This window comes from Gastrolobium bilobum, unplaced genomic scaffold (assembly GCF_033153095.1).
Source record: "Gastrolobium bilobum isolate Gb01-03AN ecotype WA unplaced genomic scaffold, APGP_CSIRO_Gbil_v1 utg2979, whole genome shotgun sequence".
Classification (NCBI taxonomy): domain Eukaryota; kingdom Viridiplantae; phylum Streptophyta; class Magnoliopsida; order Fabales; family Fabaceae; genus Gastrolobium; species Gastrolobium bilobum.
Window position 1 is genome coordinate 172,693 of NW_026896612.1, and position 71,953 is coordinate 244,645.

Below are 71,953 nucleotides of genomic sequence, written 5' to 3' on the forward strand. Positions count from 1 at the left end.
TGTTGATGCAGGAGCGAAAGGTAGTGGCCTATGCTTTTAGGCAGTTGAGACCACATGAAGAGAATTACCCTACTCATGACCTTGAGTTAGCGGTCGTGGTTTTTGCATTGAAAATATGGAGACACTTCTTGTATGGTGCTACCTTCACAGTTTTTAGTGACCATAAAAGCTTGAAGTATTTGTTTGATCAAAAAGAGCTTAATATGCGGCAAATGAGATGGATGGAATTTCTGAAGGATTATGAGTTTGACCTTCAATATCACCCTGGAAAGGCGAATGTTGTGGCTGATGCTTTGAGCAGAAAGACCACGGGTGTGGCTAGCATGATGATTGCAGAGTATGACTTGATTGAGGAGTTCAGAGATTTGAGAATTTCTGTGACACCACTTGAGACTTCATATTTCATGACTACAGTTGAAGTTCGAAATTCATTAATGGAGAAAGTTAAAGCGGCCCAAGTGCTTGTTGAAGGGATTCAAATGATGAGAGGGCAAGATTTTATGTTTACCGATGCTTCTAATGTGAAATACTACCAAGATCGGTTAATTGTCCCGAAAGGGCCAATGTGGAAGAAGTGCTAACAGAGGGCCATATGGGTAAGTACACCATTCACCCAGGTGCAACCAAGATGTATCAAGATTTGAAACAGAATTTTTGGTGGTCTGGGATGAAAAAAGACATAGCCCAATTTGTGAATAAGTGTCTTATTTGTCAGAAGGTGAAAATTGAGCATCAGAAGCCTTCTTGTTTGTTACAGTCATTAAATATTCCGGAGTGGAAGTAGACGAGTATATCAATGGACTTTGTTGTTGGATTACCGAGAAGCCAGGCTGGATTTGATTCCATATGGATTGTGGTTGATAGGTTGACTAAATCCGCCAATTTCATTCCAGTCAAGACGACTTTCTCCACGGAGCAGCTAGCCAGCTTATATGTTAGAGAGATTGTGAAGCTTCATGGCATTCTTGAAAGCATAGTCAGTGATCGGGATCCAAAGTTTACTTCACGCTTCTGGGAAGCTTACATGAGGCCTTTGGTACTCTGTTGAGATTGAGTACTGCATATCACCCACAGACAGATGGTCAAACAGAGAGGGCCATTGTCCATTGCTTCTCGACTTCAATCTCTTTATGGTCATTATTTTTCCTATTGTCTTGTGGATAGGAATAGTGATTCAAGTGTTAGCAGCAAATTGATATTTGGTACAGGTCCTGCAATCAACTGGTCAGAAAGCATTAAAAACCCTCAGCATGTATGCAAGGAGTGGTGTGATGCTCATGTATTTTCATGGGCAAGGGATCACGCGTCAGGAACTGTGAAGTCACCTAATTGTGTTAATTATCAAATGAAGGATGTAGACAACGAGAATTTAGAGAAAGGAATTAAGAAGGTATTGAGAATTCTGGCAGTAACTGGAGCTGAAGTAATTGGATTACACAATAATAAGAGAAATAGCTTAAATGTTCAGCAAATGAGCTATAATGAATTTGAGAAATTTGTGAAAGAAGAAAGTCCAAGGCTATTAACAAACCTTTCAACACCTTTATGCTCAGCACATCATATGGGAAGATGTAGGATGGGTACTAATCCAAAGAATTCAATGGTGAACCAGATGAGGGAGACATGGGAAGTGGATGACCTTTATCTTACAGATTTTCATGACTTGTGGATTGGAAAATAGTACTCAAAGACTCATCTTTTTTAGGAACGCATTGATAATATAATTTGCGCTGCATTTGAAACTCAGAAGAGTGAGCTACTAAATGCTAGACCTGTTCGAGAGTTGGCTCACATTCCTGAATATTTTTTGCCGGATTCAATGTCTAATTGGGGTTTTCTAAGAGACTTCAGATTTATGAAAAGGCCACATGGCCATTGTTTGCAGCAAGTATAGGGGAATCGTAGGTTTTGTAATTCTGGATGATATTATTGAAGACATTGTCGGTGACATCTTTGATGAAAATGATTCAAAGGTTTACAACGGAGTACAAATATGCCATAGAGGTTTCATTGGTATCAACATTGATAAATATGCTGCAAAAATCAGGGAAGAATTTTATGGTTATTGCAATGAGATTACTTTCAGTATTCCTTTTCATATACATGCTGGTATATCTCTTGTTATGCATGCAACTCAATTCTATATGCACTCAAGCTCAACATCAGCTCAAAGGTTTGTCTTTGACCCCGGTGGACATGACATTCAACCTTGAGGACGAGGTTGGTTTGAAGAGCGATGGAATGAACGGATCACCCTTGATCTAGAAGCAAGATAATTGGCTGAGATCCATTTTACTTAGGAGAACCACCTTAGCTACATACACCATCACTTACTTAGTTTTTCCTTATTGCACTCTTTTATTTTCCATCATGTTTCTGTTATCACAAACCCCATGGGTATATATGTAGTGGACCGATTATTGAGAAGGGATATATGAAAAAATTGCCAAAATCTCTTCTCTCCCTATACCTCTTTCTCTCTCTCTCTTCTCCATCATTCTTCTTCTTTTTCTTCGTCTAATTTCCCCCTCTCTGTCTCTAAAGCTGGTAGCAACCCGCTACAATGATTATATTAAATCCATATCTTAGATAGCTCCTTATTAGACCTGTCATTCTACGGGTTCTTTATACGGGTTCATAACAAGTTCCTTTGCTGATTTCAATGAGGGTGAGTCGATTGCGGTTTGCGGTTGTCAAATGTCTTCTCGTTATATATAGCAGTGGCACCATTCTTTAAAAGAAAAATATACATTTCAACCACAACACTGCTTCATTAAAATTGTGAAAAGTACTTACAAAAAAAAAATTGTTAAAAGTATCATGATCTCAAAATATTTAATTTTATAAAATAAAAGGACTCATCTGCGCCCAAAATATAGATTGTATGCTCTAAATTGTTTTTAATATAATTGGTCCAAGACACAACCACATGGCTCTTACCAATTAAGACCAATAAAATCTTTTATGCAAACTCGTGATATAAAAAACTTCTATATATTATATTTGCAATGTATTTGTCCAATATGTACACGTAGAACCTTCGCGTTCACACGTATATAAAACGTGTTATTAATGCTCTCAATTCACACGTGTTCTCTCATCGTCATTAGATTGGACCCATTTCTATTCTTCTTCCCATTACTACGCAAAAGCCTTTCTCTCACACAGAAAAAGAAGGAAGAAAAGAGGACCACGTGACTTTCGTGTGATTAAAGCATATTTCCAATTTTGATCACCCAACACTTGCAAGCCACGCCATTCATATTAATAAGCATTTAAATTAAGAATTGCCACACAAAGATCCAACCGACTGATCTAACTCTGAAGTAAAATTTAATTTCCCTTATGCTTTATTGCTTTTGCTGCTTAATAAATAACACGTAACTGTGCCTTCCCACTTCTAACTCCTATTCCAACCCCCACTCTCTGATTTGCTACTTTTGTAGTTAGTTACAATATCTATTAACACTTTTAAAATAGTACCTTCCTATAACTTCTATTTCAAACCACCATGTAACCAAACCCCTAATATAAGGTGCTTAATTAAGTGTTTGGTATAAAATATTAAATATGGTATGTTTAGCATGTAAATAGATTAATGTATTTCTCTTGTATGGTTATGTCAATGAGTGATAGGGGGAGTTAACGTTTATTTCACGCCTAAGATATAGGACACTTATGTTGTATACCTGGGGATGAAAGCTAACATATGTAATGATAGATTTCGTTAAGTTAAAGGGTGTTAACCAATGTCAATAAAACACCCACCTTCGAATGATTTTGGGTTGTTTCTAAATTTGAAATTAAACCTTTTTTACCATGATTGATCTTTAATGCATATATGGATTCACAATCATCCAATCATCTCATGTGGCATATGATATTTCAAATAGAAAATGAAGGTGTTTAGCGGAAAAGAAGCACTAAAAACATAAAAGTGAAGATACTTCATTTTTGTGCGTGCGTTCTTGTCTAGCATTATCATGATTTTTAATAATATTATTATTTATTATTTCAGGGTTAAGATTATTATGATTACTTTACTTGGAGGATAGTACCCAATTATAAGGGTTACTTTTTGGAGATAATTTCACTTGTACCTATCGACTTCTAGAAGTAGGCCTGGTCTAACATTTGGTACTTTTGGGCGAAATTTGTGTTTGGCCTAGTAACAAAATTAATTGGGAAAAAATAAATCTCTTATTCACTTTTTTTTTTTGCTTTGCATTAAGTGGACAAATACAAATTCTTCTAGTACTTTTACCTTTCAATGAGTTTCATATGACCCTTCACTTTTTGAAAGCTGCAAAAATATCCATTCTCATACCAAAAATATCATATTAAAACCAATTATAGTATGCCACGAGAAACATTGTGAAGCTTCATCAATTAATAAGTCCATGCGAAACAAAGACTAGCACATATTTTGGGGGCGAGAAAATAGCACATGGCGATCATCTCAAAAGGATTAAATATCACACAACAGGGGAAAAAATGATTTTTTTTTTATCTTTCTGGTTTTTGACTTCTATAAAAATATCTACCCCGGTTGACTAATACCAATTCCTCACCCTATAAAGACTTGTAATTTGTCAAGGTTAAATGTTCACACTACAATACCAAAAATTCAACCCTCTATCAAAATACTAACTTCAAAAAAAATGATACTAAAGTTCAACCGTTTTGGTGGTTCAACACTTCAACCCAACCAATTCTACTTGCCAGTCACAGATACCTCCATATTGAATTTTCGAAGTTTAGCTAACTATGATACAAAAAAAAAGAATCTAGTCTTGAATGCAATCTCATCTACCTCATCCAAACTCCAACTCTTCACTATTCACTTGCACCAATCTAAAAGCCAAATCCACATTTACTTGCACTTGGCACACCGTTAAAACTTCAATCATAAATCAAACCATTGTTCCCACGTGTCAACCACCAAGTCATTGCCGACTAAGAACCTGAACCACCCAAATTCGTACACGTTGTATACTGTTATTGTTGAAGTTATATATTGACAACTCTAGAGAGAGAACAAAGAATAGAGATTGAGCGCCAACCAAATTAAGTAGCCAACCAATAAAAAGAACCTTTCAAAAACTGAATAGTGTTTCCATTCAATTACTGATTTACACATATAAAAGGCCACAATAACAAACCAAAACCCTGCACTCAGAAGCAGAGCATTAGTTTTTATTTTCCAAAAACATGGAGTGGAATAGAGGCCACCCCATAGGCCATGGTTCATCGGCCACCGTCTCCCTCGCCACTAAATCTGGCGGCATCTTCGCCGTGAAGTCATCGGAGCTATCTCAGTCAAAGCCTTTGAAGAGAGAACAGAGAATTCTCTCTTCTTTATGTAGTCCTTATGTGATAACCTACAAAGGGTGTGACATTACCATGGAAAACAACACGCTCTTGTACAATCTCTTCATGGAGCACATGCCCTTTGGCACGCTTGTTCAGGAAACTCGCCGGCACGGTGGCCGGCTCGACGAGCCCGCGATAGCTTGCTACACAAGGCAAGTTATGCTGGGGCTAGAGTATTTGCATTCAAATGGGTTGGTGCATTGTGACATCAAGGGTGCCAATATCTTGATTGGTGAAGATGGGGCTAAAGTTTGTGACTTTGGATGTGCTAGGAGTGTTAACTATGCCGCGTCTGTGGCGCCGCCGCCAATCGGTGGCACGCCGATTTTTATGGCGCCGGAGGTGGCGCGTGGGGAAGAACAAGGTTGTCCTTGTGATATATGGTCACTTGGGTGCACTGTGATTGAAATGGCCACTGGTGCTTTACCTTGGTCTAATGTGGCAAACCCAGTTTCAGTTCTTTACCATATAGCATATTCCGGTGAGGTGCCTGAGATTCCTTGTTTTCTATCTGAACAAGCAAAGGATTTCTTGGGGAAGTGCTTAAGGAGGAATCCACGAGAGAGGTGGACAACTAGCCAACTTCTGAAGCATCCCTTTCTTGTGGAATTATGTTCCAACAATAAGCAAGTTGTGGAATCTAATTCAAGTTCCCCAACAAGTATTCTTGAGCAAGGGTTTTGGAGTTCTGTGGAAGAATCAGAAAGCCTTGGCAATTTGATTCAAAAAACATGTTTTCGAAAATCTCCTGCTGGCAGGGTCAGAATGTTAGGTTTGTGTTCAGGTGAACCTTGTTGGGCAGGGCATAATGATGATGATGATGAGAATTGGATCACAATAAGAGGGAATGAGGGAAGGGGTGAAGTTGAAGCTTTTGACAATTGTGGGTCTGAGACAGCTTCAACTAGTGGTGTGTCGGCTCTGAAAGAGTTGGTAAAAAGCAATGTCAGTGATAGATTTAGTGGGCATTTTTGTCAGGATCACAATTGTAGGGATGCTAGTGTTGTAGTTAGTAATCTCAATTTTGAGAATGGCATTGCTAAGATGCTACTCCATTCAACATTAGATTTTTTATAATTCAATTATTCATAATGTTATTTTGTTTTTTTTCTCTCTTCTGTCAATTTGTCATCAACCTTACTTAACAAATTCTCTGACATGGTGGGTATGTTGGAAGCCTTGGAAAAATTGAACTTTTTTTGTTGTTGTTGTGTGGAAAAAGGTAAATTCAAATAAAACAAAGGCATAGAAAGAGAACAATGTGGGGGTACCTCAATTTTAACCCTCAACCTCTCTTCCATTATTTGCGTTAGTTGATTCCAATGAAGATGAAGCATAAGGAACCAAGGTGGCCACCCTTTAGAGCAATGTCTCTCACTGTCCTCTGTTGGTAGCTTTGCTTTGTCTTTTATTCCTTTTTGATGAGACTATTAATTATCTGTCTATATGGTATTGGTAGGTATAGAAATAAAATTCACAAACCCTCCAGGTTTGTTAAAAGGTAAAATACCAACTCATGAAATTCCACTCTCCCTCACCAAACATGAATAGCATAACTGGTCCCAGTTTTTAAAGCAAAACGAATATGCAGCAAATATTACGTTTGGTGGGTTTTCTGCCAATTCAATACATAAGGCTAAATACAGCTCAAAAGAAAGGACAAGTTGAAACACGTTGGAATCGAAGAGTTTGGTCAACTCCCACTATGTTGGGTTACCTTATATGAAAATTCAGAGGCCAGAACCAAGTCAACCCAAAATACAAGTCAATGTCTTATTCTTCTAGTGCTAGAGAGAACTTGTTCATCAACAAACTCACTGAGAAACTTTGGTTAACAAGGCATAGTTTCTTACGAAATTCCAAATTCCAATTTGTTAGTTTATTGCCAAAGTTGCCGTCCCTCTATTGAAGCCCATACACAAATTCCTCCAAAAGCTTCAATAACATTATTTTGATGCCCTTTTTCCAAGGCATTTATACTACTGCCTAGTGGCCTTAGAATTTGTAACTATTATTTTATTTTCTAATTAGCACTTTTAAGATCTACTCAAATCATCTCAAGTATAATATTTTTCTAAATTCGCTTTAATGTTAGTTCTCACATACTCCAATATGGATATTAATATGGGAATCCTAAGCTCTCATGAGGTGTTTGTAAAATAAAATAAGGGAAAATGGTTTGTCATATTACATGACAAGAATCCAATTTTCCTACACACACATCCAAGCTGGGTTCCACCTTTGATTTTTTTTCTCACTTCACTATTTAGTGGACCCCACATATATTATGAGTGTGTAGGAAAATAACCTCTTGTCATGTAACATAACAAAAACAAAACCCATAAAATAATAGACCTTTGATTTCGAACACAGGGAGAAGGGAGGCGTGGGAAGGAGAACACCTATAACTATTAAGTATGTTTGACCGTTGTTGTCGTAAAAAGGACACACCGAGTCAAATAATTCATTCATATACTATTATATAAAAAGAAGTATTGGAGTTTATGTCACATGTCATTCATATATGCATTTATTTTAATTCAAATTTATACTGTTTTAATACAATTATGTTATCAATTAAGAAACCTTCTTTTTTATATACTCTAATTTTAAATAATTCAACCAAAAATTAAAAAAAATAAATATATAATTCAAATTTCATATAAATGTATTATCTCTTTCAACAATAATGTTAATTACTATCACTTTTTAAAATTTAGATTAATTCATATTTTTTAAGTAATTCAAATATCTTTTAAATTAGGTAGAGATCCTATATTGTTAATTTTTCCCATGAGAGGATCAACCGGACAGAGCAATAAAGGGACCTACAATTTTTTTTATAGGTGATCAGATTAATACAAATTGGACCTAATCATATATGATTTAAGCTAATCCAAATCGAAAATGTCCAGAATATCCGACTCGATTATTTTGCACACCCTAAATTTATTTTTAGGAGAGAATTGAAATAATGTTGTTTGTATCTTCTTATGGTATCCAAACATTCTATGGTGCACGATATCTCTATGCTGAGATGGGAATTTTCTGTCGTTGAAGTCTACGCAAAAGAGGTAAAACATAGATGACAGTTATCCCGATGGAATTTTAATAGATGTTTCTGTTGAAATTTGGAGACCATGACAACAAAAACAGAAAGCCAAGTTATTATTATACTTGCAAACATTTGTTACATGCGCGTGACACAAGCTTGACGTGGAATTGTAGTTGGTGTTTTTTGTCCTTTTCCGTTTTTGGGCTTTTGATCCAACTATTAGTCGGTGCTTCTGAATCGTTTTGGTCCATTTATGATTATCAACCTCCGAATTATAGGAAAAAAAAATTATTTAATGTTTTTTAATAAATTAATTACGCATTTAATACAGTTTTAGAAATAATTACATATTTATTGCACAATAAGACGCACACCCATTTTGGGCGTCACCAATGATGCCTAAATTGGGCGTCACTCAGGAGGCAATCACGTCTAAATTTGGGCGTCACTCATCAGGTGTTGACACGTGTCATATTTTTTTTTCTAAAAACAAATAATTTAATCATAAAATTTCTGAAGGCCATAACTTTTGCCTCGGGTATCCAAATCAGGTAATTCATTTTTTGATTCCACGTAACTTTTCGAGATCTACGCAGAAAAGATCTACGCAATGACATCTCATTTGATATATTTTATTTCTCACAAACATAATTTAAATGCCTCTGAGTTCTGGGTTTGTGATTTAATATAAAAAAATAAATAAATAATTGATTTGTGATTTAAATTAAAAAATAAATAAATATTTGATTTGTGATTTGATTCGTAGTCTGAAATTAAAGATGGCTTATGAATGTTTTTAAAAAATAAAATCCTTCTTCCTTAGAGATTTAGAAGTTTTATTTAATTATTTTCTTTATTAATACAGATTTTTCAAATTGATTTTTGAGATTAAATCACAAATCAAATCTTTATTTTGGTTTCCTTAATTGTTATTTTTAATTTAAATCACAAACCAAATTTATTTTATGATAAAAATAAAAAAATTTATTTTTTTAATTTAAATCACACATCAAATCTTGATTTATTTTTGATATTAAATCACAAACTCAGAACTCAGAGGCTTCTAAGTTTAAAAATGTGACACGTGTCAACACCTGACACGTTACTAATCACGTCTAAATTGAGTTTCAATCAAGAGGCAATCACGCCTAATTTAGGTAATTTTATTTTTGAAAAATATTCTTGAGCCATCATTAATTTCAGACCACGAATAATAACCCAGGAGCTTATAGCATTAATTGTTAATTTCGAAAATAATATCCTTCTTCCTTAAAATTTAGAATATTTATTTAATTATTTCCTTTATTTCTACAGATTTTTCAAATTGATTTTTCTAGTTTAAATCACAAATCAAATCTTTATTTTGTTTTTCTTATTAATAATAATTTTTATTTTTATTTTTAATTTAAATCACAAACCAAATTTTTGTTATAATAAAAAAAATTGTTATAAAAAAAAATTAAATCACAAATCAAAATTTTATTTATTTTTTTATATTAAATCACAAACTCATAACTGAGAGGCTTCTGGGTTTAACCGCTCTTATAATACCATTCTTGCAAATATAAATTGTGTTTGTGAGAAATAACATATGTCAAATGAGATGTCATTGTGTAGATCTCGAAAAGTTATGCGGAATAAAAAAAAGAATAACCTGATTTGGATACCCGAGTCAAAAGTTATGGCCTTCAGAAGTTTTATGATTAAATTATTTTTTTTTATAAAAAAAAAATATGACACGTGTCAACAACTGACAAGTGACGCCCAAATTTAGGCGTGATTGCCTCTTTAGTGACGTCCATTTTGGGCACGCCCAATGTAGGCGTCATTGGTGACGCCCAAAATAAACGTCTTATTATGCAATAAATATGTAATTATTTCTAAAACTGTAATAAATACCTAATTAATTTATTAAAAAACAGTAAATAAATTTTTTTTGCCCCCAATTAAATGAAGTAGTGCTTTTGGATTTGATTTTGGATTTCCACGACATGACTGGGAAGCCCAAGACCACACCTAATATGAAGAGTTTTTCTGCCCTTATGATTTTGCTGACAAGATTAATTTATTAATTGTTGAATCAGCAGAAATATAAAAAATAAATAAAAATAAAACGGAACAAGTAGATGAATTTAGAGAGATTTTTTTTTGAAAAAAACAATACAGTCTTAAGAAAAATTTTATGCTTCAGCGTCTGTTTCACAAAAAGGAATATGTTATACTTTTGAAAATTTTCCGTAGTTGAAAGATTAATTCCTTTGAAGATTAAAAAACATCGGTCTTTGCTTCTACTGCCTGTGAAGGCATAGAAGCTTTTCATTGAAAGTCACGCAATTTTTGAAACAGAAAGTTGCTGATTTATAATTTTTTTTCTTCTTCTTATAGATAACCAATATAAGAATAAAAGATGCACAATATTTTATTTTGCTTTATTTTTTGAAAAATCGTACATCAAGCAATTATTCATACAATTACTTAACGTTTATTTTTAGGGTTTATTGTCTCTCATATTATTAGAAAATAATTTTATTTCCTACTTATATAAAAATGTATGATGTTCATAATTTTTTCTCTTTTCTCTTCACAAGACCCCACATGGGTCTCCCATGCACTTTTATATATGTGAGGGAAAGAAACATTAAACCCTTATTTTTATTACTAATATATGAAATAAGAACTACTAATTAATAAATGGTAAATTGATACAATACTCACATGTAGGGGTGTCAAAACGGATCGACACGACACGAATACATCAACACTAACACGACACGAATTTTTATTCGTGTCAAAATCTTCAACATTGACATGACACGAATTTTTTGCGGGTTGACACGACACGACACGAATAACACGCAAAATAGGGGTCAAAATGATAATTGACATAAAAATTTAAAAAAATGGATCGATATTAAAAAAAAATTAAAAATAATAATAATAAAAAATTAAAAATAAAATAATTTAAAAAAATACGGGTCGACACGAACACGAATACATCAACACGAACACGACACGAATGTTTTACGTTTCAGTTTTCCCAACACGAACACGACACGAATTTTTTTGCGAGTCAACCCGAACTCGAATTTTCGTGTGGTGTCGCGGGTCGACCCGTGTGTCAAAACCTATATTGACACTCCTACTCACATGTTATTATCTACACATACAAAAAAAAAAACTTCTATATTTTGAGGGAGTTTTTTTCTTTCTCTGTTTTTTTATTTTTATTTTTGATATGAAAAATTTAAGATGAGAAGTTGAACTAGGACAGACTACAAATTTCATAAAAAAAAAAAAAGTTTATTGATATACAAATAGCCAATTATCAGTAATATTTAAATCAGTCTTTTCAAGTGAAGTGTCTAAAACTTAATACAGTTTCCATATGCTTCTTTTTTTTTTCTTTTTTTTTGACAATATGTACATATATATATTGGGTCCTTATATTGTTCTTCTACACAAAATACAATTATATCAATCAATATCAGTGGCACCCTTTGTGCAAATTAAAGACTCGGAAATAGCATTTACCAAAAAAAAAAAAAAAACTCGGAAATAGCTCAATAGTCAACAACTAATCTTGATCATGTTGCTGCACAATTGCTTTTCTGTTTTGAATCAAGGTTGTGCGCAGGTAAGTGCATGCTAGTGTTGAGAGCAGTGATAATCATTAAGATCAGAGACACCAAAACTGAGAGCGATGATAATACTAACATAATAACATGAGCCACGGCTCCCTGAACTTCTTGTGCATACTCTGTTGAAGCCAGTGCCAGAGTTGTTAGAGGAAAAGAATAAGCCCACCATGCCACATTGAACTTCTTCATCGACTTCTTAAATAGCATAGGCCTTGAAACCTGTTTGATCATAAATACAAACAAAAGCTAATTACTAAAAAAAAAAATTAGTCTACAAAAGAAATAATTAAACTAGCTAAGATATCTGTTTTGGACTAGTGCTTTGAATTGAACCCTTTATATGGCCTAGTTTCCACTCCCATAATATCTCTGCTCACTTTATATAACCACATTCCATTTTCATACACATCTCATAATTTGCATACTCGCTTACTTACCTGAAAATCATTATACGTCACCTAACACCTTCTAGAAGCTTCCATGACCACCTGTGTTTATACACTCTTGTCCTAAGGCAAAGACAATTTGGTCATTCACATTCTACACTCTCATATACATCACATTGAGCACTCTACAGTGAACACAGCATTATCAATTCTTCTCACTAATGCATAGTGAAACCTTCACGGTTCAATGGCGGAGTTAGAGAATTTTGTGAGATAGGGCGAAGGCAGCAAAATTCACACTAACTTATACATAACCAAATTTGTTGAACTCTAGAAGTTTTTTTTTTCATACATGAAGAATAATAAGAATGAAAATTAAAAAACTGAGCTTGAGAGAACGAATTTATGTTATATTATCTTTCTCTTAAATCTAAATGGGGTCAAAGATAAATATTTGTATGTGCTTGAGGCCTAACTCCACTCCACCCTTTCTCCACTCAAACACACTTCTCAAGAGATTTGGTATATTCATACCAATTGATCTATCTCAGCGTATACATCAATCCACTTATGGGACTGAACATGTATGAACAAAATTATTGTGTCACACAGCGTTTGCATCTTTTCTCTTTTTGTTTTTTTATTATATGACGGCTCAATATTTAAACATCTCTTATAAACAAGAGATTAGGGCACCATCATTTTGGGCCGGATCTATCATGAACCACAGATCCAACAAAAATCTATCCTAGATTCCTAGCTACGTCCAAGTACAATGAACTATTATACCATAATACAAGAGTTTTGGGTTGGCAATAGCACCGTTGGGGGACCACAAAATAGAAATCGTAAGATCTCATTTTCAGAGAAATTAGATCACATGAATTTGTCTAAGTTATCCATTATATTGCGACAACTAAAAGGTGATATTAGTCAACTTATAAATAGGGGACCAGCTTTCAAGTGGATTGCAACTTAGATTCTTCCAATTTATGAACAAAACAAATCAAGCATGAGAATGACAAAGGAACGTAAACAATTTGACAACATCAGTTCCAAGTTTTGCAGTTGCCGACTACTAGGAAATATGTTAGGTCCATTTAAGGTCACTTTCTTTGGGACTTCCAAGTTCCAAGTAAAACTATAAAACTTCATTTTTTTTTTTTTTTTCTTTCAGCTCTTTGACTTTGATGACTTAAAGACAGAAAATTACCAGGGACATGAAAAGGAAGAGTGAGAGGAAGAACAGCATCTTGGATGCACTGTCAAACTTGCCACAAATGGAATCCCAAGCCAAACTTGCCATGCTTGGTGCTGCAAAGAACAAGAAGAACACTGGACGTAGCATTGCAGGGAGGTTATTGTTCCCTGGCAATCTCTGATAAAGTGTCACAAAAAGCACCAAGTAATGTGCAATACCAAGAGAAAACATGAATATTGCACTCTCCTTCCAACCCATTTGTGCAGCAGCATGTGCTCCAACCAAGTTCCCAATCACAGATAACTGATTTGTTGGATTTGCTACAGTTGACAGAAACCTCTTCCCTTTTATAAACCACTGACCATAGATCTTCACATCAAGCATCACCACAGGAACCACAAACACCCACCAAAGTATTTTGTAATAGAGTGTTGTTGGGGGAAAGAATGGTGATGATTCTAGTAAAAATAGCCAAGAAATCCATGGAGCAAACAAGTAATTTACTCCTACATGGTTTAAGAACTCATCCTTAACCATGTTAAAGTGAAAGAAACATCTTAGAACATAGAGAAAAGAGAGTGTGACTAGTGTTAATAAGGCCAGCCACCACAAAAGAGTGAAAGCCGTGGAGGGTATCAATGAAAATACACGTCTAAGAGCATGTGCATCTTGGATTGGCTCAATAAGGTTCTTCCATAATAAGGCTTGGCTTGTGAGAGAAAGACTAATCCTAAAGTACCCTGCATGAAGTTGTGACAGAATAGAAGATGATAAAGATTGGATATGGATTTGAGACTTGCAATTTGATTGAGTTTTGGTGACTGGAACATCTATTGGTAGTACTACTACTACATGGGGTTGTGGTTGTGGTTGTTTATCACTGTCTCCCATTTTAATCATTGCTATGCTTTTGGTGTAGTTCTTGGAAACAGAGTTATGTATTTATAGAGGGGCTTACAGTGAATTTTTTCAACAAAAATTAAGCAACTAGTTTTAGAAATTATATAAAGAGTATAAATTGTCTCCTTTTATAAAGACAATTATTTCATGTTAGTGAGACATAAAGAGTTGTGTCATTCTTTTTATATTTTTTTTATTTTTAAAAAATAGTGGGATCCACGTAACTTGTTTCTATGCATGAGATAAGCTATCTTCTATTGAAGGAGATTAATAAATGCCTTATATAAATGCTACAAAGTACCTACCAGTTATGTACAATAAAAAACCACTTATGCATAGCACAAATTGGGTTTGAAAGTTTAGGCGGCTGATTCGCTTGTCCTTTCTGGATTACACACGCAGAAAATTTGGTAATGGGACAAAATTATAACTCAAATTTTTTCCTTCTGAGTTACAAATATTTCTATAATCTAAAAAAATAATGTTACTTACAAGTAAAGATTTGTATGAATTTAGGATGATCACTATTTCTACAATCAAAATAACAGAAATAATACATATAATTAAAGACCCGTGGAAGTTTGGGGCTATGGTCCATCCTAATCAAACATTAACTAAAATTTATTTATTTTTATTCTGGTCTAGTAAAGACCCAGCTAGATACCATGATTTGACTTGTCCAAAAATAATGAGTTTGAATTTTAAAAGTCGTGATTCTTGTAGAGTGGAGAGACTCTAATCCAAAACTGAAATAGTCCAGTTCATTAAGACTTCAAACATTAGTTGGTATATAAAGTAAATATTTTTTTGTCAAAATAACAATAAATATTATTTAATCATAATAAAGAAATTTTCAACAACTCATCAATATTACTAGTATAAAAAAAAATTAAAAATTGAGTATCAACACTCTAGTGGGAAATAATAGGATATGAAAGTTTAGGCAGCTACCTCGGTTGCTCTTTTTTGGACTTCTGTTTCTTCGAGGGTTCAAGCATGTGCCAAGAATTGTTCTGTATAGTTTGTGTTCTTTACAGCTATACACGTTCATAAGGGGGACCACTTTAATAAGAGCAATAATACTTTCATTTCCATATGTTATTTTATTTATAGTATAATTTTTTTTCAAGTCCTTAGATAATTAATCCTGTTTTATTTTATTTTTTTAGAATATTCAGATTTTATACGTATCCTAAATATAAACAAGGGAAAAGTGTGTATCCTTTTAAAGGATACACACTTATATCCTCTTAAGAGAGATAAAGAAATAAACTTGAGAAAGAGAGAGAGGAGAAAAAATTTTGTAGTTTAAAATTTGAAAAAACACACAATATTTATCTTAAAGGACCATCCTTTTTAGATGATAAACAATGAACCGTATAAACAATTATTAAATTGCTTCTAAGCTTCTCCTTTCTTTGAAAAATCAGAATGAAAACTACAGAACCCACCTTTTCTCTTTTTGGTTATTAAAGGTTTAATAGAAGTGTCACTATCTTCCGCTTTGGAACTTGAGTTTTCTTCTGATTGTCATGGAGAGAGTTCGATTCATCATAAATTAATAGAGGATCTAATAGCTATACTTATGAACTTAATATTGATCTCCTATTTCTAGTGAAAGATTTTATGGAAAAGGAGGTTTCTTTATCCAAGTTTTTTACTGCATATCGAAGACTTGAACTCAAAATTAAGAGTTAAGTTGGACAATCATTTACGAGTTGGTCCATGTACTTGTAGTAGATTAAAGATGTATTATAAATAAAAGCATATTCATTCTTAAATAAGGGACAGGATCTGTTTACAAATTTTTTTTGCAATTACACTAAGTAGGATTAGTCGTACACTGTGTGATTAATGTAGGACTGGTCCTACTTAGTGTAGTTTGTAAGAGTTTGTAAACAAAAAAGTTTGTAAATATAACCTGTCCCCTTAAATAAATGATACATTATTTATCTTTGATTTAATTTAAAGTGTATCATGATATTAACTTAATAAAATTTATTATTTCTTTTTTTTGCCGTCAATGTAGATAAGTTATTCATATTGAGCCCAAAACGATTTCGTTTTGAAGCGGAAATCAAGGTATTTTTTGTAATTGTAATTTATTTTAGGATTATAATAATCTTTTACACTATAATTTTTTAATCTTTTAACCCAAGTGAAGGTCGCTTTGGTAATAAAAATAGATAATTTATCTATATTCACTTTAGAGAAATTAAAGCCTAAAATTTAAAAGTAAGTTATTTTTTTCCCCAATATCTATAAGCTTCTCATATGTGGTTGAGACTTGAGAAGAGATGTGACCATGAGAGTTGTGGACCATATTGATAATAACAAGCATTGATTAAGCAGATCAAGAAACCTAATAGGGGCAATTAAATGTGGAGGCCCCCATTTCCAATAATTTTTGCCTCCACACCATATATAACATTCACCTCCACGCACACATCTTTTTCTTCTTAAAAGCTGGTGAGATGAAGCATTACAGATACTCAGGAGCCAGGAATGACCCGTCAAGTGAATTGTGCACAAGCCTTGTCTTTATTATTAATTAATATAGCCACCAAGAGTTCATTTCCATTTGTCAGTAATGGGTCGAGGTGTAAACACGTATGAAATGCAAAGTTAACTTTCATTACCACAAAAAAAAATGAAAAATAAAAAAATAAAAGTGCTGGATGTGTAATATCCACTTCTTCGTAAGAGATATGTATACTATTGGACGTAACATGGTTTATTATAAGACCGAAATTTTTCTACGTCACCTAGTGTTCTCTAGGGGAAATTTTAGGGTTCTTCCCATTGAACACCTGATACTTTTATTTTTATTTTTTAGGCGAGCAAAAATTTTAGGTAGTAATTCCACAAAAAAGGCATGGTGTATCGCAATATCTATATTATACAATAAAACAGTCTTGAGGGATAGTTAAAGCTATTATTAATTATCAAATGTAATACTATATACTTTGAAAATCAATTAATTACATTCAACTATCAATTTTGTATATAAATGTTAATATTTCCTTAAAAATGATTTGGATTCATTATTAATAAATATTAAATGAAATGGAACTAATTTATTATTTATTAATTTTCTTATCATTTTAACAAAAAAAATTTCTCGTTTTATTATAAATTATTTAAATAATAATATTATAATAATTTATTATATTTCATGACATTTAATCTATTCTATTTAACCTATAATTAGATATTAAGACAAAACTGATAAAAATTATTGATATTTTGGAACTAATAAAGCATCAATTAAACTCATCAACAATCGAATCCGCTTTCTTTTGCAACAACTAAGTCTTGCCAATTCAGATTTCCATGAGTACATCCATCACATCTAGCCCCGTAGTTGACACGATTTTAGAAGATTTTTTAACGTCCCGTCCCACGATTGACCGGAAGAAACCAAACAATAATAGTAATTAAACTGTGACATTTTTTATTCAAATATTTTGCAAATAATATCTTTTATTATATTGTCATGTGTTGAAATTTGTTATAATTGGTAGCAAATTTAGTTAGTTGACACATTTTTATTAGTGCACACCAAACCAAATTCGCTATTATTGATAATAAATTTGGTTCAATCATAGGCTAACAAAATTCACTACTAATCCTAGAGAATTTTAACCAGTGATAATCTAATAAAAAATATTATTAACATGATATTTGAATTAAAAATTAAAAAATAATGTCACATTTTACTTCCTGTTCCGACCAATCAAAATCCATTAATGACTGAGGCGAGGAAAAGATTTTTTTTATTCCAAATGTTCACTCTTGGTGGAAGGAGCATCTAGGCCGTACCAGTCTAAATTTTTCCATTTTATAGAACCACTGCAGGGTTGTATTGTATTGACCCTGTCACTGACGCAAGACCTACCTAGCGTCAATAAACTATTATTATTGGAAAAAATGTTTATTCTTTTAAATGACACAACTTATATTCTTTCACTTTTATAAAGAGGTGGAATCCATACCTTTATTTTTTTTTGTCAACTCTCTCTTCTTCTTTATCTATCTTTTTCTCTCTCTTAAAATGATACAATTTTACATCCTTTAAAATGATACACAATTTACTTTTCATTATTATAGGAAAAGTTTAGAACATGAGAAAGAATTCCACCATTTTATGTAGCTTTTTTTTTTAATTTTTTTTTAAATTGGTTCATTATTTCATAATTAGTTCACAGATTCAAAATTGGGATTTCAAACTTTTTTACAAAAATAATATTAGAAAATATCAAACATGTACTGCCATTCCTACATGTTCAACTTCTATACGCCAACTGAATTATCACATTTTTTTTATGCAACTAATATACCAACATCCATGCTAAAAAAGAAAAAAAATTCAAATTTGATGGAAAATAGTTAAAAAAATATGAATTAAAATAAAAAAAATCTTTTTTTTAAAAAAAAAATACACCTCTTGAGTACATACACTGTACCAGAAGAAATTTTTCAATTTATGAATCGGTTTTAGTTAGGGGTGTAAATGGGCTAGGTCGGCCTACAGAGGCCTATGGCCTAGTCTATATTAGATTAAACTTAGTTTATTATAAATTGTAAAATAGAACAGGTCTAGACTTTTAAAAAAAACTATTTAGAAAACAGGTTATAGACTTTTTTGTATATGTTGAGCCTATAAGTCTACAGGCCGGTCTATATCATATTATTTATTTAAAATATAATAAATAAAATTATTATTTTAATAATTTCGAATAATAAAATAATATTATTTTAGTTATTCTTTTAATTGTTAAATGTTTAATAGACTTAAACAGACTAACAAGCTTAGGCCAAGGCATATATTTATTAAATATAGGTTAGACCAGATTTATAATTTGAAACTTATACAAGCTAATAAACCAGGTCATACCTAATATTTTTTGCGTAAAACTAACTTATTTAAGTAAAAATCTAGTTTAGCCTATTTACGACCATCGTCCCAATTAAATGGCAGAAGTCATATTTGTCCAACTTTGATGTACGATCAGTCAAATAGCAAACCAAAAAAGTATAATCAGTCACTGACTTTAAAGTTAAAAGAATGACGTGACTCACCATTAGCAACTAGCTAGAACCGCCGGGTGATGTACCTAACAAGTAACAAGTATTCCTTTTATTTCCATTCTTTACAATTTTTAGATATACATAATTACTTAGTTACGGCAAAAAAATTTATTTATTGTAATTTAATTAAATAATTACGTAAATATGATAATTTAGAGAATAATTACAAATTTATTAGACACTGTGACGCATCTTTTGGGCGTCACACATGTGACGCCTAAACGGGGCGTCTCATGCCATAATATATTAAAAGAAAAGTGATGTGCATTTGTTGGTGCTGCTCTTTTCTCGATTGCTGGGAAGTGGGAATTCAGAAATGACATTGAATTGAAATAACCCAAACACATGAATTGACAACTGAGGTTCATCACAGCACAGTTATTATGCATACATCCAAAACGAGCCAAAAATTGCATAGAAATTCTGAACTAGGAGAATATTTTCGGTATTCACGAAATAAGTATTACCTTTCATGGAATAAAAAATGTGGAAGAAAATAATTACAAATGTGTTATTTTATTTTATAAATGTATTGCTTTTCCTTTTTTATAAATATTATCTTTTGGTAATATAAATGTGTTATTTTTTTATATTTAATAAAAATGATTCGTTTTTTCTACTGTTACGGCAGATAAGTTATTTGCAGTAAGCCCAATACGATATCGTTTTGAGACGAAAATCACGATATTTTTGTAATTTTAATTTATTTCAAGATTATTATGATCTTTGGAATTATAATTTTTTAATATTTCAATCCCAAAATAATATCGTTTTGAATGTAAATGCAGATAATTTATCTGTGCAGAAATATTTTTCTCTAATAAAAAGTCTTCCCGCAAACCCCAGTAATTGGTAACAAAATTTAAATTCTACCCAAATTCACATTTATGTCACTTTTCAAAAAAAAATGCAAATTTTGATTTATATTAATTCATGAAAGTGAATTGGAAACTATTAGCTTCAAATTAATGCTAATGAAGTATTAATTTATTATCTAATTACAGATGTGACTGCAAAAGCGATAGAAGAAACATCAGCAGTTGTATTGAGGCTGTACCATGACCGGAAGCAGAAGTGCATAATGCCAGGGATCTCAAAACGCTATTTTAGGAATGACAACTTTTTCTCTTATTGAACTACAGATTGTAAAGCTGACCCTTTTTCTTGACCAAAATGTAGTGGTTGTGTCTTTTTGCCCCTCAATACAATTATTGGGTTCCGGAACAAAAAAAGAGGTTCTCGTTCAGGAAAAATATTTTTGGTTGTATTGAGCGTTTGGTATATTTTTTATTAGAGAAAAATATTTCTACACAGATAAATTATCTGCATTTACTTCTAAAACGATATTATTTTGGAATTGAAATATTAAAAAATTATAATTATAAAGATTATAATAATCCTGAAATAAATTAAAATTACAAAAATATCGTGATTTCTGCTTCAAAACGATATCGTATTGGACTTACTGCAAATAACTTATCTGCAGTAATAGTAGAAAAAGCGAATCCTTTTTATTAAATATAAAAAAATAACACATTTATATTACCAAAAGATAATATTTATAAAAAAGGAAAAGCAATACATTTATAAAATAAAATAACACATTTGTAATTTTTGGCTCGTTTTGGATGTATGCATAGTAACTGTGCTGTGATGAACCTCAGTTGTCAATTCATGTGTTTGGGTTATTTCAATTCAATCTCATTTCTGAATTCCCACTTCCCAGCAATCGAGAAAAGAGCAGCACCAACAAATGCACGTCACTTTCCTTTTAATATATTATGGTATGAGACGCCCATTGGGCCGTCCTCTCTTCGTGAGAGACGCCTCACCGGGGCGTTACATGTAACGCCTAAAAGGTGTGTCACAGTGTGTAATAGATTCGTAATTATTCTTCAAATTATCACATTTATGTAATTATTTAATTAAATTACAATAAATAAATTTTTTTGCCCCAACAAATGCACGTCACTTTCCTTTTAATATATTATGGTATGAGACGCCTCATTTGGGCGTCACATGTGACGCCCCATTGAGGCGTCTCTAATGAAGAGAAGACGCCCTACTGGGGCGTCACATGTGACGCCCAAAAGGTGCGTCACAGTGTGCAATAGATTCGTAATTTTCTTCAAATTATCGTAATTATTTAATTAAATTACAATAAATAAATTTTTTTGCCACTTAGTTACGTATAGACATAGTCATATCATATTGACGCTGTTCAATACGAAACGATTTTTTTGAACTTAACCGTTGAATAATAAAGTAATTTTGTGACCTTAACCGTTGAATAATAAAGTAATTTTGTGTTGATTATATATATATTTGTCATTTTAAAGGATATAAACTTATATCATTTTATATCTTAACCATTGATTTTCGTTCATCAACGGTTATAATTTATTGGATCAAAATTATTAATTAATTAATAATAAATTTGACTCATTAAGTTTGACCCAATAGATTATAACCGTTGATGAACAGAAATCAACGATTAAGATCTAAAATGATATAAGTCTATATCCTTTAAAAGGATAGATGTTTTTCCTATATATATGTATATATATGTGTGTGTGTTACATTTAAAGAAGTTCAAAAAATAATTTGATTTAAAATATTAAAATTATTTATTAAAAAAAGTATATTAAATATTAATCTCAAAACACTAGATAGAACGTGAAAATTGACTTATATAGATCACTACTAAATCCGAATACTGAATTCATGTAGCATTACTTAAATTATAAATTATGGATCAATGACTTTCATTTCATGCATAGCTACCTTTTAGGAAGGACACAAATCAGAATGTTTCTCCATTTTTAATTAGCTTATGACTTTCGGCTATGATCTTGTCCTTCCTTCCGTTCTATTCGAAAGGGAAAACAACTGGACAATACTATAATTTTAATGCATAAAATAGATTTGATAAACAAGTTTATATGATATACTAAATAATTGATAAATCATGATACATTACGTTAACTTATCTTGTTATGTATAATAAACGTATCAAGTCAATGTTAAAAAGCTAACCACTAGCCCGAACAGCATTAGGTTGATGTGGCAATCATGTTGTGAATATAAAACTATGTTTCAAAACTCAAAAACCCCTTTAATTTCGGTGTGGAGTTGTTCCTTAACTGTGTATGTATCTCGTAGCATGTAACTTTCGGCACATATCCTATAATTTTTCTTGTCACAATGATCCTCTAGTTTCAAACCATTACCTATTAAAAAAAAGTTTTCCTGGCTCACAGTGCTTGGAAGTCCAATTAAATATGCACACGGAAGAAAAATAATATTAAGAAGCGAAAAGGTGATCAAACTTTAGGATAATAATATCAAGGGTTACATTTATGCCCCTTTTTTTTCATATATTAATTAACAAAGCTAATTTAACATTATTCATATTTTTTAAAATTCTCAAGTTTGGAACAAAGTAACACTCAAGCGAATAACAGAGTGGGTAGTGGCAGCATCATAAGACAGAGTCTCCAATGCAGCAAAACCTCTTGCAAATCGAAACTTGCCAGTACCTGAAACCACAGAGACTTCTCTATAATTCTCACGTTGACGACTAGTTCCTTGGATCTCAAGGGTGCTACCATTGTATTGGAAATTGTTGAACACAATTGAAAGCACAACATTCACATTAGCACCATCTAAGGAAGATGCAGTAATCAAACCTTGAACCCTGCCAATTGGGTTGGAGTTCGAACTAGCACTTAATGTAACAGGGTCATCAACTACAAATATAGTTCCAAATGTGTTGTAGGACCAAACCTTTCCGTTGATTCCTGTTACAGGAGCAACTGTTGCATTAGGACCTCTTGCCACTTCATGAATGAAGAACACCATGTTTGTTTGTTCAAGCCTACGTTGTGTAACTTCACAATTAGCTTGAGAAACCATTATGGTTATCACAAGCAATGAGAAGAACAAGAACTTGATTGGTGTTGAAAATGATGCTGCCATTTTTGGGTTACTACAAACGTTTGAGAGATATTGATGAATTCGGTGTGTAAAATTGGCAGAGATTTATAGGAGTTAAGAGGCAGAGATTGCAGTTATTAGAGCTGCTGCAAGTTCAATGGTTTTTTAAGCGTTAAAAAAAAAAAAATTGTTTGCAAGCTTGTGTGTTATCTATCACGTGAGTATGAGTAACAATCCATGAAAAAATTAGTGATAAAATGTGAATAAAGAAAAAAAGTATAGGTAAAATTAAAATGGTATATATAGAAATGGTTTCAACGTGGATTGAGATTAGAACTGGTAATCAACAGTTCAAGGAATTAAAGAAAATGAGGCGCAAAATGAGCAATAAAGTTGGCTTTTTCCTCCTGCTATGGCATGCCATGCCAGCTACTGTTTACAACTTGTGCTAGCTAATTATGAATTCGCACCAACTTGAGGCAAATCGTGTTTGATTAAGGTTGTAAACGTGAGACCACGAACTAAAGTTTTAATTTTGAAGGCCTTCTTAATAGTAACATATACCACATGATATGTGCTTGAGCTTTTCATGTAGCTTTAACGCATAATGATTGTTACTGTTATGTGTAAGATCATGAGTGCACAGGTCTGCATATTTAACGCATAACCATTATTTTAAAGTTGTTTAGTTGCTTGTTTAACAAAAAAAACAAAAAAAAAAGTTGTTTAGTTGCTTCTTCGTTTTTAATTGTTTGGGCTATGGCCCTTCATTTCAAAAATGAAAAAATACAGTTATATTGAAGACTCCACTTTCAGCAAATGTTGATTAGAAAATATTCTAACCGAATTATCAATGTTTAGCATATGCATAATATATTTTTTTAAATTGAATCGTCAATTTAATTTGTAAAACTTGCCTAATAATTTTTTAAAAAAAAAACAAGATAACCAAAAAATAATTGTTAAGCATTTAATGAATTTGTATCGTTATTGACACTTTTTTTTTTTTTTGGATATTGTCGTTATTGACACTTTAATAAATAGATAGTCTTCTTCATTTTGAAATATTCAATTTTTACATTTAAATCGCAAACTGAACTAATGTACCATTGATTAAATTATAAATTATGGATCATGAAATTAAGTTCTTTATGGTGGCTGATTAAGGACTCCCATTTCATGCATGGCTAATAACTTATCTTGCTATATCTAATAAACATATCAAACGAATGTTACAAAGGCAACTACTATCCCGAACAACATTAACTGGCCTTCACTTGTGTGATATGACGAGCACGTTGTAAATATAGAATTATAGATCAAAAGTCAAAAAAACCCTTTAATTTTGGTGGCATTGTTCCATTTTTAGTGTTCCCCTCACGCGTACTATTGTCATTTAAAATGAAATAGTTTTTTTTCTTGGATTACTAAAATGAAATAGTTGAAAATGAGCATTGGAGAACATTGTTTTTTTCTTCTCAAGTGCTCGTGTCTTGTTTTTATCGGATGAATGTATCAAGCAACGAGTGCGATAAGAGCATTTAAAATATTTTCGTTTCTTACCCCGTAATTTTTTTAGTCAAAACCATTCTCTAATTTTTATTTTTTTTTAGTCTCCTCAACTAGTTCATAGCTCGGACTAGTCTGGTTCAAATACTGTTAGACCGTAAAAAGAGAGCAGCTCTCCTAAAACTATTTTTTCTATTCTCAGGACTCAAACACGGGACCACTGGTTAAGGTACACAAACTCCTTATAACTTGTGTCAATGATATTTGATAATCCTCTAATTTCAAACCCATTGCCTATTAAGGAAAATTTTTAGGCTTATAGTGCTTGGAAACCCCATTAAATATGAATGCATGGAAGAAAATAAAACTAAAAAGCTAAAAGGTTCAAACTTAAGGATAAAAATAAATAAATAAAGGGTGCATTTATGCACCTTTTTCATATATTAACAAAGCTGGTTTAACATTTATTCATTCATTCATAAACAACCTTAGATTTTTAATATTTTCAAGGTTGTACCAAATTAATACTCAAGCGAATGATAGAATGTTTAGTTGCTTCATCATAAGAAATAGTCTCAAATGCAGCAAATCCTCTTGCAAAGCGAAATCTGCCAGTACCAGACACCACAGAGACCTCTCTATAGTTCTCACCCTGACGACTAATGCCTTGAATCTCAAGGGTGCTACCACTGTATTCGAAATTGTTGAACACAATTGAAACCACAACATTCACATTAGTACCATCTAAGGAAGATGCTATAAGCAAACCTTGAACCCTGCCAATTGGGGTGGAGTTCAAACTAGTAGTCAACGAAACAGGATCATCAATTACAAATATGGTTCCAAATGTGTTGTAGGACCAAACTTTTCCATTGATGCCAGTCACTGGGGTAACTGTTGCATTAGGCCCTGTTGCCACATCTTGCAGGAAGAACACCATTGTGTTTTGTTGACCTTTGGAAACCATGATGGTTATCAAAAACAATGATAAGAACAAGAGTTTGGTAGGCGTTGAAAATGATGATGCCATTTTTGGGCTATTACAAACTTTAGAGATATTGTATTGATAAGAAATATTGATGAATTTGGTTTGTGAAAATTGGCTGTAATTTATAGATGTAAGAGGTAAAAATTAGAATTATTAAAGCAACAAGCTTAATGGTTTCTTAAGCGTTAAAGAAATTTTTGTTTGCAAGCTTGTGTGTGTTCTCTATCACGTGAGTGTGAGTAACAAACCATGAACAAATTAGTGACATAAAGTGAGCAAGGTTGAATTTGCACTAATTGCTAGGGTGCTAGCTTAAGTTTTACATTTTACACCCCCACTAAAGAAAATGGTGTTCAACGAGGATTGGGATTGGGAATGGGAATCAAATGTCCAAGGAATTCAAGAATATCAGGCGCAAAAAGAGCATTAAAAGTTGGCTTTTTTCTTCTATGGCATGCCACGCCAGCCACCATTTACAACTTGTGCTAGCTGTTTATGAATGCTTTGTTTTATTCAACAACTTGAGGCAAATCGTGTTTGGTTAATGTTGTAAACGGGAGACGAACTAAATTTTTCTCTTGAAGGACCACCTAACATCTACCACATGAAATTTGCTTGAGCTTTTCATGTAGCTTTCACACATAATGTTTGTTACTGTTATGTGTATGATCATGCGAGAACAAGTCTGCACATTACTCGTTTAGTTTTTTTTTTTTTTTTTTAATGAAAAATAGGGTAAATTATATAAGAATCCATTAAAATTGTGATTTTTTTTAGTGATGAATTACCCGATTAATTTGGAATAAAGCTGATGTTGATATTGATGTTAATTATCAATCAATTATTTACAAATGTTTCAATAGTTGTAAACATAAAAAGATGGGTTTAAAAAAAAAAAAACTTTATGAAATATTTTTCTAATTTTCTATCACTTTCTTTCTTTTTCAATTTTTAGTTTATTTTAAGCGTCATGTAGATATCAAAATCACAACTTTATCAAATATTTAAATAGAACACTAGCAAATAGTGTAATTTACATAATCTTATAAATATTTAGGGTTCATGATGGGGTCCACTCACAATTTTTGTGTGAGATCCACGTGAAATCGAAAGTGTAGATCTCGGGCAAAAAAATTTGTTTAATGTTTTTTAATAAATTAATTACGCATTTTTTACAGTTTTAGAAATAATTACACATTTATTGCACAATAAGACGCCCATTTTGGGTGTCACCAATGACGCATAAATTAGGCGTCACTTAAGAGACAATCATGCCTAAATTTGGGCGTCGTACATCAGGTGTTGATACGTGTCATATTTTTTTCAAAAAAAAAATTTAATTTAATCATAAAACTTCTGAAGACCATAACTTTTAACTCAGGTATCCAAATCAGGTAATTCTTTTTTTGATTCCACATAATTTTTCGAGATCTATGCAATGACATCTCATTTGATATATTTTATTTCTCACAAACATAATTTAAATTTGCAAGAATGATATTATAAGAGCGGTTAAACCCAGAAGCCTCTGAGTTCAAGGTTTGTGATTTAATATGAAAAAGACATCTCATTTGATATATTTTATTTCTCACAAACATAATTTAAATTTGCAATAATGATATTATAAGAGCGGTTAAACCCAGAAGCCTCCGAGTTCTGGGTTTGTGATTTAATATGAAAAAATAAATAAAGATTTGATTTGTGATTTAAATTAAAATAAATAAATAAAAATTTGATTTGTGATTTGATTTGTAGTCTGAAATTAATGATGCCTTATGAATGTTTTTCAAAAATAAAATTCTTCTTCCTTAGAGATTTAGAATATTTATTTAATTATTTTCTTTATTAATACAGATTTTTCAAATTTATTTTTGAGTTTAAATCGCAAATAAAATCTTTATTTTGTTTTCTTTATTAATAAAAATTGTTATTTTTAATTTAAATAACAAACCAAATTTTTTTTTATAAAAAAAATTATTTTTTAATTTAAATCACACATCAAATCTTGATTTATTTTTTATATTAAACACAAACCCATAACTCAGAGGCTTCTGAGTTTAAAAATGTGACACGTGTCAACACCTGACACGTCACCAATCACGTATAAATTGAATTTCAATCAAGAGGCAATCACGCCTAATTTAAGTAATTTTATTTTTGAAAAACATTCATAAGCCATTATTAATTTCCGACCATGAATAATAACCCAGAAGCTTATAGCATTAATTGTTAATTTCAAAAATAATATTCTTCTTCCTCCTTAGAGATTTAGAATATTTATTTAATTATTTCTTTTATTTTTACAGATTTTTCAAATTGAATTTTTAGTTTAAATCACAAATCAAATCTTTATTTTGTATTCCTTATTAATAATAATTATTTTTTTTATTTTTAATTTAAATCACAAACCAAAATTTTTTTATAATAAAAAAATTATTTTAAAAAAAAATTAAATCACAAATCAAAATTTTATTTATTTTTTAATATTAAATCACAAACCCAGAACTCAGAGGCTTCTGGGTTTAACTGTTCTTATAATATCATTCTTTGCAAATTTAAATTGTGTTTGTGAGAAATAAAATTTGTCAAATGAGATGTCACTGCGTAGATCTCGAAAAGTTATGTGGAATCAAAAAAAGAATTACCTGATTTGGATACCCGAGTCAAAAGTTATGACATTTAGAAGTTTTATGATTAAATTATTATTATTTTTAGAAAAAAAATATAACACGTGTTAACACCTGATGAATGACGCTCAAATTTAAGTGTGATTGCCTCTTCAGTGACGCTCAATTTAGACGTCATTGGTGACGCCCAAAATGGGCGTCTTATTGTGCAATAAATATATAATTATTTTTAAAACTGTAATAAATGAGTAATTAATTTATTAAAATATAAAATAAATTTTTTTGCCGTAGATCTCGACATGGTTGTGAGTTTTGCGTCTCTCTAGATGCTACAGTCAGTAACTGGTCTACCAATTTTGACACTGATTTTTAACATTTTGATTTGATGTAGTGTCTATATGAATGCTACATTTCAATTTTACGGGTCCAACTTGCTGGCTACGAATCTAATCTTCATTCTTAACTCTTATTGGATGTGGCGATGGAACCATTTCTTGAATACGTGTTGATTTATTTTATTTTTTAATTACAATGAAAATCGAACATTACACACCATTAGGCTAACCTAGTACATGCATTCATTTGAATATTGATCTTATACCCATTGTGCACGTTAACCACCATAATTTTCCAAGTTCACTGACTGATGCATAGTTGCATGGCAACTATGAATATTATAGCTCAAAATCCACCTAAGGCAGTAACCGTTCCTTGATAATCTACTTGACATTATACATCAACAATAAGGTTAAAAGGTGACTGTGAAATGCTTTAAGTATAGTAAGTTCATTCAATCCACATAGCTCATATCTGTCTTTATACACATAAGTGTATGAAACTGTGACCTCATTCTCCAAAGCGATTAAATACTCTTTTTATTATCAACATGCATAGAGCTCTGGTCAATGGTCTCCAATTGACTCCGAAGATTCTGATTGTCTTCCAAGAGGCGATCATATTCCATAAGGAACTCCTCAGATTGCTTTTTAAGAGTCTCTACTTCAGTTTCCAAATCCTTAGCCTTATTTCCTTTCACTTCACATTCAGATTCCAGTTTCTTAACTTTGGAATTCAATGTGGCAATTTCTTCTGCCAATGCTTTATGCTCCTCTGTATTGCCATTTTTATCGTCCTCGAAATTTCGGCTTTGTTTCTTAACAGCTTCCACGGTCTTCCTCAGTAAACGAAGTTCTCTTATGTAATTGTGCAATCTATCAATCATCAGAGAGAGGAAAAGTACAAACCCTGCACACATTATATGTGAAAAATCAAATTCAACAAGAACTAAAGTATCTGAGAATGAATAAAATGACAAAACAAAACTACAGTAAATAAAGAAGCATCCAACTAATAACACTCATGACATAAATAACAGCTAAACCAACCCCAACAAAAATATAAGAGAGAAAAAAAAAACAGAAAAAAAAAATTACATATAAGGGAATCTTAGAAACAGAAAATACAAAAATAGCAAGGAAAAAATCTGCAATGGGAAAGAAGAAAACACAAACATATGACAGAATGATACCCTCTCTAAAGCAAGAGATGGGAGTTTACCATAAACTACCCAATAAAAGTGGCAAGTATAAAAACAAACTTTAAGTCTGTTTGCATGGTTCACACAAGGTAACTGGTATATTAGATCTAATACATTGAACTTGCTGAAGAGAGTAGATGCAAATATATATAATGTAACGGAAAAAAATGAAAATAAAAATAATAAATTAAGTATTTATGCCAAGGTTGGAACTATCACACGCGATGAGGATGGAGATACAGAGAGATGTAAATTATAGGATTCAAGCTAGGTGGATGAAATGGAGAAAATGCTTCATGTGTTATTTGTGATAAAGGTGTCTCTTGAACTAGAAGGAAAATTTTACCAAACAGCTATAAAACTAGTGATGCTTTATACTACTGAATGTTGGGGCGATGAAGTGCCAACAAGAGCATAACCTAAGTGTAGCATGAATGAACATACTAGAAAAGATGAGAATAGGAATGAATGTGTTAGAAAGAAAGTAAGACTAACACCTAGAGGTAAAGATGACAAAAAATTGCTTAAGATGGTTGGTTCATGTGATGAGAAGATCAATAGAGGCCCCAAGTCCCATCCGATTAAAAGAGTTGATCATATGGAAGAAAGCCCAAAAAATAGAGATAGAGGAAGACCAAGGATACCTGTAAGAGAAACTGTTAATCACCAAGAGACAAGAGGCATTCATTGTAATCCTTGTTCTATTAAACTACACAACATTGGTGCTATTATATAGCAAAATAATTGAAGAATACAAAGAGACACACTCAATGTGGGACTTCTATACTATGTACAACAACACTCCCCCTTAAGCTGGAGCATATAGATCGTATGCACCAAGCTTGTTACATATCTGGTCTATCCTAGGTCCTCTCAAAGACTTAGTAAATACATCAGCTAATTGATCATTTGAGTTGACAAAACGAGTGACTATATCTCCTGAGAGAACCTTTTCCCTAAGGAAATGACAATCTATCTCAATGTGCTTAGTCCTTTCATGAAACACTGGATTTGAAGCTATATACAAAGCAGCTTGATTATCACAAATGAGAGATGTTGGGCCAGTGTCTCCAAACTTGAGTTCCTTCAGTAGCTGTTTTAACCAGATGAGTTCACAGGTAGCTGTGGCCATGGAGCGATATTCTGCTTCAACACTTGATCTAGCAACTACACTTTGCTTCTTACTTCTCCAGGAAATCAAGTTATCTCCAACGAATACACGGTACCCAGAAGTGGATCTTCTATCAATAGGAGAACCTGCCCAATCAGCATCTGAGTATCCTACAACTCTGGTATGACCTTTGTTTTCATAGAGAAGACCTTTGCCAGGAGCAGTCTTGATGTACTTGAGAATACGGATTACTGCATTCCAGTGATCTTCACAGGGAGAATTCAAGAACTGACTTATTACACTGACTGCAAAGGAAATGTCTGGTCGAGTAACTGTGAGATAGTTCAGTTTCCCAACCAATCTTCTATACCTTTCTGGATCAGAAAATAGCTCCCCCTGATTTGGTAAAAGCTTGACATTTGGATCCATAGGAGTATCAACGGGCTTAGCATTTAACAATGTTGTTTCCTCAAGAATATCCATAGCATATTTCCTCTGTGATAGTACAATGCCATCTTTGGATTGGGCCACTTCTATCCCTAAGAAATATCGGAGTCTTCCAAGGTCCTTTGTTTGAAAATGATGGCACAAATGTTGTTTTATCTGAGTTATGCCATGAGTATCATTACCTGTAATGACGATATCATCAACATATACTACCAAATAAATAGAACCTGAATCAGAGTGTCTGTAAAAGACTGAGTGATCAACCTCACTTCGAGTCATGCCAAACTGCTGCACAACAGTGCTAAACCTTCCAAACCAAGCCCGGGGAGACTGCTTTAGACCATACAAGGATCTTCGGAGACGACAAACTAGGTTAGACTCCCCCTGAGCAACAAACCCAGGAGGTTGCTCCATATAAACCTCTTCCCGCAGATCACCATGGAGGAAAGCATTCTTTATGTCCAGCTGATACATAGGCCAGTGATGAATGGCTGCCATAGTAATAAAGAGGCGAACAGAAGTCATTTTCGCCACGGGAGAAAAAGTGTCACCATAGTCAAGGCCAAATATCTGAGTATAACCTTTAGCCACCAAGCGGGCCTTAAGACGGTCCACCTAACCATCCGGACCAACTTTAACCGTGTATATCCATCGACAGCCAACAACAGACTTCCCAGAGGGAAGGGGAACCAGATCCCAGGTACCACTACTCTGAAGTGCACTCATCTCATCAATCATGGCCTGTCGCCAACCAGAATGTGATAACGCCTCACCTGTAGTCTTAAGAACAGATACAGAAGAAAGAGAAGAGAGGCAAGCAAAATGGGATGTTGAAAGACGATGATAACTCAAATTTATTAAATACCTGGGAGGGGGACGAGAATCACGAGTACCTTTCCGGAGTGCAATGGGCACATCAATGTCAGACGGAAGGATCGGAGCTGCCGGAGGAGATGATGACAGAAGTGAGTCCACAGGAGCCTCAGTAATAATAGGGGCAGACTCGGTGGGGGCAGGGTCCTGGGGAACAGGGGGACGTTGCCGGCGATGATAGACCTGGAGGGGGGGAACAGGGGCGGGAACAGGGACGGGGACATCGAAAGAAGGAGATGGTGAATGTATATAGTGAACTGAAACAGGTGGTAAAGGTAGGATGGGAGGAGGAGTCAAAGAATGGAATAGACTCAAAGAATGTAACATTCGCCGAGACAAAGTAACGACGAAGACTAGGAGAATAACAACGATAACCCTTTTGTGAGCGAGGGTAACCCAGGAAAATACATTTATGTGACTTAGCAGATAACTTGTCAAGACCAGGACTGAGATTGTGGACAAAACAAGTAGAACCAAAGATGTGAGGAGTGAGTGGGTACAAAGGTTGATGGGGAAACAACACAGAATGTGGTACCTGATTATGAAGTACGGAGGAAGGCATCCGATTAATGAGATAACAAGCTGTGAGGACAGCATCGCCCCAATATTGGAATGGGATATGACCATGTAACAAAAGTGTTCGAGTAGTCTCAATTAGGTGACGGTTCTTGCGTTCAGCAACCCCATTCTGTTGAGGGGTGTGTGAACATGATGTCTGGTGAAGGATGTCGTGAGATGCAAAGAAGGTTTGAAACTGATAAGACAAATATTCACGAGCATTGTCACTTCGAAAAATGCGAATCGAAACACCAAATTGAGTAAGGATTTCATTAAAGAACTTGTTAAAAATAGAAAACAATTCAGACCGATTTTTCATTAAAAATAACCAAGTATATCGAGAATAATCATCGATGAAAGTGACAAAATATTTGTACCCCATAGTGGAAACGGTACGACTAGGACCCCAAATATCTGAATGAACTAAAGCAAAAGGAGACGAAGACCGACAACTGACACGATCGGGAAACGAACTACGAGTGTGCTTCCCTAACTGACACGACTCACAAGACAAACTAGATACATTTGAGAAACGTGGGACCATCTTCTGGAGCTTTGCAAGATTTGGATGACCCAACTGAGCGTGGATAGTAAGCGGAGAATCCACAACAGAGCACACTAGAACAGAAGTTGAAAGCTGATAAAGGCCATTGGACTCAAATCCGACGCCAAGTGTCCTCCTCGAGCTCCGATCCTGCAAAATGACAGACTCTTTAGTGAAAGAAATAATACAGTCAAGGGATTGAGTCAAGCGACTAATGGAAACAAGGTTGAAAGGAGAATGAGGAACATAAAGCACATTCTCAATGGGAATAGAAGAAAAAAGGAGAACAGTGCCAATCCCTTGGGACTGAACCAGTGACCCATTAGCCATAGTGATACTGGGCAGGGGACCAGACGTACAGAGAGAGGTAAATAAAGACTTATTACCAGAAATATGGTCAGATGCACCAGAATCGAGAATCCATGGACCAAGAGAAGGCGAGTGAGAAACACCAGCAAAGGAATTACCCGTGTGTGCACTAGAGGCAGTGGTACCAGGAGGTGGCTGTGATCCAGCAATCAAGGCAGAGTCCGAGGCAGGAACAGTAGTCTGAGCAAAATGAGCGGAGCGAGGAGGGCGACCGTGAAGATCCCAGCAACGATCAATAGTATGGCCCGGCTTTTTGCAATGAGTGCAGAGAAAGCGTCCCGTAGAGGGTTTGCTTCCACGTGCAAAACCCTTGGAGACAAGGGCAGATGGGTCAATTGAAGAGGGAGCAGATACTGCAGGCTCCATAGAAGTCTTAGGTGGAATGCGAAGCAACGTAGACCAAACAGAGTCCAGCGATGGGACCAGCAACGAAAAGCAAAGAACCGCCTGTGAATAGTGACCAGCAAGGGAAAAGACACTGTAGGAAGCCGAAACGAAGTCGAAACAACAAAGTGAGGACAGATCCAAGTGCGCAAGGAGAAGACGAAGGGAACCGTGGTGGTCCGACGGCCAACCGGAGTGGGACGCGCCGCTGCAACAAAACGGGTTTCAGCCACTGTATGACGCGCGTGAGAGCGCGTGGAGGAGGATCTGAGGATGGGTCCTGGACAGAAAGGAGCGCCTTCTCGTGGCGATCAAATCGATATGGGTTTCACCGGAAAAGTCGCCGGAGACGGCGGTGGACGGCGGTCAACGGCGGTGGACAGTGGTGCCTAATGGCGGCAGTGATCAGACAGGTCCGTAGACTATATACGGAAGCCGGAAACTGACAGATATGACTGTTGCCGGGGGAAAAAAAAATATTTTACTCAGCAGACAGTGGTCCACCGAAAAAAAAAAAACGCGGATTAGGATTCCTCTTGTTAGGCTCTAGATGCCATGTTAATCACCAAGAGACAAGAGGTATTCATTGTAATCCTTGTTCTATTAAACTACACAACATTGGTGCTATTATATAGCAAACCAATTGAAGAATACAAAGAGACACACTCAATGTGGGACTTCTATACTATGTACAACAACAGAAACCATTAGAAAAACCCCTAGATCTAAACAGTCATTTTCTAAAACTTGATTTTTGAGCAAACAAAATTATGTTTAATCCATGTATTTAGCCCACTAAGTGTGAAAAGGTTCTTCTTGTTGTTTGAAGTATCTATGCCAAGGAAACAAAACAATACCAGTCAAGCTAGTCAATGATATCATGACATAATCTTATACCACGTCTTCCACTAAAAAATAAAATAAAAAAGGCATTCACTGTTAGCAATATATCAAACAAAAGTGCTTATATGAGTTATATCACAAAGTTCCAGATTACCACAGTCACCACCAATTCATTATTCAGATTTATAGTTTGAAAGTATTGTGGAGAAAAATATTAACAAATAAGCTGGGCAACTAAATTATAGCAAGACACGTATGAAATTCAAAACTTTATAATCTAAAAGGTTGTGAGCAATCAATCAAATCATATCGATATCAGCAATTTAGAAGTGATATTCAACACCCCATCATTGTTTCTCCTTCATCTTTTTTTTTTTTTTTTTTGGTACTTGTCTCTTTATTGGAATCATCTGCCATTTTTTCTTGTTAATCCTTGCCAAATCTATACTTCTTAACATCTCACAGTTAAAATAATCAACACTCCAATACATTGAGAAGGTTTCTATGCATAACCATGAAATATCCAGAGTGTTATCAAATTAGATCATGAAAGATTATAACCGAATAGGCCAATAACCGAGTAGAAGAAGATATTGCTTACCACAAATACTCTTAAATTTTCAAGCAATCAACTGATGACTGAAGTCCCACATTCACATCCCCCCTTCCTAAGACATCCTTAACCATTCCCACCCGAAACAAAAACCCATTTACATGAAAGTTTGAAACAACCCACCTAATATTGAATAATCTGATGTTAATTGTTAAATCAGATACCAAGGAAGTGAAGCTCATGTGCAGCATTCATCATGTAAGTCAGACACTCAGACCAGTGTAGAACACCAAATAGCATTGAATAAAAAGCTCCTACATATCAATGAAAATCAACATTGACTAACTATGCATAAAACAACACCTTTCTCAACTCACCTGCTGCTGTGACCACATATAGCATTTATTACAGATAAAGATAATAACATCAGCGCAGTGACAGTTAGCACAATGTTCACAATTACTTGATCAAAAAATCAAATCGTAGCTAAAATTGTCACACTTTGTCTAGTAATTAGTCCTTCAAGGAATTTCCCTTTTTTCCACGATTAAAAATAAAATAAAATTCAAATTCAAATAATTTTACCACTCAATTAACCTAAACTAACAACCCTAGTAAGAAAAGGGGGGTTAGTTTCAAATCAAAGTAGGCCTTTTGAATAACCAAAGGTTGTCAAGGAGGGAAACTGAAAGATACCCATTAAAGAAGCTTCGAGCATGTGCTTGGACATAAGAACTTGATCGGTGGGGTTAACTACACCGGCCTCGATGGTGCGTTGTTGGATCTTGGCCATGCTATAGAGGCTGGAAGAAAACACCACCACCAAGGTGGCACCCACGGTGGTGACGACGACGGGACCGCGACCACGCTTGACCTTATCCAAGGTAATGATGACCAGTTTCCTTAGTGGGGTCTTGAAAACGAGGGTAAGAATTAGAAGCATTTCGCCAAAAATCGCAGTGTAGAGTAGCTGCAACATCTTCTTCTTCTTCTTCTTCTTCTAAGAATCTTCAATATTGTCTCTCACTCGCAGAATGATAAAGACAACATACAAGACAAGAAGCGTGTCGGTTCACTGTGACTGTGCTGGTCCAATGAACATGATTTAACACCTGGTGCCGGTTACAACTTACAAGTGTTTTTTTTCTTTCTAAACTTGAATTTTCATTTCAAACTTATTTTGTTATTTATGTTGCTATTATAATATATCAATTAATAAAATTACATTTAAATGCCTTACCCGAAAGGAAATTACTTTTAGATGTGTGGTATTCTATTTAGACTGTAATAAAAAAAGTTAAAAGAATTTCCGGGAAATATACTTGTTTCTTTTTTTGAATATTTGAAGTAACGAAATGTTATTTTATAATGTTTATTGAGGAAAATATAATGTAAATGATGTGAGTATGTGATATGAATACCCAACAATATTTCATCACTTTCAATGCTTCAAATAACTGTTTGGACTCCCACAAATCCACGAGGCTAAACCAACACACGCTATTTATCATTATTATTATTTTGTTAGTTGAAGTCTTCTTTATTAATTTGAATCAGCCTAAGATCATTTCAGCCAAAAATATTTTTCAATAAGGTCCTGTTTGATTCAAGAGATTCTACAATTTAACTAGGCAAATGAACTTGACAATCTTCAAAGACTTCGTTTGGTAGACAGATTTTGCAAGGATGTCCATCTATCCCATTTGCATGAGATTTCTCCATTTGGTCCAGAAAGCAGGGCATTTGAATTGTTGAGAAAGCTATCTTGGATGTGGGTTTTAGTCGATAGCCATCTAAATTGGAAAGTGAAAAATTCAAACTACTCTGTGAAAATTCAAGCTTTGCTAGTTCAATTGTTTGCCTTGCTTACCATTATTACCAACTCCATTGCTTCCCTTCATGTTGTGACTTGCTTCATTGCCTTGATTTGATTGCTGCTTGGTCGCAGCATGCACAACCATGGTACTTGCCACCACTTTGTACATCTGATTTTGGGATCGAAGCCGAGAGAAGGGCAAACTCTTGAAAATGGTGTGAAGATTGATGCAGAGGGCAAGGAGAGGGTGAGAAGAAGGGAATAAAAGTGAGAACTGAAGTGAATGTGTTTGAGAATGAGAGAGAAACATAGGTTATTTTTGTAATTGTCACTTATTTTCCCGTCTATATTTTACCTCAAACCAAACATAGACTTTATAAATCTTACCTAATTTACTCGGTAATTTTTTTTCCAACCAAACAACTTTTTTTATATTTTCCTACCAAACTCATTTTCCCACCATTTCCCTATCAATTACATTTACCTAGTAATCCAAAAATTTCTCCTCAACCAAACGCCCCCTAAAACTAGTTACTTGGTCGTTAAAATATGCATGTTTTTCCTATTTGGTTTCTTAAATTTTAAAATTATTAAGCCTTAAATATTTAGTTATTTTAGGATATAATTAATATATTTAATTAAGATGAATAATAAACATTTGAGTACAAAATCATAATGACTGGAATTCGTGAACAAAGTTGAAGGGAAGATCCATTGGTTAAATTTCATAAGAAGATAGTTTCATTCATGTCTTTTTAGGTCAATTCGTTACAGATTACTAAAATGTGAGGGACTAACTTCGGTAGGTTCAACAATCAAAACTACAGATAGCCAGCATTCCGATGTGTCTAAGAATAAAATCAATGCTACGCAACAGCCAAAACTGAAAAAGGCCATAAGTATCCCATAGGGTGCCATCCTTGTTTACTCATTTGTATCACAGGCAATGGTCACCTCCATCGACAGCTACGGAAACTCAAAACATATAAACTTCAATCAACAGCTAGGCATTACTTGTGATAACGAAGATTCAATCTCCGACAACTCCAGGACATCTTTATGGTTTATATATCTGACGAGCTAACTTATCTCTCAAAAGTTACATTTGACACCCAATACGATGGGTAGTTTGAATAGAAATCATGGTGCATCAAAATCCCACTGATTCACATTCAACAGCAGCGTCGCACGTTTCTTTTCCAGTGGGCAAAATAGCCGATATACCTATTTACAGCTATAATGCATTTACCGCGCATAGACATTAGAAGTAGCAACAGATTTTCCCATCAAAATAACAGGCCTGCTTAGGTGACAAAGAGAAATTTTAAGTCAGCCTCCGTCAATTTCCCCAAAGCCTCAGAAGAGCCGCCTATTGTCCTATAAAGGGAGGGACAAGAAAGAAAATGTCATTACTTATCATGGCAAAATATGCAGCACCTTTCAAGCCTGTTCACATGTAAAACTTACCCTTCAAACACTAGTTCCTTCTTCTCTTGCAGCTTCAAAATCCTCTCCTCAATGGTGTTTTCAATGACAAATCTCACAATTCTGTACATGAAAATAATGTCAAACACTAACTTACCTGTTTATCAATTAACCTTACATCTATTTTGTTTTCACTTAAAAGTGTTGAGTTCAAGAAGCAGCACCTGATGGGTTTGTATTGCCCTATCCGGTGAATTCTGTCTTGAGCCTGACGCTCCACCGCAGGGTTCCACCATGGGTCCATAAGGAAAACCTGTGCACACCGCCCAACAAACGAAGCCACGTGTTAACCAAGAAAGAAAAATCAGCTTAACAATGACAAAAGAAAAAGCATTTAGATTGACCCAATTAATGCAGCTAAACCATACACTAGGGTAGTGTTTGAAACGCAAACAGAACACAATGTTATGTTCTGTTCCTTTTGGTTCCACCCTTTATAGGGGAACCAAAATGTGTGAATTTTTTACCCCATGTGCTGTTCTGTTCTATTTTTAAAATAAACCAAACATAGATAGAACTCGTATAGTATGTTCCGTCCCATTCTAATACATCTACCAAATGCTACATAGAACTCTAGAACATATGAACTGATTCAGAAAATGGATTGCATAGTTTCTCGTACAAAATTCAACAAATATTTTGCAACAAATTTCTCGTACAAAGCGACACCTAACACATTTCCAGCTACTTTACAACTTAACTCAAAATTCAACACAGCAGAATACCAAAAGTTTTAACACAAACATGCAAAAGGTATCAAAATTTTAACACAAACATGCAAAAGGAGATTGCTCACATGTGATGCTACTGTCAAATTGAGAGCAACACCTCCAGCCTTCAAGCTCATCAGAAAAATTTTGCAGTCTGGATCGTCAGTAAATCTCTTAATGGCAGTATCTCGGGCAGCCAATGACATGCTTCCATTCAGTTGAACGCAAGATACACCTGACTGCAATTAGCTCACCATGTTATTGTCACAGAAAATAACAGAAAACAGAAAATGAGATCCAAGAATATTTACCTTGTGCAAGGAGTAGTTTATGAGATCCAAGAATGATGTGAACTGGCTAAAAACAATCCCTTTGGCAGAACCATCCCTTTCAACCATAAATCTAATTTCTTCTCTCTACAACCATTTCAACTCATTCAGGTACGAGTAACAAGAAAGATTGTCAAAGGTATGCATAGAACATAGAATATAGACCAACTAATAAGAGCATTCTTTTTTCTTTCCCATCCATAGAAGCATTATTTCAGTTTCATCCTATACTTGTTCAAATGCTAGTCTCACACCTCCCCTCCCCACCCCATTCCACCCTTACCCCACCCCACCCGACCCAAAATAAATAAATAAACAAAATCTCAACAATCATATCCTTTCAGCTGCATAAACTTTCAGAATATGTGTAAGCAATCGGATTTTTTCAAGTCAAAAAGAAGTAATGACAACAAAAATTCCTTTTGCCAAGCATGCAACATATGAATTTCTAAAGTACACTAAACCATTCCTCAATTGTACTCTTATTAGTAAAAGGAAAAGCCAACAAAAGATTGTGGAACTACTCATACTTGCCAGACATGAAGAAACCGAAAAAAGTGTATCAAGCAACAAATTTACGATACATACCAATGCCTCTATTTTAGTACTTGTCTGAAAGTTCTCTATCTGAATTCTGTTTAAAATGCTTGAGGATCTGAATCCCTTAATTGTTGCTTTATCAGCATGAACCCCAACATCCTTGTTGGAAGTTAGATCAACTGTAAGTAATTTAGAGCAAGAGGGGCATGATACTTTTCCCAGGGAAGCAGAGAAGTCTATCAAGCATGCCTTGCAAAAAATATGCTCACAAGAGGTAACCTGAAACAGTAAGGAAAATGAATGTGAAGGAAAATCAGTAGCACACTAAAATTGACAGCAGTATCTTTTCTGTATACAACTAAACAAGTATGAAAACACAAATAAAGGGGAAACATAATAAAATATAGAATGAAATAATGACATAAATAAGTTTATTTAGAAAAAGAAAAAAAAGATGAACTTACCACAGGATCTTCTACTGCTTCATGACAAAGGCCACATGCTTGTTCAACATTACCACCATTACTAGCCGAGTTCCCACCTCGTAATGCTGCAGTTGGAGAATAAACCACAAGATATGGATGATCAACAGCCTGTATAAAAGCCAGAGATGTATGAGACGCATGGGCCAAAAAAACACCTTCCAGAGGCAGAACAAGAGTACAAATTAAATATTTTTTTTTAATAAAAACGAAGGAAACTAACTTACCAGTTCCCAGATGAAAAATGAGTACCGAAATAAAGTGAGCATATAACCATATTTCAAACAGATCACTCAGTTTTAAAATTAAAGGAATGAATTGTTATCCTACACTTTTTTACAACTTATAATTATTGTTGTTGACATGTCCTCGTACACCAGTTGTAGCGTAAGAGTTTGATTTGAAAGAATTTTTTAAAATTAAAAGCTCAGTGAGAAGACTTCATACTCGATAAGCTATATGCTGAAGTTCAGGCTATTCCTTTTTATTGCAAAACTAACTTCAACACTATTGTTAGATTCAAATCGAGAATCACTAACATAAAAAACTCAACAATTTTAGAAACATGATCAAACAAATAGAAATTCAAGAACTTCAAAATTCCTTAGTTATGGATGGCCAATATTTCCAGAATGTCCATTATAGAAATGCAGATCATTCTTCATGAAAATTTATCAAAATTTAAAGAGGGAAAAGGAATCACTCAAAGGAAGCAGAAGTTCTCAAAGTTCTTTTTTGATCCATATTCCATTAGAAAAATCATTCACCTGACGCAGCCGTGTGAGGAGGTCAAATATATGAGCATAATTATTCATCAGAGTATTTGCTTCTACATATCTGAAAAGGAGAAAGCATATCAATAAAACCATGTCAGGATTAATGTTGGTGTATCAAAAGTATAATGTTTATACCCAACTATTAAAATTATGCACAGTTAAATCAAAAAAGAAGAATTTTTTCCATTATTAAATAAATGGTAAGAATTGTTGAGATATATAGTCACACATTGGTTGTATGTGCACAGCTAATGTGGAGTTTATAAAGCCTTGGGCACTCCCACCCTTTGAGCTAGCTTTTGGGGTGGTGTATCCCAAGGTTCTTTACATGGTATCAGAGCCTCGCCGCCCCCCACTTTCTCTTGTGGGGTTTCTTAGCACAGGTAGACTGGCCTGTTGCATTGTCCACTCTTCAAGCCCAATGGGCTCTTGTGCGAGGGGGCGTATTGAGATATATAGTCCCACATTGGTTGTATGTGCAACTAATGTGAAGTTTATAAGACCTTGGACACTCCCACCCTTTGAGCCACATTGGTTGTATGTGCAACTAATGTGAAGTTTATAAGGCCTTGGGCACTCCCACCCTTTGAGCTAACTTTTGGGGTGGTGCATCCCAAGGTTCTTCACATGGTATCAGAGCCTCGCCGCCCCCCACTTTCTCTTGTGGCATTTCTTAGCACAGGTAGACTGGGCCTGTTGCATTGTCCACTCTTCAAGCCCAATGGGCTCTTGTGTGAGGGGACGTGTTGAGATATATAGTCCCACATTGGTTGTATGTGCAACTAATGTGAAGTTTATAAGGCTTTGGGCACTCCCACCCTTTGAGCTAGCTTTTGGGGTGGTGCATCCCAAGGTTCTTCACAAGAATAGAATGGACAAACAGGTAATTAAACAAGAGAGATTAGTGTATATAATCAAAAAACAACTCATTCATTTTCTTCAATTCCAATATATCATCCAAATATTAAAAAAATTATATAAAAAAAAAAAAGTAAAACAGAAGGACCAGACAATGTTGTGTAACCAATTTCCTACGCCAACCAAAAAAAAAAAAAAAAAAAAACCCAATAAAAGGGAACAAATTAATTTATAGACATGAGAGATATCCAGAAGCAGCTTAACCAATGTTTATTAACCATCCTTTTCCCCCTCACGTCTTTCTTCTCCTCCCTCTTCCTTCCAATTGAGAAGTGGAAAAAACAAGAAAAAGGAATTAAGGTTACAACAAATAATCATGATAATGAGTTGTAATGGAATATCATCATAAAAACATGGAGAATACATGACACTAAACCCATTGGCTGTTAACAAACTAATTATATTCCTCTAGGAATCACATGTAAACCAGTTTGGCAACCCATACATTTCAGTCAAGGCATGGTAAGCCAAACCCAACTAACCAGATGCTAGGTAAAAGTTTCTGATGGGATTTTCTGGCTTATGTGTTGACACATCAGACTACCCTCAAATAACAAAAGGAACATTTGACGATTCATAACTCGGTGATTTGATCAAGGAATTCATCCCCTTGTCAAAAGCATTATTTCACATTTTTCAAAGAGCAAACAGCTTTACCATATTTTGCAGTAAGATTTAATATCAAGAATGTGACATACGTATTAAACTGAGCCTGACTTTCATTGTATAACGATTCGTAATAGTCTTGCTCTTTTATATCCAGGCTATCCCGCCTCAAAGAAACCTGCAAATAGAAATGTAGCAAAAATAAATATGCAATCCTTCCATATTCAGACCTGCACACTTAGCCACCACATGGGAAATAAGAACTTACAATTCTAGGCGGAAGAGCAAGATCAGCAGCCCTGCCTATTTTAGTGCGCCTTAGAACTATGTTCTTTAAAATTTTGTCTTTAAGCAATATCATAGCTCTTCTTCCACAATCACCATATCCATATGATTGAATTGGTGTGGCAATATACTAATCAAGATTAAACATGAATAGTAAAGAACATGTCATGTCAGCTAAAACAATTTCTATGAAATTACAGAAATGGTGAACATAAAAAAAGCCATCAAATTGCAGAACTTACTTTGTTCCACCAACAGAAGTGTCTAACAGAACTGTGGCAGCAGTTTGAACATTGTTTAGAAGAGCTGCACAAGGGCACCGGGATAACATAGTCAACAATTCAATAATCTACAAGCAAATATGCCTATGCATGAACCTTATGGACACAACCCATTAGTATAATGATTAAGTAATTGAAAGCAGTACAGAAAGACTGAGATGTTACAGAAAGCTCAACATTGCAAAGTCTGAAACATGGGTATAATTATTTAAATATAATGTCTAAATATTTAATATAATGAATTATTCTCTCGATAAAAGGACATTCTTCTCTGTTCCACATGAATGGCACCCAATAGATTCAATAAGTCTTCAAAGTTTCAAGCAGGCTTTTGATTGATATTAAACAATATGAGAACAAGTTGACAATCAGTTCCTTTCTTAAAGTCAAGAGAGGGATAAACAAAACAAAAATAATAATAATAATCAAGCCCTTACGAATAAGTTAAGTTATCAAGTTCACAAATACAACTATTGCCTGCCAAATTAGAATCCGCACGGTTCATTAAATATATTGAATGTAAGCCATACCTATGATCAAGTGTCCTGCAATCACAATCCTTGCACAGGTAATAGGAATAAGGAACTATCTGCAGAAACCGTACCTGCATACGTGGCATTGTAGTTAATTTATACTGGAGATGAGATATAAAACCATTCCTTATCCTCCACCTAACAGCTTTTAGGAAGAGCTGGTACTTAACAAATTATATCAAAAACACAAAATTGATAGATTACAGCCAAAAGATTGTAAACTTACCAAAGAATACAGCTCTCCAACACGGTTCTGAAGGGGTGTACCACTTAATGCCCATCTATAGGAAGACTCTAAAGCAAGAACTGCTTTTGCAGTGTTGCAATGTCTAGATTTTATATAGTGCGCCTAAAAAACATAGAAGTGTACCTAAGTCAAATAACATACAATGATGATTTCATAACATAATATTGCAATTAAATAAGAACCAACAAGAAATACAAAAATAGTGTTACGAAGACAACAACAAAAAACTTGGACTAAAATTTTCTATAACAATAAGTAGGAGATCACAGATAACATGATTAAAAAGTAAGCAAACAAAATTTAGAAATAGAGAAAGTGGCAGTAACAGAACAACAAAAAGATACAAAATAACTCTTTCATTTCATAAAATAACAAAATTTAGAAAGAGAGAGAGAAGTAGTATAATTTGATTAGGTTTTAACCATAGTACATTATCACAACTGACCTCATCCAATATAATCCTCTGCCATTTTACAGCATGTAGAAATGACTTCTCCCTGCCTATTGCATCTGGGTCTTCTTTTCTGCAGCGCATCTCCTCTTCCTTCTTCTTAATAAAACCCTGTTCCAATTCTCCATTCCAACAATCTGGTTCTGTGATTTTCTGTTTAGTAACATCTCTTTTCTTTTTCTTAAGTTGCTTTGATTGTTTATCTGTTCTAACAGCATCAGGCCCACAAAAATACCTCTGGTGATAAGATAACTTATTCTGGTAAAATAATTTTCCACAATATGGACACTTATCCTTAGGAGGCATCATATACTTTCTGTACTCAGACTCAACAATAGAGTATGTTGTTATTACAAAATCATACTCCGAGAACTGTTCAGCACTCTTCCCTCTCCTTGCCCCATGATAAACCAGCACCTTGGTGCTTCCTTTCAAAGTAAATCGATCAATCTCACTGACCCACTGAGTGACAGCAACCACAGGACAAATCACAAGTGTTCCTTTTATCATAGGCAAGACTCTAGATGACTCTGGTGAAGGTGAGGGTTCATCTGGTTCGCAACTCATTTGATGGAATTCACGTTTGGCAAGGACAAGGGCAATCGCTTGAATAGTCTTCCCCATTCCCATTTCATCAGCAAGGATTCCTCCTCTAGTTGCAGAATTTTCTTGTTTCAAAGCCCAAGCTAACCATTCATTTTGGTATCTTAGCAAAGGCATAGTCAGATCTGAGGATGGCTCAGCAGTTTCATTCATCACTTCACTCTGATGATCTATGATAACATCTTCCAATAAATTCTCGTCAATCCATTTCTCTTGCTCCTCTTCCCAAGCATGCCACAATAACACTGTCTGAGAATCTTCCTTTCTTGTTTTTTTTGCTTTTTTCTTCTTTTTCGCCATAGTCAAATTGATGGGAACTGATTGAGGGAGAAGCATTGAATAGTCCTCATCATCCCCACCCTCCACCATTTTCTCTACACCACTCGGTTCTCCAGTTTTCAAGTTCAATATTTTTCTTTTCTTTCTGGACTGTGCCTTTCCCCTTTTAGATAAAGGCTTGCTACCATCAGAAAAATCAGAAGCATTATCTTCTCCATCAGAAATACAAATGCTTGAAGTCGGTTCTTGATTCAAGTCAAGAAGGACGTTCCCACCAAACTCTTCATCTGTATGGAAATTTATTTTAAAAAAAAAAAAAAACACTTTCAGATATGTCACCATGATTAAATTCACCACTAAATTTGCAGGTATAAAAGGAATTCAATTTTCTTCCACGGAAAGGAAACCAAAATGTTTTCTGGTAAATTTTACTCTCCTTTCTTCTCATTCGAAGTCCAATTACATGTTAACTGGAATCCTAAATAGACATATTACTAGATCATACGCATTTCCTCAAGTTAAGATTACAAACACTTCAGGGATATCCTTTCCTTTAAAGTAGATAACACTTGCAATATCTTAAAACGAAACTCATCAAAAAATTTCAAAAAAGGAAGAAAGGCAAGAAATACACCTTCAAAATCAGAATCTGAATGTGAAGATTTATCAGAAACGCCTTCATCGGCATTATTGCTGCACTGGCCATTAGTTTCAACATCCCCAGAGGCATCCCTCAGTTGCTTCTCCTTCCCTGCTGAACATCACAATAAACAACGATTTCACAAAGTAAACAGCGACATTTGAAATAACAATTCTCAACTCAACACCATACATAACGAAGCCTAATTAACCGCAATAAAGTGTTCAACAACACAAGAACCCGACGATCGAGCGTCCATCCTAATTATTTCGATTCAGATTTCGCTCAAAACATTTGAGCAAACGACAAAAAAAGAAAGAAAAAAAGAAAGAAATCACCCCAAATTCCGAACGCTCAGAATTCAATAATATTTTCTCGGCGATCAACAAAGTCAACATCCAAACTATGGAAACGAACAAAAAGCCAAAAAAAAATGAAAATAAAAAATACAAAATCACAGGAAGAGAGATATCGTTACCGGAAACCGTGGTGTTGGAAACGCGTCGACGAGAACGAAGCTCCATTGACGCACAAACACACACACACACACAGAGAGAGAGAGAGAGAGAGGGTTTTAGGGTTTGCTATTGAACCACGTTTTTTCCGTGAGAATCAAAGAGACGACATGGTTTAACAGTGATAAAATGCGGACAAGCACTGAAACGGCGGGAAGTGACACTATAACAACGCGTCCAGTGCTGTTTCTCCGTTATGAAGACCACCGTACCAATGTGGGCCCCTCTAAATTAATCTAATCTTTTCTCGTTATCTAATTGGGAGAGGTTAGGGTTATCTTTTGATTAGGGTTGTACTTTTTTTTTTAATTTCATTAGGGTTATTGTTAAGATTATATTTATCATTAATTAAGTTTATTATCTCTTTTAAAATTATTTGATAAAATCAAATCAACTGTTATTATTTGATAGAAAAAAAAATTCTCTTTCTTGAAGCACTCTCTCATCTTCCTCTTTTCATCATATTCTATATCACGGCTTTTTGACCCTTATAACCCTTTATTATTAATTAATTACCGATTTGACCTTGATTATAAACTATTTCAAAAATTTAACCCCCTCAGAAAACATAACACCAATCTGCCCCTGTTTGACCGTTGACCACCAAGCCTACCCGGGTACACCCCTCTGTACCCGGGTATTTTTTGAAAAATTTTGTCTACCCGGGTAGGGAGGCGTGTACCCGGGTATTGTTCTTCGTACCTGAAAAATTGCTTGAATTATTTACCCGGGTAGAGAGGGGTGTACCCGGGTAAATCTTCGACCACCCATTTGGTATTTTCTCTCTCTTTTTTACAGCTAATGAGATAGATCAGTATTATCAAGTTAAGCATGCCTAACCAATTTGAAGAGCTTTTAGCTTTGAGAATGGATTTGGAATTTCCATACATCAACACTTTACTGCTCATCAAAGCGGTCCCTGTTCGTATCGATTATGATGGGGTCTACTTTTATGTACGTCAAAATCGCGCTCCTATATATAAATGTGGTACCGGGTCTATTGGGGAGAGTGAGACGGAAAGAAAATAAAGACAGGGTTCATGGTACAGAAATTTAGTGTGAGCATGCAGCTTTTCATTTTACTGGTAAATGACGAATTATCACGTTCAGGGAAGACATGCATGGGACAAGGTTTGTGGTTGTGGATTTATACTGTTAACTAAGAATTCTCTTTCTGAAATAATCATTGAAAAATATTTGTGTGCTTTACAGACCCAAAAAAGTTGCAGAGGCAGAGCACGTGATAGTCGGTGCCTCCATATTCAAAGCTTGGAGAAGAAGAGTGCATGGGAGATCCAAAGAGTAATCATACCGGGTGGTTGAAGATTTACCCGGGTACACCCCTCTCTACCCGGGTAAATAATTCAAGCAATTTCTCAGGTGCGAAGAACAATACCCGGGTACACGCCTCCCTACCCGGGTAGACAGAAATTTTCAAAAAATACCCGGGTACAGAGGGGTGTACCCGGGTAGACTTGGTGGTCAACGGTCAAACAGGGGCAGATTGGTGTTATGTTTTCTGAGGGGGTTAAATTTTTGAAATAGTTTATAATCAAGGTCAAATCGGTAATTAATTAATAATAAAGGGTTATAAGGGTAAAAAAGCCTCTATATCACTGTCTAACGGTTACAAAAAAAGATAATAAGAGTTAGTAAATTTAGTTGATAATAAGTATAATTATTCTTTATCTAATTACATTGTTAGAATTTATTTTTATATTTTTTACAAAAAAAATATTTAAGTATTTGGTGATGATTTAAGGAAAGAAAAAAACTAAAGAAATCATGTGTTTCCTTTTTTTTATGCACATTTAATTGGAATGGATTATTATGTCTATTTTTTTTTCCAGTCACCATTGGATCAAAATCTCAAGAGGATAGAAAAAAAAATTAATTAAGATTCTGATCTAATAATATTAAAGATAAATAGATAAAATAAGAATAAAAAAAAAGATAAGTTGAATATTTTATCCCTCTTTAATTTAAGTATTGTGTAACATACAAAGTGTATTAAATAGTCTTTCGTGTTGCAATCATAGACTACATACATCATATATCAACGGTCCAGATCCCTCGGTATACTATGGTATATCTTTTGGACAGTGGGTTGCTTTTGGTTTTGGTACATAGTAATAAAAGCATTTTAGTGTTCCACACCAAAAAAAAAAGCATTTTAGTGTTAAGTTTGATACAATGGGAGAAATAAATTAGAGTAATGCCAAAATTTAATAAAATCTTGTGAAATTCTATTAAGATGTAAGGTTATCAATTAGATAGATAAGAGTGATTGAAATTGTTTATTTATTTAAGAATTAACAAAAACTGTTAAACTCGTTGTGATAAAAAAAAATTAAAAATTTAATTTTTTGGTATTTTCTTAATTATTTAAAATTATTGTTTTGTAAATAAGGTTGCTTACCTTGGAAGATTGTTTTCATCTAAAGCATAGTAGTGTTGTTTTGGTGAAGTGGGATAATTCTCTCTTTTCCACAAAGTCCATGATAGAAATAATAGAAAATTGGGTCCATACTTACTAACGTATGGAAATATAGTGAACAACTAAAAGTTTTTAAGTAGATTTGGTGATTTAACTTTCGAGATTTGGCAACTTTTGACGAGGATAAAATATAGCTTTACGTAAGTTAGACAAATTAGAAATATAGACCGATGTTGGTGGGTTTCTTAGACAAGCCTCTGTGTGATTATTTATTAAAGCATTTCTAATATTATTTTCTTTTGCGTATGGAAAGAAATGGACATTACATTAGCTATTTTATGAGTTGTGGCTTTAGATTATAATAATTATTTTTTAGAAATATTTCAATCGGTTCATTGTTTCGCAACTAATCCGATTCGGGGCAGGTCCAGGATTAAAGTCTTAAACTCCTTCCAAAAGTGGTACTGTAGAGATTCGAACAAATGCTCTCACCCCTACCTGCTTAGCTCTCATGCACCAACTAAACTACCACCATTTGATTAGATTATAATAATTGAACCGCGCAAGATGACGATGTGAGTGTTGAATGATTAATACATGGCTAGAATTGTGCAAATATAATAATTTCTTTAAGAAGACCTTTGATCCTCTGCCACTGATAGCGACAACATGAAGTTTGAAACTCAGTATCCCATACAAATTAATAAAGATTTCAAGCAATAATAAATTTTTGGAGATTAACCAAAGTACAACTTCAACGCTGCTTAATATGAATGGATAGATAAGATTAGATAGTCTTTATTGGTCATCAAAGTAAAGATGAATTATACTATATATGACATAACTCTGGATATCAAACCATATACAGAATTTGAGAAAGGTAATACATGATTTGCGATTACGTAATTTATTACAGTTTTCTCAAATGGAGATGGTTCCATCCTCTCAATATAAAAAAAACAGTTGACAATTAAACCATTTAACATAAAGGAAAAATGTAGATACCCCTGAATGGATAGTGTTATTAACATGAATCTCGTAATTGTAATAAAACTGTTCCAAACCTCATATTCAATAAAAACACGTTGACATAAAGGACACATTTTGAGGGACATTAATTCAAATAACCTTAATACATGGGTTAATGTTTACTACCCCCACCTCCTCCGCCACTACCAGACCCTTGGCCAACTCCAACTCCAGCTCCAGCTCCAACACCAACACCAATGCCAATGCCAATTCCAACACCAAACCCTCCACCTCCACCACGACCACCGCCTGCTCCTCCACCTAAACCTGCCCCACCTCCACTTCCCACACCACCACCTGCACCAAAGCCACCACCATGACCTGAACCTCCACCTATTCCTCCACCACCACCTCCTCCTGCTCCTCCTCCTCCACCAACTCCTCCCCCAGCAGCACCACCTCCTACACCACCACCTGCACCAAAGCCTCCACCATGACCTGAACCTCCACCTATTCCACCACCACCACCTCCTCCTGCTCCTCCTCCTCCACCGATTCCTCCCCCAGCACCACCCCCTACACCGCCACCTGCACCAAAGCCTCCACCATGACCTGATCCTCCACCAATACCGCCACCACCACCACCTCCTGCTCCTCCTCCTCCACCAACTCCTCCACCAGCTCCACCAACACCGCCACCTGCACCAAAGCCTCCTCCCCTACCCGAACCTCCACCTAGTCCTCCACCCCCACCACCACCTCCACCTCCTCCTCCTCCCCCACCAAGTCCTCCACCAGCCCCACCTCCTACACCACCACCCGCACCAAATCCTCCCCCGTGTCCTGAACCTCCACCTAAACCACCACCACCACCACCCCCTCCACCTGCTCCACCACCTATACCTCCTGAACCTCCACCAATACCACCGCCAGCTCCAAAGCCTCCACCATGTCCTGAGCCACCACCCAATCCACCCCCTCCTCCTCCACCAGCTCCACCACCTCCTCCTCCACCAAGGCCCCCTCCAGCTCCACCACCTACACCACCCCCGGCACCAAAACCTCCACCATGACCAGCCCCTCCTCCAAGACCACCTCCTCCGCCGCCTCCACCTCCAAGACCTCCTCCAGCACCACCACCACCACCAAGACCTCCACCACCACCAAAGCCGCCTCCACCTCCAACTCCACCACCAAAACCACCACGACCGCAAGGCCCACGACGACCCATCCAACCCCCACAGCGTGGTCCACCTCCAAATCGACAATCATCGCCTCCGAACCTAGCTTGTTCAAGCTTGTGATCACCACGAGTGATCACACTCAAATGAAGAACAATGCAAAGAACAAGAACACTCACAGAAAGCCATTTCCGATGGAAAGTAGACACAGCCATAAATGCCAAAATAAGAGAAAAACACTTATCCACTTCTAGTTCAACTTGCAGCTCTTAGGGGAATGACGATTATGCTTTTATAGGCTATGTCAAGTAGCCAATTTTATCAGTGTCTATTAAATGTTGCATGTTCTGAACCGTTGGGAGATTGGCGCCAACATTAAACCAAGATAAGTCGAATTGTCAAAGTCAAAAGCCAACGTGGACTTTCGATGCATATAATGTACAGACTACAGGTACACTCATTTATGATTTGTGTGTATAGAATTTCAATTATAGAATATCTGCATGCATGACTACACACATTTTATAGTTCGGGCAACAATATGAAAAATAACACAGATTTCATTATTGTTAAATAATCACATTAATCATAGAAGTCGTAAAATTACTTAACGGCACAAAATAATCTGTGATTAAATTTCGTAAAAATTAGTTATGTGAAATAACTAATAAAATTGAGTTAAGTAAATGGGATCTAAATTGGATCCCATTAAATCTCCACAAACAAGAGCAATTTTTTTCGCAACTTTTGTTAAATTAAAATGATAAAACATGCACATAATTATAGAATACCAAATAACAATAAATCAGAGTTATAATTATGTGTACCGTGTTGGGCCATCACAAAGTCGGAGAAGAACAACATGAAATGAGGGGAACAAGATGCTAAAGTCCTCAGCGATGGGAGCATGAAGGCTTATAGGGCTTAACCACAATATAAATAGGCTAGAGAGGGGACCTAGCCAATAATCCAAAAAAGAGTCTTGTCCATTGGGTTCACCCATCATGAAAAACCAGGATCACACTAAAGCCTACACTGCTGCCCAACTAGACCCAACAGAAGCCAAGTTTAATGTGATCACAATGGGCTAGTTACAATAACAATATTGAAATATCCATTAACCCGATTAATTTTAAAATATAAAAATAATTAATTAATCAGGAAAATATTTCTGCAGTTACTGCAGACAAGTTATCTGCATTTACTCTCAAAATGACGTCTTGGGATTGAAATATTAAAAATTAATAATTATAAATACTATAATAATCCTAAAATAAATTAAAATTACAAAAACACCATGATTTCTGCCCCAAAACGACGTCGTATTGGACTTACTGCAGATAATAACTTATCTGCAGTAACTGCAGAAAAAGTGAACCCTTGCCCACATATAAATAAAATTTCTAACAACTTTATCATTATATATTTGTAAAAAAATTATTTTCCAAATTCGATAACGTGACTTTGATTAAAAAAAATTATAATTAATCAGAACTTCATTAACTATAAAGCATGATTTTAAAATGACACACATATATATATATAAAAGGCATGTTATTCTTATATAGTTATTGATTTAGTTACATCTAATAAATCATAACCGATAGATATAAATGAAATAAATGATCCAAATTGAGAATGTAACTTACACCGATAAAAATAATTTTGATATAAATAAAATAAACGATCAAAATTGAGAATAAAACTTATAGCTAACTAAACTTATTTTGACCATATAGGGGGATATGATCAACTTATACTGGTGTAAGAATAATAAATATTACATCAAATTTTAATAGTTGATTTATGTGTTTAACGATTATACTTTATTGTGTTATACTTATTTATTAATTAATAATACCTAATAAATCATAATAATTAAATGCACGAAATCAACAGTTAAGATTTGAAGTAAGAATAACCTACTGATATATATATAGGGCAAGATCCTTTGACACCGGTATCAAATTTTGAAGAGTAAATACAATTTTCAGTCCTCAGCAAATTTTACGATGCCCGCTTTAGTCCCTAGCAAATAAAAGGACTATTTGTGGTCCCTAAGAATTTCAAAGTTGACCCATTTTAGTTCTTTTGAGGGACTAATGTGAGTCTTTTTTGAATTTGTGAGAGACCACAATTTCAACTAAATGGGTCCATTTTGAATTTCTTAGGGACCACGAATAGCCTTTTTATTTATTAGGGACTAAAGCGGCATCGTGAAATTTGCTGAGGACCAAAAATGGTCTTTACTCAACTTTGAAATTTGACACCAAATCCTAACCGTTGATTTTCGCCAATCAACAGTTATCATTTATTGGGGATCAAACTTATTAATTAATCTTTTATTCCCAATAAATGATAATCGTTGATTGGCGAAAATCAACGATTAAGATTTGGTATAAAATTTCAAAGTTTAACACGTGTTAAAAGATCATATCTCCCTCTCTCTCTCTCTCTCTCTCTCTCTCTCTCTCTCTATATATATATATATATATATATATATATATATATATATGAGCTTATCATTTCTCAAACTGCTTGATATAATCTTATCTCCGGCTAGTAAATCATAACCGTACAAAGTTGGATTAATGGTGATAAAAGAAGATAGAGAAAAAGGGAATCATAATCATTCAAAGGTGAATCAATTAATATAAGAAAATAAATAAATAAAACGACGTAGTTTTGGGGTGACCGGAGATAAACTTATCTCAAGCTGCTTGAGAAATATTTTTTACTATATGAGAAAAATATTTCTCAAGCAACTTGAGATAAGTTTATCTACGACTACCCAAAATTACGTCGTTTTATTTATTTACTTATATTAATTGATTCACCTTTGAATGATTATGATTCCCTTTTTCTCGCTCTTTCTTTATCACCATTGATCAATCTTTGTACGGTTATGATTTAGTAGCCGGAGATAACTCAAGCAACTTGAGAAACGTTAAGCCCATATATATATATATATATATATATATATACTATAAATTTGTTTTTAAACCATAGCTATATTTGGTAATTGGTGTGTATGCTGGCATATACACGGAAATAAGATCAGATGGTCAACTCCACCGACGCGTATATCGTTGTGTACCAATCTACCTTTCAGCGTAGAATTAAATTCGCTCTGGTATTTGTACCCTAGAAAAATTGGTCTGACAAGTATCTGGCAAATGTGAATGGGCATGGTGCTAAAATTAATTCCAAATCAAAACAATGGTAGTAGTGTCTCCTTTTGACTTGTGCCAGGCACTCCACTAATCAGTGGTCGTATCGTATCGTAGCTAGATCAGCGTAAACAGTTGCACCCAGCGGCTCGTACTAATAATCGATTCTTTGATGTATTTTATAGTACCTCTTAATTAACATACATAATTAAAATTATAGAATATATTTGATCACTTACTATTTGACAAGATGTCATAACTTACGTACAAATTTAGTCGTTTCATAGCTATATGAACATATTGAACTCTCTGCATATTTAAGGTGTAAAAGACTAACTTGATTATTTGACATAACTTCTCTATTTTTATTTTTATTTTTGGTGTAGGACATAACTTCTCTATATTTTAATATCACAATCTCAACTTATAATCGAAAATAAAATATCAACTTAATTTAATGTAAATTGTCACGAGAATTGTAAACGATAAAATAAGTTATTTAATGAATGTACACATTTGAGATTTAACCATATATTTGTCAATGGTTAATAAATTATGTATTCATTGTGTCTTTCAAAAAAAAAAGTCTTTAAAAAAAAATGTATTAATGTGAAAAAGGTTGGATTAAAAGTGAATATAACTAACTCAATAATTGTTGGTCTAGTGACCAGATGGATCTCATGATTTTATCTACCTAAAGGGGTGGATTTAGTTCCTAAGAGTCGTAAACTCATGAGGAGGATAAAGAATCTTAAATTCAAAATCAAATTAGTTGAGTCTGTTAAGACTTTGGACATTGGTTTATATCTACAAAAGTGAATATAACTAATATCACAAGAATTATTTTATGAACCTTCACGTCCGTTGTTGTCAAAAATTAGTCTAGAAACATAGAAACATAAAAACAGTAGAAACGCAATGTAAAAATGCAAATAAAAATGGTTATCAGTAAAAAAGGATAGAAACGCCGTGTAGAAACATAAAAACGGTACAAACGTAAGATTTTGCGTTCTTACTTAAACTCAATTATTTTATTTTATTTTTTAAAAAACCCTATTTTTCTCTTCTTCTTTTTTTAATTCATGTTTCTCTTTTTGTGTTTTTTGACTTATATCTTATATAGTCATGTGACTTATATCTTTTAAATATGAAGTTATTCATTAAATTTTAAATAGCGACTTATATGATTTTTTTTACATGCATATATATATATATATATAATTTTATATATTGATCTTAAGTAATAGAAACTTTACGTTTCGTGTCATTTCTCGATTTACGTTTCTATCACCCCTTTTCGTTTCTACGAAGAAACTCGATTCTGACAACATTGTTCACGTCTACTAATAAAGTTAGTAATTGTCCATGACTAGTATTTTCTCAAAATTATAACTAGGTTTGAGAGCCTATTTGGATGAGTTTTTTTCACTTCAAAAGTTATTAAAAAAAATTATTCTCTCTGTAAATAAGTTTTTGGGTATCAACTTTTCATAAAGTAGAAGTCACAAAAAATTGAAAATCCTATATTTTTACAAAGCTAAAATTTTAAATCTTCGAAAATAAATCAGATATCAAGAGCAAAATATTTTTCTCAAAATTCAAACTTGTTCCAACCCCATCCAAAACTTCAATCAATCTTATTGCTGCTGTCGTTGCCACCACTACCACTACTATCACATCCACCACCTCCATTGTCATCGCTACCACTACCACCTTGTTACAAGCCCAATAACTGATGGTCTAATTTTGGACAGCAATGAGGCAACTAGGCCCATTCGAAAGAGAGCAACATCAGTTTGGTTGAAAGATTACTCTTGTAAATGAGTAGCTAGTTGTAAGTAGATCTAGTGTAACTGATAATAGAATATATTGATAGCTGGAATAAGGTGTAGTTAGTTAGGTGACACGTGTAATATGAATAGTTAGAAATAGGAAGGTTGTGTACTAAGATAGCTATTCTGAATATTGAAAATTGTTTCCAATTCATCTTCTCTGTTTTCCCCTTTTTCCCTTTTCCTTCGTTACCTAGTGTAACATCTGGTGCTTTCATCATGCGGATTCAAGAAGTCGCTGAGGAACTCCGATCAGAATTTCAACAAGAAATTCAATCTACACGTTCAGATCTTACCCAGAAGATGGATCAACTCACTGAGTCGGTGTTAACTCTGGATGCAAGACTGAGAGATTTCATGACCCACTCTCGTGATTCGACATCAACCACTTCGAAGCACCGTGCATCTAATTCTGACACCAGTAACCCTCCCTTCCGTCAACTGGAAACTCCTAAACAACGGGTGTTGAAATCGGTGAAGGTGGAGATTCCCCCTTTCAATGGGTCTGACCCCAATAATTAGATTTTTAAGGCCAAAATGTTCTTTCAGATGCAAAATGTTCCACCGTTCATGAAGGTGCAACTTGCCGGAATGAGAATGGAGGGCCAAGCATCCCTGTGGTTCTAATAGATGTTTACTTCTGGGGTGATCAACCAGTAGGAGGATTTTACTCGCTCATTGAGACAGAGATTTGGAGCTTCAGCCTTCGTTGACTTGAAAGGAGCCCTTTCAAAATTGTCCCAATCAGGTACACTAATGTAATATATTAGGGATTTTGAATCTTTCTTGAATCAGGTCCCTGGTTTTAGCGATGATGTGTTGATGAGTTTTCTCATCTCTGGCCTTCAACCTGATCTTCGAGGGGCCATTCAACTCCAATGGCCTACTTTCCTTCATCATGCTATGCAGCTTGCATATGCATATGATACTCACCATGAGCAGCTATGCTCATCCCTTGTTTCAACCCAAAAGAAATATCCCTTCTCTTCACCTTAACCCACAGCTACCTCGACATCCAATTCTTTCTCCTCGAATTCAACAACTGCACTCCAAAGTATAGTCAAGCCTCTTTCACCCCAAACATCTACCTTGCCGATTAAAAAGTTGTCACCTGAGGAAATTCAGAGAAAATGGGACCTTGGTTTATGCTATACTTGTGAGGAGAAGTGGAACTCGAAGCATAGGTTCAAAGCTAAGATGCTCATTTTAATGGGTAAATTGGAAGAAGAACATGATAATGAGGAGGAAATCCTTTGATCTCCTAAAACCAAGGATGTCTCAGATACGGCTACCTTGCATGCATTATCTGGTTCTTTGAGGCCCAGGGCATTGATTCTTGATGCAATGCTTCTCCATCATGCAGTAAAGGTATTAGTTGATTCTGGTAGCTCTCACAATTTTATAAATCAAGAGTTAGCCATTAAATTGAAAATGCCTATGGTCCAATCGAGGGGAATGAAAGTATTTAAGGGAAATTGTGAATTTTTGTTCTGTGATCTGAAGTGTAGCCAGGTTAATTTGTTGATTCAACATCATTCCTTTATAGTACATTTTTAGGTCTTGGAGCTGCATCACTTAAATGTCATTTTAGGTATGACTTGGTTGGAGAGTTTAGGCCATGTCACACATGATTATGTTGGCCAATCGATGGAATTTATGAGCAATAATAAATGGATCAAATTGCAAGGTGTTACTGATGCAGGTATCCAGCATAATCCTCTACAGCACAATGCCGTATCTTGTTGTCTATTGCAAAAGCAACCCTCTACAGAGAATGACATGTCAGCTGTTCCCGATTAGATGCTCTTAAAGAAACCTTGAATTCTGATTTATGGTCTGTTCTCCAAAGGTGCAAGGCTGTGTTTCAAACTCCTTAATCTCTTCCCCCTTTTAGAGGTATGGATCATTCCATTCACTTGGTAGAGGGAGCAAAACCAGTTAATGTCAAACCTTATAGGTTTCCTCATCACCAGAAATCAGAATGGAGAAATAAGTTTCAGATCTCTTGGCTGCTGGTTTTATTCAACCTAGTAAAAGCTCTTTTTCCTCTCTTATTTTGTTGGTGAAGAAGCAGGATGGGACTTGGCGTATATGCATTGATTATAGGGCTTTGAATGCCATAACAGTACCTGAACGGTTTCCTATACCCACTAGCTGATCATGTGCATATCTTGGAGCATGCACTTCAGCGTTTGCAGCAACATAATTTTTTTGTTAAGCTGAACAAATGTACTTTTGGTGTTGCTGAGATAGCTTACTTGGGCCATATTGTTTGTGTGGAAGGAGTAAAGGCAGATTCAAAGAAAGTTGCTGCCATGATTGATTGGCCACAACCTTCCTCTATCAAACAGTTACGAGTCTTCTTGGGTTTAACGAGTTACTACCAGAAATTTGTGAAAAACTATGCTGAGATTGCCTCACCACTCACTGATATGTAAAAAAATGAGAGGTTTATTTGGTCATCTGCTGCAACTGAGGCTTTTGATAAGCTCAAAACAGCCATGAGTACAACTCCACTGTTAGGATTGCCAGATTTTTTATCTCCTTTTGTTGTGGAGACTGATGCTTCTACTTTGGGAATAGGTGTTGTTTTGCTCCAACATGGCAAACCAATATCATTCTTTAGCAAAAAGCTTGGTTTCCGTTTGTCAAAAGCTTCCACATATGTTCGTGAGCTATATGCAATCACAGAGGCTGTAAAAAAGTGGAGACATTACCTCCTTGGAGCACACTTTATTGTGAGGACTGATCATCAAAGCATTAGGGAGCTTTTGTCACAAACAATACAAACACCTGAGCAACACAGGTATGTTCATAAGCTTCTTGGTTATTCCTTTTCTATTGAATATAAGCTTGGCTCTTCGGATATAGTTGTTGATGCTTTGTCTCGACAATTTAATCCAACTAATATGGGTTCTTTGATGCAAATGCTTTCTGAGCCTCAATTTGACATCAATGATCACATAAGGGCTGAAAATGCATCAGATCAGGAGCTGTTATCTATACATCAACAATTGTTCTGGTCTTCCAATTGATCCTCTTATTACAGAAAAAGATGGAATATTTTTTCACAAAGGCAGATTTGATTTGGGATCAAAGTCACAATTGAAGTCAGCACTCATAGAAGAGGCTCATTGCACTCCGATTGGTGGGCATGCTGGATCTCTTCGCACTTTTCTTCGCTTGTCTTCTTTGTTTTATTGGCAACACATGAAGAGGGATGTCAATGCCTCTGTTAAAGAGTGTGCCATCTGTCAACAAATTAAAACAGCAACATCAACACCTTTAGGATTACTTCAACCGCTGCCAGTACCTGAAGCCATCTTTGAGGATCTAACCTTGGATTTTATTACTGGTTTACCACCATCAAATGGTCATTCCATTGTTTTAGTTGTGGTAGATCGCTTGTCGAAATATGCTCATTTTGTAGGCTTAAGTCAGTCTTATACAGGTGCAACAGTGGCCAGGATTTTTTGTGACAATATTGTGAAGCTTCATGGCTTTCCTCGTTCACTGGTTTCTGATAGAGACCCAATTTTTATGAGCAAATTCTGGCAGAAACTGTTCTCCTTGAGTGGCACTAAGTTGAAGACAAGTTCAAGTTATCATCCTCAAACCGATGGACAATCGGAGGTGACTAACCGTTATTTGGAGCAGTATTTGAGAGCCTTTTGTGCTGATCAGCATCATAGGAGGTCTTCCTTTTTATGTTGGGCTGAACTGTATTACAATTCCTCAGTCCACTCTTCCATTGGGATGTCTCCCTTTCAAGCTGTTTATGGTCGTTTGCCTCCATCTATTCCACACTATCCCCGCGGTTTGGTTTCAATGGAAGCTCTTGATACACTTCTCTGCCAAAGGAATGAAGTCTTAGCAAATCTCAAGAGCAATTTATTGCGAGCTCAAAATAGGATGAAAAACCAATCAGATAAGCATCACCGTGATTTTCTTATGGCTGAAGGTGACTTGGTGTTAGTTAGATTGCAACCTTATCGCCAAATATCGGTTGCTAGACATTCCCATAAAAAACTTGCTAAACGTTTTTATGGCCCATTCGCAATTAAGAAGGTCATTAGCTCTGTTGCATATCAATTGGATTTGCCAGCTACCTCCAAAATTCATCCTGCCTTTCACACACTACAAGAAAAAATCTTATTAGTGTCGCAAATTTCGTCACTCTATATGAAATTTCGTTACAAATTTCTGAGTCGCAAATTTATTTGTGACGAAATTTGATTATTTGTGTCGAAAATTGTCATTTGTGACAAAATTTGTGCCGAAATTTTTTGTCACAAATAAACTTTTTTCTTGTAGTGACATATCTTATCTAAAGCTATTCCATGGGAAATCAGATGTCCATTTCGCTCCACTTCCGTCTCAGAGTATGGAAAATAGGTCTGTCCAAGTTCCACTTGCCATTTTAGCTTCCCGGTCAGTTCAAGTTCGTGGTGCCCCTCAGCTGCAACATTTAGTACAGTGGACAAGTACGGTTTCTGAAGATGCAACGTGGGAACTTGCAGAAGAGTTGCTTGCTGTCTATCCAGGATTAGACCTTGGGGACAAGGTCTCTATGGAAGGGAGGGTAGTTGTTACAAGCCCAATAGCTGATGGTCCAGTTTTGGACAGCAATGGGGCAACTAGGCCCATTCGAAAGATAGCAACATCAGTTTGGTTGAAGGATTACACTTGTAAATGAGTAGCTAGTTGTAAGTAGCTCTAGTGTAACTGATAATGGAATATATTGCCAGCTGGAATAAGGTGTAGTTAGTTAGGGGACACGTGTAATATGAATAGTTAGAAATAGGAAGGTTGTGTACTGAGATAGCTATTCTGAATATTGAAAATTGTTTCCAATTCATCTTCTCTGTTTTCCCCTTTTTCCCTTTTCCTTTGTTACCTAGTGTAACACACCTCCACCACTGCCCCAACCACCCTACACCTCCAACACCATGTCACCACCGTTGCCCCCACCACCACCCCACTATTGTTGCCTCTACTCCACTATTGCCACCTCCACTATGCCCCCACCACTATTGTCACTGATGCACCAACACTTTTCTTTAGAAAAAATGTGTGTCGGACACTTACATGCTCTGTCACGTTCCGAAACGTGATCAATGCTCCGACACGTGGTCAATGTTTTTTGACAAGTGGTCAACGTTTTTCAACACTTTTTTTTAAAGATCCAAATTTATTTTATTTTATCTTTTTAACTAAACATGAAAAATTAATTTATAAATCAAATATTTTCTATTATGGAATTTGACATGAAAATTAACAAGGCATGAAAAAAAATTATATTTATGTTACGAAATTTGAATATTTGATTAGTTATATAACTTATTATAAGTTGTTATATGTATTAAATGTAAATTATATTATATATATTAAAATATTATTTAATATCAAAACATGTCCTAACGTGTCAAAATTTTAGAATTCACGTGTCGGCGTGTCGAACATAAACTACTATCACCACCTCATTGTCGCCTTCACTGCCACCACCACTAGGGGTGTTAACAGGCCAGGCCGAGCCGAGTTTTGGTTTTAAAAGGCTAATCTTGTATTTAAATGTGTCAGTCTAACCAAGCATATTGCCTATTATAAATATAATTATCGGCCTATGGCCTGACTTATTTACAAAAAATAAAAGCTTGGTTTAGCCTGTTTAAAAAAAATAAGACAACAAAAATTTATCCAAACATAATATACAATCAACAACACTAGTAATTTCATATATATTAATAAATTCAATGTATATCCAAACAGCATAATATAGAACAAAATCATTAAAAAAGTCTGTTTAACCAATAAAATGAGGTGAAATGAATTGAGGAGAAGGAGAGGGCTACAAGTAGTATGAAAAATATAAAAAAAAATATACTAGGCCAGCCTGAGAGGCTCTAAGGCCGAGCTTTTGAATTGGAGCCTGAGACCTTTTTATTAAACGAGCTTTTATAGAAGTTCAAGCCTGGTGCTAACAACCAATTTCAGACATGTAAGCTCAGGTCTTCACGAGCCGAGTCAAAGGCTCCTGAAAGGTCCGTGGTTGGTTTGGCACCCATAACCACCACGACTACCACTATCAAATTTTGCTTTCATGATTTATTTTCACATGTCCTTTTCAATAATTTTATTAAAAAAATATTTTTTATTTTAACATTCAAATAATTTTTATAATTAAAATTTCTTTTAACGTATTGCATCCAAATACAAAATAATTTCAACTTTTAAAAAAATTCTTTTAAAAAAGTAAGACATAAAAAATCTATTTCGGAAGCTCATCTTAGCGGACTATTATTTGTTTGACATCTACTTTGAATATATCTTTTAATTTAAAATAAAATAAATTAATTTCAAAATTAAAATGAATTGTAAAAATATTTAAAATATTCGTAAAAACCAGACAAATACGGTGTAAGTTTTAATATTTCTTGAAAAATGAACTGGAAGAATGTTATTTGAAAGGTTGCAAAAATTAAATCGGACCGCGCAAAATCCGCCTAACCCAACTTGAAAGCATAATCCTGACAACTTCAACATAACTTTATTAGTAACTTGAAGCCGTTAAATCAACATCCCATTAAGATGCCACTTTTTTCTTCAAACATGTACTTTTTAAAAAAAAAAATACATATCAATGAAGGTTATATTATAGAAGATAACATTCCTTCGAACATCTAAAATTGTTTCTAATACTCAATCATTAAGATAATAATATTAAATTAGCAAAAAAAGTTAAAATGAAGGAAATAATGATAATATCTTTATTTTCATGGCACATTAATATATGGTCCTAATGACCCTATCAGAATAAATAATTTAATATGAATGCCATAATCCTACTGCAGATGATATTAACAGCTGAATTTGGATTTCACATGAAGGGAAGCAGGAGCTAGCAATCTATAATTCTATAATCCATAGCATCATAACATTAATGATACAAAGGAGCAAGAGAAAATTGGCTAGAGTTGAGCCTCAATGCATTAATGACAATCGATATTATACAAGAATCTTATTGTTGGTGGCATTATAAAGACCGAGTATGGCCTATTGCCTTGCCACACAGCAGAACATTACTTGGGATTAGGTACTCATATCTATTGGAATTTGCAGGGAATACACTCTTAAGGTAGAATTGCTGGCCTAGTACTCACGAGCCCAAGAAGAATTTTAGTGATTTTGCACCACCATTTACTCAATGATCTGGACCAATCAAAATCATACAACTAATGAGGAGAGAGAAGAAATAAAAAATAATTTTTTATCCAAATATCACCTCTTGAATGGAAGGACCACATGGAGCCCGGAGCACCAAAAAAAATTTCATTGAGCCTAATTCTAAGACCTCACATTCCACATTCCAACATTGTCCAAAGGAATGTACACTGCAGTCCATGAGTTAGGATACACTTGTTTAGTGTGCATTAAAACACAAAACCAAAACCATGTCAAGGCAAAGAATGCTTATCAGTATCTAAATGATAATGTCAATGAAAATTGAATCCAGCAAAGGTTCCCCCTATAGAGAAAAGAAAATATTAAGACTTGTGTAACACAAGGGATAACAAACTTGTATCTCTTAAATTATAATTTAGCCTGCTTGCAGCTGACCATTGTCCTCCATCCATTCTGCACATTTCTTTTTCTTTTTCTTTTTTGATAAAAATGGAGAAACTATATTGATAATTGTTGCATGTTCAAAGATACATGCTCAATCAGCAAATTTGAACAGAAAGTGTTCCAAAAAGCTAAACTGCTAACAGGGGAAGAGGGAAAATACACTATCTCTACACCCTTGTTGTTAAAACCTAGTTTTGCTAGACTATTAGCACATTCATTGGAATCCCTAGGGACATAATTCCACAGGATTTGATCAAAACTCTCGGCAGCTTCCCTAATTCTGACCATTAAGGAAGTGAATCCCCATAGGTTATCTTGTTTATCAATACAAAGAATAGCTTCTTTATTATCACACCCAAGCCATATCCTTGAGAACTTTCGATCAGCAGCAAGCTTGAGACCATGCAAGATACCCCATAACTTAGCTTCTAAAGGAGAACAAACCCCTATCTTAGCAGAAAATCCTCCCAGCCAAGTACCATTTGAAGAACACATGAAACCACCACACACTCCCATACTGGACTTGAGGTTAACAGCTCCATCTACACAAATTCTGACTGCATCTTGTGCTAACTGCTGTCCATTACTGTCAAAACTGAAAGTTGACTCTGGCTTTAGCAAGAAATGATCATTGAAGCTATTTTTCTTCATATCAGTGAGATAATTCAGGATTCTGCTTACCATTCTGCACATTTCAATAGATAGACATATCATTATGATGTTGAATTATTATTGGGGAAAAAAAACACTGGGCATGGTTCGACCCCTACCAGTTTTTTTTCTGAACATGTTTAAACAAAGAAACCGAACTGCTTTATATTTTCCGAACTGATTTTATTATTATTCCCAAACCGGCTCGGAACCAGTTCATGGCTTAAAATCAATTTATGATTTATAATCAGTTCATAACTAGTTCAGAATCAATTCCGGTATGCAAATCAGTTCTAGACCAATTTCGAATCAAATATGATCTATTAGTTCTTCCGGTTTTCCAAACCAGTTCTTTTGATTTAGTTCAATTTTGATTCTCAAACCTGTTTAGAAAAATACAGTTCGGTTCAGTTATTTTGCACAGTCCTATATCTTTGTTTGCCATTGATAACTGGAGCAGAATTTTGATGTCTAATTGTACAGGTTGTGTTTATCATACCATATTGGTAAGATCCTCGTGGATTAGGCCTTGGTCCACTTGCTGTCAGATTCCTCCTGATTTAATTAATTACATGTTACAGTCAGCATGGGATTGTGTTATAGAAACATTTCAGAGACCAGATAACAACACAATTTGAATTTGACAGTACAAAATCACATAACCTGATAACCTTGTTATTTGCTAGATATGTAATATAAAACCATGTACGTGTCTTTACCTAATAACTTAAACTTTGGAAATAATGGGTTCATGACATGATATAAGACTCTTTATGACTAAGAAGTCTACAATTCAATTTTTTCCATCCCGATTCTTCTAATCAAATATTAAATTTCAATACAAGGTAAGTGGACTTGTGCCCTGTCCATATTTCAAGTATCAAATCACTCTTGCAAGAAAGAACATGCTAGAGATATAGTATAAAATTATTTCTTTAAACTTTTAAGATAGTTGATTCATGACATTATCTTGCTCTAGTTCTTCACTATGGAACAAGTCAATTAAATCTAAAAAACAATATTAATATAATTCTATGATAGAGCTAATTCATGGTCTGTCTACGTTTTTATAATTCTGAAGGATAAGTAAAGGATTTTAGAGAGCTGAGTCCTATAGGGAAAATTGCATACAAAATAATCTCCAAATGGTACATAGCTTGCTAATACAGAACAAGATGGAAAATGTATATAAGTATTTACTAAACAGGCAGCAAAAGTTATTCTCAACAATCACATGTATCATTTAACTTTAAAACATGAAATAAAGTAATACCTAAGAGACCGTGCTTGGTCAGGGGGAGGGCCAGAAACACTTCCTACCGAGTTACTATAATGAAGGATAGAAGTAGCATTCAACACTTGGGAAGTGAATCGTGTTGTGACAACAATGTAGTAGTCTTGGGGTGATTGATTAGCAGTAACCAATACGGAGTAAGTCTGCCCCAAATGAATGTCAAGTGAGTCATAAGTGTTTTGGATAGTGTGAGTTCCTTCCACCTCAACAAGCATCATCTCAAGCCCTTGGATTCTAAAATTGATGGAAGTGGTTAGCCCCACATTTGATATTCTGAATCTGGAAGTCTTGCCTGCCCGACAATCAAGTACCTTATCAGTTATCATCAGCTATAGCATCAGATTCAAGTAAACAAATTGTTTGAAGTTATTGAAGTCACTGTAGGCACTGGAACCTTGACCATTGATGATAAGCCCATCAGGAAAAGGAAGGTCACTTCCACTATCTAAAATGGCCCTCAAATCCTTTATGAATAAACACAAATTTGCGTATGACTTAGGTAGGTTTTCTTAAACAGTGGATACTGTTTCTTAGTTACATCACATGGAATGCAAGGAGTAATAACATTTTGTCAATAGAATTGATGAGCAGAATATTTGGCATTATTTGTGCAGATTTGTAATTATATCCTTAATTAATTAGCCAACTGTAGGTTATGATTTGTAATTATATCCTTAATTAATTAGCCAGCTGTAGGTTATGATTGTGTAATTATATCCTTAATTAATTAGCTAGCTGTAGGTTATGATTGTATAGTTATGATTGTGTAATTATATCATACTATTTAAATGAGAATTCTCCAAAGGAGAACATAAGGTTCTATCCCAATTTCTCTAAGTTTAACATGGTATCAGTCTAGGTTTCGTTACTAAATTTTTCGCTGTGCTCATAGTCTCTGAGTTCCCAAGTTCTAGTCTTTTGCTCGTACTGTTCACGTCGCGATTCTTGTTTTTTTTTCCTCTCGCGATTTTTCTCAGCATCATGTCTACTGAAAAATATGATGTTCTTTTTGTTCGTCTTAATGGAAAGAACTACTCCACCTGGGCATTTCAGTTCCAGATCTTTGTCAAAGGCAAGGAGCTTTGGGGTCATGTTGACGGAACTAATTCTGCTCCTGACAAAACTACGCACCAAGCGGCACATGCCCAATAGGAGGCCAAAGACGCACAGGTAATGACTTGGATCATAGGCTCTGTTGAGCCTAGTATTGTCCTCAATCTCAGACCCTTCACAACGGCAGCAAAGATGTGGGACTATTTGAAGAAAATTTATAACCAAACAAACGCTACTCGCAGGTTCCAGCTTGAACATGAAATTTCTCTTTTTCAACAGGATAGTCTCTCAATTTCTGAATTCTATTCTCATTTCATGAATCTTTGGGCTGAATATACTGACATTGTCTATAAAGATTTTTCGACTGAAGGACAAACTGCAGTCCAAAATGTTCATGACACCACAAAACGAGATCAATTTCTTATGAAATTGAGATCTACTTTTGAGGGCATTCGCACCAACCTAATGAACAGGGCTCCTGTTCCCTCCTTGGATGAATGTCTAAATGAATTGCTTTGTGAAGAACAACGTCTCCTTACTCAGACAAACATGGAACACCAGAAATCTGCCTCCCTTCCTGTAGCGTATGCAGTACAAGCCAAACCACGAGGTCGAGACATGAGTACTGTCCAATGTTTCTGCTGCAAAGGCCATGGACATTTTGCTTCAAACTGTCCTAAAAAGTTCTGTAATTACTGCAAAAAAGAAGGTCACATCATCAAAGAATGTCAAATCAGACCACCACGGAGAAATGCAACAGCATTCGCTGCCACTGTTGGCTCTTCTACTACTCCTGTTTCTGTGGATCAGAATCCGCCTGTTTCTGTGCCAACTTTAACCCCTGAAATGGTTCAACAAATGATTGTTTCTGCATTTTCTGCTTTGGGTCTTTCAGGTAAAGTTTCTTTATCCAGCTCTCCTTGGTACTTTGACTCTGGCGCATCCAATCATATGATCAACAATGTTGCTTCTCTTACCAATGTTACAAATTACTCTGGTAATTTACAAATACACACTGCGGATGGAAACAATTTACCTATCACAGCAATTGGTGATATTTCTTCATCTCTTACCAATGTTTATGTTTCCCCTGATCTCACCAGTAACCTTATTTCAGTTGGTCAATTAGTTGACAGTGATTGCAAAGTTGAATTCTCAAAGTCTGGTTGTCATGTGCAGGATCAACACTCAGGGAAGGTGATCGCGAAGGGGCCTAAAGTTGGACGTCTTTTTCCTCTTTATTCATTGTTGTCACCATGTTCTTTTCAGCCTTTTATTTCTTGTAATTCTGCAACTGTTAATTTTCAATTATGGCATAAGCGTCTTGGTCACCCAAATTCGAATGTACTTCATGCCTTAATGAAATCTGGAGTTCTTGGCAATAAACATTTCCCATCTTTTAGTGCTGTTCAATTTGATTGCAATTCTTGTAAACTTGGTAAAAGTAAAATTCTACCATTTCCAATTCATCAATCAAATGTAAATCAGCCTTTTGACATAATTCACAGTGATTTATGGGGCATCACACCTGTAATATCTCATGCACATTACAAATATTTTATCACTTTTATTGATGACTATAGTCGTTTCACATGGGTCTATTTTTTGCGATCTAAAGCTGACGCTTTCTCTGCATTCCAATTTTTTCATTCTTATGTTCAAACTCAATTTGCATCAAAAATTAAAACTCTGCGTTCTGACAATGGGGGGGAATACACATCTCATTTGTTTCAAGAGTTCTTGCAGAAAAATGGTATATTATCTCAAAGGTCGTGTCCTTCCACACCCCAACAAAATGGGATAGCTGAAAGAAAAAACCGTCATCTTCTTGATGTTGTCCGTACCTTAATGTTGGACTCTTTAGTACCCTCCCATTTTTGGTGTGAAGCTCTCTCAACTGCTGTCCACCTTATTAATCGGCTGCCTTCTCCAGTCTTGCACAATGATTCCCCTTTCTTAAGGTTATTTGGTAAGCAACCCAATTATTCAACTCTTTGCATCTTTGGTTGTGTCTGTTATGTTCATCTTCAGCCACCAGAACGCACCAAACGCACAGCTCAATCTGTTAAATGTGCTTTACTTGGTTACTCAGCCCATCAAAAAGGTTTTTTATGCTATGATCCTCACTTACATAGGATTCGGGTTTCTAGAAATGTCATCTTTCAAGAAGATACATATTTTTTTGCTACTAACCAAGACACTCAATCTTCTACATCCAAATCTGTCTTGCCATTGTTTCCTAACAGTTTTGCAGAAGACCAAGCTCGTCCTCCTGTCATTGTCTACCAAAGACGTCCGACTGTTCCACCAATTCAGACTTCAATCCCTTCAAGACCCCCTTCTGATCATTCTCTGGCTGCTGATCCAGTGCATGCACTAGAACCTGCCCCTTTACGTCGCAGTACTCGCATTCGTAAACCACCGGAAAACTATGGTGTTTCTGAATCTTTATCTTTGACAGCAACTTTAGCATCTATTCCAATTCCTTCTTCATATAAACAGGCAATGGAGCATAAATGTTGGCAGGATGCTATAGAGACTGAACTTCTTGCACTAGAGGAAAATCAAACATGGGACATTGTTCCATGTCCTTCATCGGTTAAACCTCTTGGCAGTAAATTTGTATTCACTATAAAGTTGCGTTCAGATGGATCCATCGATCGATACAAGGCTAGATTGGTTGTTCTTAGAAATAAGCAAGAATATGGCCTAGACTATGAAGAGACCTTTGCGCCGGTGGCCAAGATGACTACTGTGCGGACTATTATTGCCATTGTTGCATCTGAATCTTGGCCAATTCACCAGCTAGATGTCAAAAATGCCTTCCTTCATGGTGACCTCAAAGAAGAAGTTTACATCAAACTTCCTACGGGTATGCCCTCACTATTACCTAATACTATTTGTAAGCTAAAACGTTCTTTGTATGGATTAAAACAGGCACCAAGAGTGTGGTTTGAAAAGTTTAGCACAACATTAATTGGTTTTTCCTTCATCCAAAGTAGCTATGATCCATCTCTTTTTCTACAAAGGACCTCCAAATGTATTGTGATTCTCCTTGTTTATGTGGATGACATTATCGTCACCGGCTCAGATCAAGAGGCTATCACTAGAATCAAACAATTGATGCATACAACTTTCCACATGAAAGATCTTGGACAACTCACTTATTTCTTGGGATTAGAAGTACAATTCCAACAAAAAGGCATCTTTGTCACTCAGCACAAATATACTCAGGATCTAATTCAGCTAGCTGGTCTCACCACTGCAACTATGGTTGACACTCCCATGGAAGTTAATGTAAAGTTAAGATGGGATGAAGGTGACCTTATACAAGACCCAACTTTATATCGAAAGTTGGTAGGAAGTCTCATTTACCTCACCATCACAAGACCTGATATCTCTTTTGCTGTCCACACAGTCAGCAAATTCATGCAAAATCCTAGACACTTGCATCTTACAGCAGTACAACGAATCATTAAATATTTGTTGGCCACTCCCAGCCGTGGTATCTTCTTTCCGACAAATGCAACAATACAACTTCTAGCATACAGCGATGCTGATTGGGCTGGATGTCCCGACACAAGGAAGTCTACTACTGGCTGGTGTATGTTTTTAGGAGATGCCCCTATCTCCTGGAAATGCAAGAAACAAGAATCTGTCTCTAAATCCTCCACTGAAGCAGAATATCGGTCCATGTCTGCAGCATGCTCTGAGATTATTTGGTTACGAGGCCTTCTTTCAGAACTTGGTTATTCACAAGCAACACCAACTCCGTTGTATGCTGATAATACAAGTGCCATACAGATTGCAGCAAATCATGTATACCATGAAAGAACAAAGCACATAGAGGTTGATTGTCATTCAATCAGGGAAGCTTATGACCGTAGAATTATCACTCTACCTCATGTCTCAACATCTGTTCAACTAGTCGACATCCTCACCAAGTCTTTGACACGTCAATGACATAATTTCCTCGTCAGCAAATTGATGCTTGTAGATTCACAAGCATCAATTTGAGGGGGGATGTCAATAGAATTGATGAGCAGAATATTTGGCATGATTTGTAATTATATCCTTAATTAATTAGCCAGCTGTAGGTTATGATTGTGTAATTATATCCTTAATTAATTAGCTAGCTGTAGGTTATGATTGTATAGTTATGATTGGGTAATTATATCATACTATTTAAATGAGAATTCTCCAAAGGAGAACATAAGATTTTATCCCAATTTCTCTAAGTTTAACACATTTATCCAAAGAAAGCAACTTACTGTGTGATTTCTCTTGTACTAATCTCCTGCCAATAGGGTGAAATCTCCTT

The 71,953-nt window shown here is 34.9% G+C and overlaps 6 protein-coding genes and 1 pseudogene across 7 annotated transcripts; 1 reads left to right on the forward strand and 6 right to left on the reverse strand.

The window, feature by feature from the left end:
- Window positions 1–5,211: 5,211 nt before the first annotated feature.
- LOC133300916 (mitogen-activated protein kinase kinase kinase 18-like) lies at window positions 5,212–6,450 on the forward strand. The gene has a single exon (XM_061500496.1). It carries the CDS (start codon window positions 5,212–5,214, stop codon window positions 6,448–6,450), a length of 1,239 nt encoding a protein of 412 aa, XP_061356480.1.
- A 5,562-nt stretch (window positions 6,451–12,012) lies between these two features.
- Window positions 12,013–14,544, reverse strand: LOC133300922 (S-type anion channel SLAH4-like). Its single transcript, XM_061500503.1, has 2 exons — window positions 13,666–14,544; window positions 12,013–12,285 (listed from the first exon to the last, which is right to left on the reverse strand). Exons 1-2 carry the CDS (start codon window positions 14,542–14,544, stop codon window positions 12,013–12,015), a joined length of 1,152 nt encoding a protein of 383 aa, XP_061356487.1.
- An 8,526-nt stretch (window positions 14,545–23,070) lies between these two features.
- On the reverse strand, window positions 23,071–23,622 carry LOC133300923 (pterocarpan synthase 1-like). Its single transcript, XM_061500504.1, has one exon. It carries the CDS (start codon window positions 23,620–23,622, stop codon window positions 23,071–23,073), a length of 552 nt encoding a protein of 183 aa, XP_061356488.1.
- A 1,972-nt stretch (window positions 23,623–25,594) lies between these two features.
- LOC133300924 (pterocarpan synthase 1-like) lies at window positions 25,595–26,119 on the reverse strand. The gene has a single exon (XM_061500505.1). It carries the CDS (start codon window positions 26,117–26,119, stop codon window positions 25,595–25,597), a length of 525 nt encoding a protein of 174 aa, XP_061356489.1.
- A 3,175-nt stretch (window positions 26,120–29,294) lies between these two features.
- On the reverse strand, window positions 29,295–37,004 carry LOC133300930 (uncharacterized). Its single transcript, XM_061500515.1, has 2 exons — window positions 36,620–37,004; window positions 29,295–29,949 (listed from the first exon to the last, which is right to left on the reverse strand). Exons 1-2 carry the CDS (start codon window positions 36,900–36,902, stop codon window positions 29,567–29,569), a joined length of 666 nt encoding a protein of 221 aa, XP_061356499.1. The 5' UTR covers window positions 36,903–37,004; the 3' UTR covers window positions 29,295–29,566.
- Window positions 37,005–38,462: 1,458 nt separating this feature from the next.
- LOC133300918 (ATP-dependent helicase rhp16) lies at window positions 38,463–47,540 on the reverse strand. Of its 2 annotated transcripts, none has more exons than XM_061500499.1 (16): window positions 47,383–47,540; window positions 46,899–47,015; window positions 45,377–46,551; window positions 44,911–45,033; window positions 44,682–44,755; window positions 44,113–44,176; window positions 43,854–44,000; window positions 43,678–43,763; window positions 42,053–42,122; window positions 41,268–41,396; window positions 40,852–41,082; window positions 40,246–40,350; window positions 40,021–40,173; window positions 39,389–39,477; window positions 39,207–39,287; window positions 38,463–39,116 (listed from the first exon to the last, which is right to left on the reverse strand). In XM_061500499.1, the coding sequence occupies exons 1-16, from the start codon at window positions 47,426–47,428 to the stop codon at window positions 39,044–39,046; spliced, it is 2,763 nt and encodes a 920-aa protein (XP_061356483.1). In that variant the 5' UTR covers window positions 47,429–47,540; the 3' UTR covers window positions 38,463–39,043. The 2 variants fall into 2 exon arrangements, with proteins under 2 accessions (XP_061356483.1, XP_061356482.1); XM_061500498.1 differs by having other exon boundaries at window positions 46,899–47,018.
- Window positions 47,541–65,692: 18,152 nt separating this feature from the next.
- On the reverse strand, window positions 65,693–71,945 carry LOC133300925 (L-ascorbate oxidase homolog; annotated as a pseudogene).
- Window positions 71,946–71,953: the final 8 nt, after the last annotated feature.

Coding starts and splice junctions, on each gene's coding strand:
- LOC133300916 (XM_061500496.1), top strand. CDS start 5,212: ATGGAGTGGAATAGAGGCCACCCCATAGGCCATGGTTCATCGGCCACC.
- LOC133300922 (XM_061500503.1), bottom strand. CDS start 14,544: ATGGGAGACAGTGATAAACAACCACAACCACAACCCCATGTAGTAGTA. Junction 12,286..13,665: donor TCTTCCTTTTCATGTCCCTG/GTAATTTTCTGT, acceptor ATGATCAAACAG/GTTTCAAGGCCTATGCTATT.
- LOC133300923 (XM_061500504.1), bottom strand. CDS start 23,622: ATGGCAGCATCATTTTCAACACCAATCAAGTTCTTGTTCTTCTCATTG.
- LOC133300924 (XM_061500505.1), bottom strand. CDS start 26,119: ATGGCATCATCATTTTCAACGCCTACCAAACTCTTGTTCTTATCATTG.
- LOC133300930 (XM_061500515.1), bottom strand. CDS start 36,902: ATGTTGCAGCTACTCTACACTGCGATTTTTGGCGAAATGCTTCTAATT. Junction 29,950..36,619: donor GCTCGAAGCTTCTTTAATGG/GTATCTTTCAGT, acceptor TAATGTGTGCAG/GGTTTGTACTTTTCCTCTCT.
- LOC133300918 (XM_061500498.1), bottom strand. CDS start 47,428: ATGGAGCTTCGTTCTCGTCGACGCGTTTCCAACACCACGGTTTCCG. Junction 44,177..44,681: donor TGCAGGACACTTGATCATAG/GTATGGCTTACA, acceptor GCCCTTGTGCAG/CTCTTCTAAACAATGTTCAA. Junction 39,288..39,388: donor GGGCAATACAAACCCATCAG/GTGCTGCTTCTT, acceptor TTTCATGTACAG/AATTGTGAGATTTGTCATTG.